Source organism: Mauremys mutica, chromosome 1 (assembly GCF_020497125.1).
Source record: "Mauremys mutica isolate MM-2020 ecotype Southern chromosome 1, ASM2049712v1, whole genome shotgun sequence".
Classification (NCBI taxonomy): Eukaryota; Metazoa; Chordata; order Testudines; family Geoemydidae; genus Mauremys; species Mauremys mutica.
In genome coordinates, this window is record NC_059072.1 from 71,343,801 (window position 1) to 71,415,602 (window position 71,802).

At 45.0% G+C, this 71,802-nt stretch overlaps 1 protein-coding gene and 2 long non-coding RNA genes across 4 annotated transcripts in view; 2 read left to right on the top strand and 1 right to left on the bottom strand.

The window, feature by feature from the left end:
- Window positions 1-467: 467 nt before the first annotated feature.
- On the bottom strand, window positions 468-29,742 carry E2F7 (E2F transcription factor 7). Of its 2 annotated transcripts, none has more exons than XM_045028861.1 (13): window positions 29,603-29,742; window positions 28,836-28,928; window positions 24,450-24,728; window positions 20,172-20,340; window positions 16,948-17,235; window positions 15,941-16,099; window positions 14,777-14,914; window positions 12,955-13,107; window positions 12,365-12,449; window positions 9,957-10,497; window positions 8,671-8,944; window positions 5,689-6,113; window positions 468-3,711 (listed from the first exon to the last, which is right to left on the bottom strand). In XM_045028861.1, exons 2-13 carry the CDS (start codon window positions 28,926-28,928, stop codon window positions 3,535-3,537), a joined length of 2,781 nt encoding a protein of 926 aa, XP_044884796.1. In that variant the 5' UTR covers window positions 29,603-29,742; the 3' UTR covers window positions 468-3,534. The 2 variants fall into 2 exon arrangements, with proteins under 2 accessions (XP_044884796.1, XP_044884721.1); XM_045028786.1 differs by having other exon boundaries at window positions 12,955-13,149.
- On the top strand, window positions 17,223-39,745 carry LOC123376710. The gene is made up of 2 exons (XR_006581912.1): window positions 17,223-17,368; window positions 39,674-39,745. It is a non-coding gene; the product is annotated as an uncharacterized LOC123376710 (long non-coding RNA).
- A 31,489-nt stretch (window positions 39,746-71,234) lies between these two features.
- Window positions 71,235-71,802, top strand: part of LOC123376751 — a 12,340-nt gene continuing 11,772 nt past the window's right edge. Inside the window, exon 1 of the long non-coding RNA XR_006581960.1 lies at window positions 71,235-71,423. This is a non-coding gene — a long non-coding RNA (uncharacterized LOC123376751). The remainder of the gene's footprint in view (window positions 71,424-71,802) is intronic.

Consider the following 71,802-nt stretch of genomic DNA (forward strand, 5'->3'; position numbering starts at 1 on the left):
ATTCTGGAAGCCAGAACAGCCTCTGGCGTAATTTAGACAGACCCTCAAAGCAGTTTGTTGTTTGACTATGGCCCCAGCGCTACCCGGAATCTCTGAAGCATGTGCCACGGCCCTTCTCTGGCCCATAGCCCCCTAACATACACACCTTATGAGGGAGATTTTGAAGGACGGCCTGTGGTGGTCTCCCTCAATCTCTGTACTGGGACTTTTCGAGCTCCTTTGCACTGTTCTGGGGCTTTTACCCACTATACAGGGGTCAAAGAAGAGGTGAGAATCTCACCCAGGGTAAGGAAAGCTGCTGAACCTGGAAGCCACTCTGAGGTGCTCTAGGTGGATCTCAGTTACTGTATTCAGTGCTCAGATGTTAAAGTGATGGGCAACCTGGATACATTTTAGATAGATAAAAGCAAAAAACTCCTCCACAATCTCTGCTTTTTTTCCTCCATTTTTTATTATTTTTGTAAAGTTTTAAGATTTTTCTAAAAGGTATTAAAAAAATGCAACAACAGTGTGATTGTAGTACAGTTATATGCAGGTAGCTACAAAGAACATTTCTAGATAGGAGGAAAAGGAGGAAGTGATGTTTAACCAGTGAAGAACAGTTACAGGCAGCAATAAAATTAATATCTATATAAAACTAGCAGTGCAATGATACAAAAGAGGAAGCAGCTTTACATTAAAAATACAGCTTTTTAAATACAGAAATAGCACCTTTTACAAAAGAAATTGAGAAATGTAAACCTGGTAGGTAGATTCAAGTATATAAATTATACATCCCCCCACCCCCCAAACACTTGTACCAGAACATAAAGGTTTCACAAACCCTGCACAACATCGTGCACGTGCACTTTCCTCAGTGCAAATTCAAATCCTGCTTCTCCTTCGCAGTTTTGCTGATTTGTTTGACTGAACACAATGGAAGAGGAAGTGTAGACTGCCATTGCCCCGACTACCAGAAATACCCCAAATCAAGTGCAGCAGCCTAACTGCTGCAAGTTCTTCTGCAGGTAGCATGGTTTGATGGGTTATTTTACATTCCACAGTGGTCTTGCTCCTGCTCCTGTTTACCTGGGTGAGAGTTTTGTCATTGACATAAATGCAACAGTGCCAAGCCCCATAGCAACCCTTGCACTCTCTGTATATTACAAAAGCTAGGTAGGCCCGATTCTGTTCTCACCATAATTGGTCTAACTCCACTGACTGCAGTAAAGTTATGCCTGATTGACATTGGTGAAAATGAGATCAGAATCAGGCCCAGTGTTTTAATGAAAAGTCAAATGTGGAAGTAGATATTGGAAACTGAAGATTTTCTGTCCCTGTATTTTTAAGTATAGTTAGGTCAGTCATGAAACAGAACAGCCTTTCTGACAAAATGAGATGGGCTTTGCAATGATGATTTAACCGTGGAGTAAAAAGGCTTAATATTTTAAATCACTCCTCCTCCCTCCAGACTGCCATTTCACTAACATGCTGCTCACAAGTAAAGGAGCAAACAGATTGTATGGAGAGTCTACACTAGTCATACAATCTGGAACAATAGCAGTCTGTTTCAAGCCTGAACAGGTACTGACGCATAGTAGTTGAGGAAGAGTCACAGCATAAGTAGCTGTAATATATGCTTGGCAATATTAATTTTAGCTACAGACTTCATTTCACCTTGGAAAGCAATTTATAATTGGGACTGTAAGAAAAAATGATTCAAATACAATCATGTAAACTTGGAAAACTGTAGTGTAAAAAAAAAATAAAACAAATTTTAACATTGGTAAAATTTCCCTTTCCCATGCCTGAAAATTTCTGTTGTCATTCTCCTGTCAAGTTGTTTTTTTGTTTTTGTTTTTTTTTTAAAAAGAGGGATTAAAATACTCCCTCCTTATAAGGCTGTTATTGGTCTACTTCTAACATAAGGCCACTGTACTCCCACTTCCAGCTCCACTAAAATTCATTCTTAAATTCCATATTGTAAGGACACATTTCATTATAAACCCTCCCCCCCACAAAAACCATCCTTCACTCTCAAGACTAGAGAAGTAGCATACTAGACTCTGTCTGCTCTCAAGAGAGCAATGCCAGTAAACACACAACATTCTCACTACATGAAAGAAGAGCTGATGTGGCTACCCATATTTTTGATAAAAATTCAAAACAACATGATAGTATTAAAAAAGACTGAAAAAATACAATTGTAGATTAAGTTTGTGGAAACATCTCAAATCAGTACTAACCATTACATTATTTCCACTGTTTGAAGACTCTGAATGCTAAGTGTGACGTATCCCTTTCTTTATTCTTACTTTCCCTCCAAGAATAAAGATAACTACCTCCGTCTCTTCTCAAATTCATGACTCCCACTCATTGATATCCTCTTTCTACAATTTAGCCACGTAAATGCCTAAATACAAAGCCTCCCATTTTTCACGTGTATTCAAACACGCCATTCATGGGGGACCATCCTTGTTCTTAATCTCTAGCCATATTAAAATATAGTTGGATAACTATTATTTCTAATGAGAATTACCAAAAACCCCTACTGTCATTGGTGAACAGTTATGCACACAAGTATTCCCTTTGAAAACTAGATCTATTCTTGTGATTAACTGCTCATCAGTGTAATCTGGCCTTAGAGAGAGATTCTAGACCAACATTTCAGAGGTTCACTATTCCCAAAATTAATTTGTCAGATTGTGTTATTTAGGAACCAGTTTCTGGACTATTTGTCAATTAACTTGTACTTTTTGCCCAGTAAAAAGACACAAGACAAGGACTAATACAGTTCATTAACACAACTACCAAAAAAAGTTAAGATTCACAGTTATTTTGGTCTTAATATTTTTCATATGTATACATTCATCCATACTGTAAGTTTATCAGGCTTTTGTAAAACAAGTGCAGGGAAAACTGTACAACAACCAATCAATATTCAAGTAGTCATACCCTGAGAAAATCTGTTATTTTGAAGCTGCAAACATTTTGCACTAAATCCCATTCCAATGTACAAAATAAATAAGAGGCTGCATTGCTGAGGCAGAACTTGACAGATTGGAACGCAGCAAGCAGCTGCTTCTACAACTGCAGGAGGTTATCGTTTTTTACCACAGATTTATTCAGGGTAAGTAGAGGACATGTAAAAAACACTCACCCTAGATAAGTGCTAGACAGCTCATTTAAAAAAAAACAAACAAAAAAAACCCCCACCACCCACCCAAACAAACAAGCTCCATGAGACTCCAGTAAGTCTGTTTGCATTTCCTCACAGCAATGATGTTTTTCAAATTAAAACTACAAATGCAATTTGATGCTCACATTGCTGCACCGTACACAAAGTTTGAATCCTAACTAGTATTACATAAGGAATTAATGAAGATATTTCAGTGATAGGGATGATTCATGAAAGAGAAAGTTAAAGAACTAGCGGGGAAGTGTGCCAATAGGGATGACATTTTAACAGGCTCCTCTTGTTAGACGATAGCTTTTTCTTTTGTAACAATTATGAAGTCATATTACAATATGACCACACCTTTGCAATGAGCTGGATTAGTCACTGCCACTACTTGAGATTTCTAGTCTTCTCTGAACAGAACTGGCATTTCTGGTCTGGTTGCCTTCATTTTTCTTCCATGCAATAGGATCTCCAAGGCTGCCGGGAGTTTTGAAAAATGCCTCGTGATGTGTAGGACGAATGCTCTTCGGAGTAAGTGGCGCTGCTGACGGCTAGTTATAAAAATGAAACAAAGCAACTCAGAAATGTCTTATCCAAAAGTGAGAACACACACAATTTGTTAGACATACGGATAGTTTTCAAACCAGGTGTCTAAAATTAGGCTCCTAAATCCATATTTACACAACTGAAAAATCAGACAAATTCAGTTTAAAGTGCTTCCCTACCTCACCGTCAGGTGCCCAATATGGATTTTAGGTGCCTAGTGTTAGACATCCGGTTTGAAAACTTTAGCGAGAACTTTATAACACAAACCTATCACTCTTTTTAGTGGTTATATTGTGACTGATTTTTAAATTCTCTGTTACAACATTTTTCATAAGTTCACAAAGATCCAAAAATACAACTTATTTTAATGGCTCATCCATTCCCCAGTAGTGAAATAATAATTTTAAACAAGTAAGACTAAAGCAAAAACAAGCACAGTGGATATGAGAAGCAGGTAGTGATGCACTATAAGTAGGGCTCCGTGTCTGTCATGGAGGTTGCGGAAGTCAAGCAGCTGGCTTTGGAGCCAGTGTTTACGTGGCCCCAGGGACAGGCACACCTGCCACAGCTGGAGTGACCCCAGGGCCAGCCGCACTAGCCGCTGCTTGGGCGGCCCTGGGCAGCTGGCCCCAGGGACCACCTGAGCAGCAGTCCCTGGGCGGCTGGAGCAGCCGCTGCTCAGCAGCCCCCAGCAGTTGGTGCCCCTGACCTCGGGGTGCTCTCGCCCTCCCAGCAATGGCCCCTAGCTCCTCCCCCAGTAGCGCCCCCCCCGGATTTAGTTAGGGGTATTTATAGTTCATTTATTGCTTATTGCCCATAACCTGTCCATGACTTATTAAAAATACCTGTGACTAAATCGTAGCCTTAACTATAATGAATGCAGTTTGATCTCATTTATAGTACGAAACACAGCCGATTTCCTCTCCATTCTGAATTTGTATTTGTGATTTCTTTACCCAAGAAAAACCACAACACTGTGCTAATTTTTAAAAAAATTAAGATCCTTTTTCTCTATACATTGTATACAATATTTTTGCTCAGCACTCTAATCTGACACTACCACTAGAAGGCTGTATTATTTAGTGATTACAGTAAAAGATTGGGGGTGGAGCCTGGAGGATTTATACTTCATACAACTTTTCAGCCAGAGGCTCAGTCTGAGTTAAAACTGAGAATCCTCCTGCGCCACACTGCCCCGGCCCTATTTATTTACTTTACACAATACAGATTTTTAGTGGTAGTGCCTATCTGTAAGGCTATAAAAAAATTGCTGGCTGCAATTTTATTGCAGAAAGCACAGCTGTTAATACATACTGCACATTTTTATAGTTACCACAAATATGAGTGACCCAAATTAACGTGAACTTGTAAACTAGGTTGCAATGTCACTCACAGACGTCATGGCGGAGGTGGTGACCGGGCGAAATTTGAGTGAATGATGTTGTAACCTGGCACATGTGGTTGCAACACCACTCATATTTTCCCTGGCTGCCTCATTGTCATGCTTGCCTTTGAGAGCCAAGCAGGATGCATACCATCTCTTCTGTGCTGCTGCCCTGCTTTGGAAGGTAGGCTGCATGCATAACAAAGTGTGGCTGCACCTTTTAAACCAAAACCTTCCTGCCCTCCCCAAGACTGCCCCACAAGTTTCTTACAGCCTTACCAATCAGAGCACTGAGGAAAAGCACAGACACTGATTTCCGAGAAAGAGTAATAATTCAATATGTGTATCTACAAGTTTGCTACCACCATATATCTGTTTAACGTTACACTTCAGCCTGTCAGGGCTTTTTAAAAAATATTTAACTGCAATGGTAGCCACTGCACCAGAGTTTGTTATCCTCTCTCTCTCTGAGACAGGCCGACAAACACACACTCTGAAGCTGAGTAAATAACTCCAAAACAATTCACTTTCATTCAGTCTCAGGCACTTGACCCCAAGATCGCACTTTTGTATAGCCTCCCTTTAATTAATCCCTCACCTGTTGGAGTTTCAGAAGGGTGACTGGGGGCCCCGTACAAACTGGGGATTCCAGTTTAACCGTGTTGCAAGATCTTCCAAACACAGGGCTCAAATGTACAGCAGAAGGAACTGGTTGCTGTGGATCCACTGAAGGTATTTTAGAGGTCTTTGGAGTAACCATTGCTGTGGTGCCAATAAAGACAGGTGTTGTTGATGTTAGGCCAGGCATGCTGAAATTCGTGGACGCAGTATTTGGAAAAGAGCCAGCAGGAGCAGAAGAAAGTGGATTGGTGATTGCTGGAGAACAGATAAGAGGGAAGGGTGCCAAGGCTGTAGATGGCACTACCACACAGGGAACACTAAGAGATGGTAACTGGCTTGCAGACAGACCAACAGCACCAGGGATTTGGTTTGCAGAAAACAGGAAGTTAAAACCACTTAATCCTAAACCAAAAAGAGAGAGAAGATTAAGGAATTAATGCAGTTTGCTAATTGACATTAGCCATACTAAACAGTTATTCAGTAAAAGGGAGAAGCAGAAAGTGAAGTTGTTTAGGAAAAAGCAAAACACGAAGGTAACAAACTACATGCCTGAGAAAGCTGCTCAATCTCTCTACATTTGTTATACCCCCACCTTTCCTCTCATCTTCCTTTTATATTTTTCTCTCTTTAGATTGCAAGCATCTGTAATGCACCAAGCACCATTTGCTATTGTATAATTAACAAAAGAACCATAAGCTGCACTCTGTATACACAAGCTTAGTACTTGTTTCCAGACTAATAGAAATAATTTGCTGAACTACTTAAAAACAACAACAAAAGAAAACTTATACACAACTTTAAAGTAGGGCTGTCAATTAATTGCAGTTAACTCAAGCGATTAACTCAAAATAAATTAACCCGATTACAAAAATTAGCCATTTTAATAGCATTGTTAAACAATAATAGAATACCAATTTATTATAAATATTTTTGGATGTTTTTCTGTTTTCTAATATATTCATTTCAATTACAGCACAGAATACAAAGTGTACAGTGCTCACTTTATATTATTTTTATTACAAATATTTACACTAATAAAGATAAACAAAAGAAACAGTATTTTTCAATTCACCTCATACCAGTTCTATAGTGCCATATCTTTATTGTGAAAGTGCAACTTACAAATGTAGATTTGTTTTTGTTACTTAACTGCATTCAAAAATAAAACGTAAAAACTTTAGAGCCTGCAAGTCCCCTCAGTCCTACTTCTTGTTCAGCCAATCGCTCAGACAAACAAGTTTGTTTACATTTCTGGGGTGCTACCTGTAATTCCCCACCTTGTAAAACACTTTCACGATAAAAAAATTGCACTACAGTACTTGTATGAGGTGAATTGAAATACACTATTTCTTTTGTTTATCATTTTTACAGTGCAAATATTTGTAATAAAAATATAAAGTGAGCACTGAACACTTTGTATGCTGTGTAGTAACTGAAATCAATGCATTTGAAAATGTAGAAAATATCGAAAAATATTTAAATAATTGGTATTCTATTATTGTTTAACAGTATTATAAAACTGCGATTGTGATTTTAAAAAAAAAAAATCTCGTGATTAATTTTTGTAATTGTTTGACAGCCCTACTTTAAAGAAATAACAAAATTTATAAAAATCCACTTGTTAAGTGCCCAATTACATTAGCTGCAGTCAGTGGAAAGACTTTCATTGTCTTCAATAGGATCTGAATTGGCCCGCAGTTTATCGGATCTTCTGAACACCTTGATCAATATTTCAAAGCAAGGCCCCCAGCCTGTAAGTTGCTCCACACAGGTGAACCCCTGCATCCATGTGGAGCTCTAGTGTCTTTGACTCAGTGTCACAATGAGACCAAATTCCAAGGGAACAACCTCTCCATTCCACAGCAGCTTACTCTGTTGCTATAAAATCCTCTTCCCTACACCCCACTCAGGTGCCTGGAAAGGGGAAAGCTTGTAACTGTCTTTAGGAGAGCAACTCAACTCCCTGGACCTCAGCTGCTGCAATGTTCTCCAGGCTGCTTAACTTACCAGCCTACTCTTCTAGTGCTCCACACTCTTGGCTACAAGCCAGACTTCAGCTCTGGCTCCCTGCTGCCTAGCTCCATGGACCAAAGCATACATTGTAATGCAAGTAACTACCACTTGTGCCACCTGCAAACTGATCCTGGCAGGGCAGGGAGCCAGAAAACAAGAATTCACATGCCTGGCAACAGCAATAGGACAAAATTCTCCAGCAGCAGTGCTGAAGTGCATGACATCCTGGAAAAATAGATTCCATGACTGTGGAATCCACAAAGCCCTGCTTGAGACGAGTGAGGCAGTTCACACCTGCTAGAGCTATTTTTTCAGGCTTATGAAGACACCATGTCTACAGTACAAGCGCTACAGTGGTATAGCTGCAGCTACATTGCTGTAGTGTAGACACTACAGCAACAAAAGGTTTTCTGTCACTATCATAAATCCACCCGCTACAGAGGTGGTAGCTAGGTTGACCTAGCTGTGTCTGCAGTGGGGGTTAGGCTGCCCTAACTACATCACACAGGGAAAGTTTTCACAGCCCTGAGCAATGTAGCTGGGTCAACCTAAGTTTTAGGTGTAGACCAGACATACATTCTCCTTTTCAAGGTTCCCTCCACAATCATAAGGGCTAAAACAAAACAAAAGGCAATTTAGGTTCCAAAGAACAGGAGTATTGTGATAGGTAACGTGTGTTACTATGGGAATACGGGAAGCCCTGGTTATTCACTGTAATCCATATATAGGTACCTAAATAAAAGTGTGCTGGTTTTGAGAGTTGCTGAGTAGAAGCAGCTCCCATTGACTTCAGTGGGATTTGTAGGTGATCAGGCTTTCTGAAATTCAGGTCACTTATTTAGGTGCCCGAATTTGGATTTAAGAACCTCACTTAAGATGCCTAAATGTTCAAATTTAGGCCTCATCATTTAGTCATAATGTATCCCTGTGTATCTATAGTCCTTACCTGCTGCTGGCTGCACATAGAGATACTGTGGAAAGAAGGGCTGTTTGGTATTTTCTTGAGAGATGTGCTCTTTTCCCTGTGAGGGATCTTCAAGGTCTCTGTTCTGAGATTGCTTTTCCTGATCCTGAGAATCTAAAGGTTTAGTTGTATCCTCTTCTCCAGCCTCGTCAGCAGCAGCAGGAGTTCCTAAGTCAAGATGAAAAGCTCCTAGATGCACATTAGAGGCACAGTTGCTTCCCCGGGGATATTCTACATCAGGTGGCTCAAAAGGTTTCTGAGCAAAAAAGAGAATTAGGAGGAAGAGTCCAAATTAAAAAATAGTGTATGAGCTACCATCTCTCGCATGCCTTCCTTGACTGAAGAGTGAAATTCACTCTGGTGCAGAGGGCCAGCACAAGGCCTATGCACCACTGAAGTCATGGTTTGAGGGGTGCACAGGCCATCTGCACAGGGCTGAATTTCACCTTAAATGCTTAGACCTATTAAATAGATATAGTTCTCTTGCAAAAATATCCCTGGAGAGGGCTTTTTTTTTTTTTTTTTTTTTTTTAATTTGAAGGAAAAACTCAACAAGGATTGTAGATCCCTTGTAGATGCTCCAGACAACGCAGATACAAACACTGACGTGGGGCAAGGACATGCCCCCTACTTCAGCACCTGGAGTGGACTCTGGATGTGATCCTCCTCCCTTTGCAGAAAGTGGCTCATTGGCCTCCAAGGCCACATCCTCTCCCCACCCACTCATCCTGCTGAGAGGAGAAGTTGGACTAGGAGGACAGAGTGAGAGGCGAGACAAGGAAGAGGGGAAGATGCAGATCACCTCTCCTGTGGCCATGTAGAATGAGCCATGCTGCCAGGGTGAACCCTGCTGGGACAAGAGCTGGTGTGGAGGAACAATGTCTCCTGTGGAACTGCCATATTTGGAGGCAGCTCCAGTGACAGGACAATGTGGAGGGGAATCCTCACAGATTTCTTCCCCTCTCGCAGGTCTTTCAGTGGTAGGGACTGATCTGCGCCATGGCTCTGTGGAACAGGTGATCTGTGCCTCATTGTGAGGCAGGCATTTTTCACCAGAGGCACAGCACACCTCTTCCAATTAATGCTTCACCAAATGTATTTCTCCCCCCAGATTATACTTGTGCGAGGAGGTGGCATTTTTCTCTCTAAATAGGTATCTGCAGTGAATGTTCATCTGCAGAAAAGACTATTTCAAGTAATGTAAGTATCTTTCCCCTGCTCTCAGCCTTAGCAACAAAGCTGGGTATCAATTAAATGCACATCCCTACCTTGGGTAGCACCAATGAGAGGGGGACATCACTGTGCTCCATAGTCTTCCTTTTAGCAGCTGGCTCTATGCTGGCTGCAGGCGTGGAGAGAGACGCACACTTCTGGGAACTACGCTTGTGACAGTTAACAGCAAATACAGCAGCTTGTGGCTTTAAGGGTGAGGCCTGCCCCTCAGGGCTTCTGTTGCACTTTTCTTCTGTAGTTAGAAGGTTCTCCCTGGACAGACTTTCCTGAGGACTGCCACACAGCATGACGAGAGATGCAGAGGGGAGGTAAACAAAAGGCTGGTTGGGGAGCAGAGCAGTTTTCCCATTCTCTGTTTTGGAGGCTGCCAAAATGGGAGTCTGCAAAACTTGGCCATTCATACCATTTGGCAGAGAGAGGTGTGACATGTCTGAGTGAGCAACAGGAAACACTGGGTGAGGTAAGGGGTTAAAACAAAAATCAGAGTCCCCAGAATCCGGAAGAACAGAGAAAGGAGAGATTATAGCTGGGTTCCTCGATGAATTTAAGATTGTTTCAGTGGCACAAATTTTACTCCTAAAAGGTGTAAGGAAAAGAGAAAAAAAAATGTTTAGTTCAGAATGACATCCCCATAAACTGCCCTTAAAATAAAACAGTGAGAATCTCTGGGGTTATGTGTGGAGACCACCTGACAGAGTGCAGTAATTATCAAACAATTTATCAGTCACTTACATATCACGTCAAACCACAGAGAAGCTGACTCTCAGATTCTTTGGCTGTACTACCGTTCAGTTATTTCAGTAAGCGCTAGCAGGGAGATACAACATGTGCCCACACATTAAGGGATCCATGCTATTCTCACCTACGTTAGCAGAGGATGTTTGGAATTTGGCAATGGAGCAGAACAGCTCTGCAGCATGTTTACCCCTTTCCTCCATAGAAGGTTCTCCGTGCGGTTTAACCACCACCCTTTTAGATGGAGAAAACAGTTGCTCTCATTAGCATATTCTGGCTCCAAATTAATGAGTAAAGTCAGTATTAACTTGCGTGGAGAGTTGGTTAAAAAACCTAAAAGATTCATCCTTTTGTTAGTAGGATTCTTCCCACTAAAATGAAACAAAATATTTCTCTCTCTTAGCTATTAAAAACTTTCCCCCCTTTTTCCATTGGAGAAAATGAGAAAAAAATTTTTAAAGGGGAGCGGAAGAATTATTTCTTCACAATTGCAAGATGGAAATTCTATTTTTTGCTTCAAAATTTTTATTGAAACATTTTTTGTCAAAAATTTCAACCAACTCAGGTTGCACTTCCACAAGTCCAAATGCCCCGTAAAGGTTCTGGATTCAGCAGCCAGTGTGTGATGGGCTACTTTTAAGACCCATGCTGCCACAGGGCTGGGAACCAGCTCAGAGATACTGGGGCCCAAAGTCACAGTAGAAGTTAGGTGGCTAAATACCTTTGTGACTCTGGGCCTGGGGCTGCCAGTGGATGACTCAGGCCTATTGGTAGCCCATCTGAGAGTGGTTAAGGGAACTGAACCCTGACGAAAGAATGAGGAATGAGTACAAATTCAGTTTTCTTGCCCCATTGGCGTGGAAAAAGCTCATGGTTAAGGCTATGATTTAGTCACAGTCTGTGACCTGTCCATGACTTATACTATAAATTTTGGTGGTGGTGGCGGCGGCACTCCAGAGCCAGCCCACCAGCTACCGGGGGCCACTGAGCAGTGGCTGCTCCGGCCACGCCTGGGACCGTTCTACCGGGGGGGGGGGGGAGCCACTGCTCAAGGAGTGGGGGCACTGCTTGATGGGGGGGGGCAACAGCAACAGCTGCTGGGGGCCACTGAGCAGCAGCTGCTCCGGCCGCCCCCAGCACCGCTGCTCAGGCGGTCCCCGGGGCCAGCCATACTGGCTGCTGCTTGGGCAGTCCCCGGGGCCAGATGCCCGGGGCTGCCCGAGCAATGGCTGTTGCGGTTGGCTGCGGGGCCACCTGAGCGGCTGGCCCTGGGGTCAGCCACACTGGCTGCTGCAGAAGCCACAGATTTCACGGAAAGTCACAGAAACTGTGACTTCTGCAATCTCCATGAGACACGGAGCCATACTCATGGTAGGGGAGCTTGTAGCCCTAAGCTTCCAATAAATATATTGTGTTTTGAAATTTTCATACACCAGGGAATTTATACATATATAGTCCATTAATTGTATAGGGGATTTAGGCACATCTTCCTAGACTGCTTTGAAAAATCTCAATAGCTGTTTTATTTCTCTGTTAAAATGTGATGCATGTTGGTGTGGATCTTTTACATGCACATGAGAGCCAATTTCTATCCTCTAATGGAAGTCACTAGAAATTATAGATTTCCATCCCAAGTACAGAATTTGACCTTAAATTAAAATGCACAGGGCAGGGAACTGAACAGACTGCAAGTTAAGACCCAACTTACTTTGTATCCTTTTCCATCTTCTGTCTGCAGACAGCTGCTAGATTTATCATTTTGGAGCAGTATTCATCTGAACCGACAATGCAAGCTGAAAGAACAATGGGACACTGAATTAATTACATAGATTTACTAAGCACATTTTCATATTGGTAATACAAAGAGTGGAATGCAGTTTTTCTACCAAGGCATGTTTTTATAACATTCACTATTCAGTTTGAGCAGTACCTCCGAAGAGCTGAGCACCCTCAATTCCAAGCAAGAAGCACTCTACACCGTGCAGGCTTCAGACAATTGACAGGGAATTCTGTAATTGCTTTATAACTTTACAATTCTGAAGTGTGAAAGTGCTATAAACTGGATTATTACAGTAAACTCCATCTTACCAGGAACCAGACAATAAAAATCTGTTCTCTTTCTATTTAAAGAATCTTAATCTGTCTGTGCCAAATTTCAATGGAAGTATGGTGCTATTTCTTCTGGTGTGTAGAGAACAGAAAATTTACTGAAAAATAAGAGCACTGCTTCAAGGCTGAAAGTGACTGCTAGTGGCAGACACAATGGGTTAGGAAAGAGCAACAATTCTTGGTAGTTACCTTGCCTCTCCCTATGTGGGCTGTTGGGTTCAGAGCTGACCTTCCTTTTGATCCCTTCAGAAGGCTGAACAGTGTTAAATGAAGCATGCCGTGCGAACCTCTGTTTTCCGTTAGCACAGGTTTGATGTTGGGCACACGCCCCTCTTTTCAGTTCTGGTAAAGCAGCAGATGTTGGAACATCAGTTTTCGGATTATCTAAAGGAATTGTTTTTTGTAAAGTTATCACCTGAAGGACACCTGTTGTCATGGTAGCTTCTGCCACGTCGTGGAGCTTTGCTACGGACACAGCAGAAGAAAACCCCTTTAAACCCTACACTATTCTAACACCACAAAACTATGTCAGAGCTAGTGGACAAGATAAGGTCCCCCCTACCCACTCCAGTACTGTATATAGCTCAAGATCCTGGGCTACACCTAAGCTCTACTAGGAACAGCTGTGGGGAGAAAGATGGGAAGGTGGGGCAAAGTATCATTAACATTAACCCTTACTTCTCCTTTATCCTAGGATTGGCCAGCCCTCAAATAAAGCAGCAGAAGGGCTCTACTTTGGGAGCCAAGGATCGCCAGGATGTAGGCACACCATGGCCAGGCCTTTTATCTCCTGAAACAAACTCCCCGTGTCAGGGGACAAGAGGCAGAGGAGCAGCTCTGCACCACCAGGGTGATTCCCCATGTAGGGTGAATAGTCAGCTGCCTGTTTAGGGCAGATTTATTGACCCTTTGCAGCACAAAGGAGGCCACTGGATGGGCCAGAATGTGGCCCTAAGGAACTGATTTTCCATTGCCTTGCACCTTAAACTAGTGTAACATGAAGAAAAGAAAACAAAGAAACAAACAAAAAAAGTACCCATAAATATCTCCAATCTCTCCCCTTTCCCTTACGTTCTGGCAGCGATTTAAAAAAGGCTGCTTAGATAGATGACCTACATTAGGAAATTCGGACACTACACGTTTATGGGTACAGAAGGTAATGAATTCTGACTCACTCTTCAACTAGAAAACAACCATGTAAAATTTGGGAAAGAGCAGAGTGATTTAAAAAAATGATTTAAATAAAAAAAAAATACAATTTTTTATTTAAATTGGATTTTGTTATTTAAAATTATAAGTTTTTCTTTTTTTAAATGAACCAGTTTAAAAAGAAATCTGATAGTAATACAAAATATGTTAAGGCCTAAACTTATAATCTCTTAAATAAAAAATAAAATATGCTGAATCCATGAGCCTCTAACACACAACAATGAAAGGCTGCTTTTCTATATAAAGAAATAACTTGTTTTTCCCTGATTAACTTTTGAGGTCTGGCTTTATAAATTTGTCACACGGGGTCATGTACCGTATTAAGGGCTTATTTTGTTTAATAAAAATAAATGTTATATGCGGTTGTGTGTTTAATTAAATTCCAGTTACCATCATAATGCAGCTTGACACAAATCATGAGCACAAAGTTAATTATGTAGTAAATAATATCTAATTCACCATTTTCTAACATACTAAAAATGTCTAATTAAGAATCTGACAATATTAAGCTATATAATTGCTTATATAAATGTATATAGTTATTGTCACCCTCCTAGGTAGGGGAAAAAAAAAGTTCAAACTCGAATGTAAAGGCTCTATTTAGTGGTAAATCAACATATTTTAATGGTTATATTAACCAGTGAGAATGTACCTTTCTTTAGAAAATAGCTGAAGTACAAATGGAAGAGTTATTAAAATTGATGATTTAAATCACTAAGTGGAAAGCCTCAGTTTAAATCAATCCACCTTGGAAGAAAGTTCCAGAAAAATACACAAACAACCGCCAAACACCACAAATTACCACTATTTCCACTGAATTCCACAGGCCCAATCCATTTGAAGGCTGGTTTGCGACCCCTTTCTTCTGTGACATGCACTTTCTTTATGAGCCCTAAGCTGGTCAGAACGTTGGCGATATCATACAATCTTCGTACCTTTGCTGAAAGGTAAACAAAAGTGTAAAGAGTATACTGTAAATATGCCTGTACAACAGTGGTCCCCAAATTGCGGGGCACCCCCCTCAGGGGGGCCTGGAGGAATGTTTTTTTTGGGAGGGACGAGTGGGGCCCAAGTCAGCCCCCATGGGAGGCAGGGAGGGAACATCACCTCAGCCACAGCTCCGGCCCCCAACTCCCAGGTTCCTCTCCCGGCCGTGGCTTCCAGCCCCAGCCCTAGGGTGACCAGATGTCCTGATTTTATAGGGACAGTCCCGATTTTTGGGTCTTTTTCTTATATAGGCTCCTATTACCCCCCCACCTCCTGTCCTGATTTTTCACACTTGCTGTCTGGTCACCCTACCCAGCCCCCTCCATGGCTCAGCTCTCGGCCGCAGCTCCGTTCCTGGCCATGGCATCCGGCCCCCAGCTCCCGGGCGGAGAGGGGCGGGTAGGTTCGATTATGGGTAAGGAGGGGTCACAACAGAAAAAGTTTGGGGACCACTGCTGTACAAGCTAATGAATTTCTGCCATAATGCCACAGTAACTTTTGGGAATAGGTTAAAAGGAAGTACATCAGTTTATGCACAAGTCACTTTGGAAAAGCATCTTCTCTTCCTTCTGTCCAATGGATGCATTCCCCAGCAAGAGCAGAATTGCTTGATAAAAATATTTCATCCCATCCTGAAGGCAGCAGCATAGGTGAAAACTCATATCAATCCATTTTTTGTTTTTATAATCCCTACAACTCCAATGAATTGAATGATGATGTAGCTGGATGGCAACACTCATAAAATACAAGTTGTGCAGCTGAAGGCTTCTTCCCCTCCCCCCCCCCCAGTATATCTGAATATTTAGGGCAGGGGTATTTATGATTAAAGTTTTATATGTTATAGTTAAAAAACCCTTAATCACAGGTGATTCTATCCATGCTGTCTGAGATTGAAAAAAATCTCAGATATCAATCTGAATGTGCCTCCATTTTCCCTGCTGACTGGATGGTTAATCCATTTCTTAACTGTGATACTCACTTTTAAACTTGCTGTGATCTGCTGCATCCTGGCTTTCTTCTATCAGTATTTTTGCTGCTATGTCAAGAGTGACTATCTTGGTTTTGGAGACAAGGAACAGCATGACAAACTTTTGGCTCATAATCCGTAATGACTTGTCCTTTCTGCTGTTTGCAGCTGCTGCGTTACAAACAAAATGAGAGTCTTTTAGCATGTCATCTATCAGAGACAAAAAGCATTAAGAAGTTTCTCACGCACAACAAGGGTAAAGCGTTTCCTTGTTGGAAAAACACAAATCTTTTTATAGGTAGCAAATAATTATGTAAGGCAGATGGACAACAGCATTTTAGTCATCTTCAAAAAGGTAATAAAAATTAAAGTGTAAAAAATTGGTTTTAAATGCTACGGAGTCTGGACCTGATTCCCTGCTTCATTACGGTATAACTGTTGAGTGCCATGGAGTTTATATCAACATTTGACCAGTGTAACAGAGTGGAAGTTCTGGCCCTCTGTTATAGGTGAGAACAAAGCATTTACCAGTCAGAAGAGGAGAGGGGGAAAGAGAGAAACAAAATGTTTGACAAAGTCCTTCACAAAAGGCTGTTATGGAAACTAGAGAGACAAGGTGGGTGAGGTAATATCTTTTATTGGACTAACTTCTGTTGATAAAAGAAACAAGCTTTCAAAGAACTCTTTTTCAGGTCTTGGAAACTTACTCAGAGTGTCACGGCTATATACAAGGTGGAATAGATTGTTTAGCATAACTAGTTAATACGTGTTTCGAGGGACCTGTCATGGACAGGCCACTGAGTGAGAGGGGAAAGACTGGAATTGCTGCCATCTGTGCTGTACCTGCACTGTGAATAAAAAGAGGAGCCTTATCTCTAAAGTGGTGAATTCAGCACCTTTCACACGCAATATTGTGCATTTTACATTTAAAAAAATAAATCAATTAAATAAGAAAAAAGCCACACTGTATGTTGAACACTATGACTGCATCTGTACACATCAACCATTAGTCAGCTTACCAGAGGGGCAATCTGCCTCCGAAAAGTCAAGTAACTGTCTGTCTTGGGAATCCGGAAAGGTCTCCTTTTTACAGTCTCCAGATTTATACTCAAGGTCCTGCTCTTTATGCTGGATGTAAGCCATCTGTTCTTCGTACTTCTGGAGCTCTCCTATTTCCTGAAGGTTTTTTAGAGTTTGACTCAGGCTGTGTCGTCCGTGCCAACAGTACTGATTCTTGGCCACACGGCTAACAAGATGCAACGATTCCAGAACATTCACTATGTCATAGATGCGCCTACGCTCAACTCCTGTTTTAAGGAAGAAAGAGACTTAAAAGCATCCCCATTTTTAAACATGCTTCTACTCTCGCCTCCTTTTTGTATAATCGCGCACCGAACAAGATCTACTCACAGCAAGTTCCCTCTTCCATCATTTCCCTGGGTAAGTCACAGAGTTTGCTCCTACTGAAATCAATGGGAGTATAGCCACCGGGCCTGATTTTCCATTGCCTTGCACTTGTGTAGTACTGTGTAAATTACAGGCACCGTCAAATATGTCAACATGTAAAGCAATGGAGAACAGGGCCTATAATCTTCAGTGGGAGCAAGAGCTAGATTTTAATCTCTGACCTCATCTACACAAAGGAAAAATTTTCAAAAATTCCCCATAGGTACCAACTCTGGTTCAGCTCTACTAGTGTTAGCAGTGTTTGGAGCTTGAACACAACCAGGCCAATGCCTGCAGCCACCATTTTAAACAGTCATCTAACCCCACTAAGAACTGGTCTAAATGATAAGTGCTGGCAACTGCTGTCTGCTTAGGGCTCACAGTATTACTACCAGCAGTGGAGCAGAACAAGCACTAGTAATGGTGAGAAGTTTTGAAAGATTTCCCTAATGTTTACCCATAAAATATAGATAATAATGTGGGTACTGGGACTTTCCAATTTGTTAGTGTTTTAAAGTGCATGGAGATATTTTGAGTGAAATGTGCTACTAAAGTACTGAGTGCTATACATATGCAGACATATTTTACACGACTAGTTCCTTTGAGCACCGGCACCATAAACCCTCTCCTGCATGATTCGCTGCATAGAACTCCAGTGCTTGCCAGCATACTGGTGTTATGTTGATGGCACATTGTCAAGATATTTGTACAATTATTCCCAGCCCCACATTGCCCCCAAACACAGGCACTGAATCCCAAAAACAAATAAGATCAAGATATATATTTTTAGCAAAGTGAGAAAAAATTGTCACGCTCCCTCCCATCCCAGATCTCAGTATTCTGCCAATAGGCCAAGAAGCTGTTCAGAAGAAACAAGATTAAGTTGCTAGAATCAGTGAGAATCTATGCACTCTGTAATGTATTGAGATAATTTTAGTCTCCATCTGCAGTCTGATCCTGCACTTCTTAACATTCCTTTAACATTCCTATGGACTTCAGTGGGAATTTTAGGTGAACAAGGAATGCAGGATCAGATCCCTCACAATAAGATTTATTTAGTAGGAGAGTTGCAGTGATATTAGCTGAAGAATTTGTAGATAAACAGGAAGGGAGGGAACAGACAGACATCTAAGCTAAAACCTGTAGGCTTGACTCATACACTTCTATCACAGGGAGAGACTGTACCCCAGGCACTTTAACCCTGGGATCGGGAAGATGGTGTTTACACTTCTCTGGCTGCACCCATGAGAGAAGACAGAGAGGTGTAGTTTTAATCTGTGGCCACAGAACTATTGGGAACCCTATTAATGAAGGCTGCCCAGGTACCATAGGCCCTGAGCAGAGCCTGGGAAGCACTGTGTACTGCTGTGACTCATAAATGGATTTTTCATAGCTAGGAGCTGTGTGAATACAGCCTTATCTATTGATGGCAAAATCTACATTGAAGCCATTATTTGCTACGCAAAGATCAGCAGTGGTATAGGAAATGAAAACCAAAGGCGAAAACCAACCACTATTTTAAATAAGACACAAACTCTACTAGTACATTTAAACAAACTCCTTTGTTTTAAGTCACCAATGAAATATTCCTCAAAAGGAAAAAAACCCAAGTAATTTCATTTCCAGTTAGCAATGGAGGACTACATGTGTTCAGCTTCATGAGGGCAGAGCACTGGGATTTCATATTAAATGGGGATAACTCTAATATTTAAAACAATTCATTTAAAAAAATTCTTAAAAAATGATTACCATAAAAATCAGTCCTTATCTATTATTTATTCTTTTCTGCATTCTATTATGTTTCGCTAAGTACTTTAGGAGCTGTCTCACCAGAGCCACACAGGGAGGAAATCCCATCTCTGTTCCCTCTCCATCCTTCTTCCCAAAATATAAAAACTGCATTGAATTTTCTGCAAGTTCTTGTCTAATTTGCTATCTTTCCTATGAAATAAATCTGAATTATTTTTCTCAGATGCAATACTTAGCAAAATAAGACTCAGCCTGAATAAATGCAATCTCTATTATCTATAGTCTCTCTGGGTCCCTTTGTATTATTTTTTTATCCTGGATGAGGTTCACAACAGCTCCCACATGCAGTTTACTTCTTGCAGATAACTAAAGAGGATGTTAAAGACAACCAAAGCTAACATTGGTCCCTGAACCACACCACTAGATGCCTCCACCCAGTTCAACACATTGCAAAAATGGGAATGATAAATGGCAGTCTTTCTGCCAGTTTTCAGTGTGCAAGACATTATTCACATCCAAGACAATTTGACTATTTAGATTCTGGAAGCTACTGTATTGGATGATTTATTGAAATCAAGATATAAAACCTACTGATTTCCCTCATCCACCAATTTGTAGTTCTATCCAAAAATTCGCCACAGTTCTTTTGTATGATTTGTTCTTTATAAACCCTGCTGCTTATTTCTCAGACTTCAATTAGCAGGAAAATAAAAATCTAGGCATACATATTTAGCAGCAGGATTAGTTCACCATGAGAGCACTCAGACTGATTTGCAACTTTTTTTTTTTAAATGATAGGGTTATATAATAATATAGTGGTAGAGATCTTCTTAAGTATTGAGCACCTGCAGCTCTTGCTTAATTTAACTAGAAGGGCGCATCCAGCACCTCCCCCCCCCCCCCAAAAATCAGACCTTAAACGTATTCTGCGAATAGGTCAGTTCTTTTAAATGGGATCTATTTTACTTTAAGTGCCTTTATGTGGTAGACATATCTTAAAAGACTAAAGTTGTCCAGTTCTTGCAGCATTTATTTCAGGCATACATACCAAGACTAGAAGCCACTTCATCCAAAGAAATGGTAGATTTTTCTGCTGACAAAGGGTAACTTGGGTAGCGAGCTAGAAACTTTTGGCATAAGAGTCCTAAGCTCTTCTGTTTTCTGCTGGGTCTTTGCTTTTCAAATTCATCCACTGTGCCATCATCTACCATATCATACTGTTGAAAAATAAATGTTATTCCTTTATTGTAGAGCTTCAACAGGCATGACAATAGCAAAATAGGGAACATTTCAGATTCTAACATTCAAGCTCAGACTACTGTTACAAAAGAAAAAATACACATGCCCAAGGGCCTTCATACAGGCTTAGAAAGTGATCATCTCTCTAAGCACCTGGGTCACATGTTTTGACTCATGAACTGGTTTTATCTAAAATCCAGACACAGTGGAGATCATTATGAAAGCATTTACAAGGACAACCCATGATGGCCAGGTGTTGGAGGACACAAAAGGTGTAACTATGTTCCCACCACCAATAGATAAGACCCTATTTGGAAGTAACAGTCCCTTCTGAGACTATAAAAAGGATAATTTCTGCACACATCTTGGAGTGTCACTGACCAGAGATGTTTACCAACCAGCAGAGGGCTCCTGAAAAACCTCTGCACAGAAATTTCACCATCCTTCTTTTTGTGGGTATATCGCTTTAAGAGCTCAGAGGCATGTGACCCTAGTTCTGGGGGGATAAAATTCAGCTGCCTGAACATTTTGGCAGGCTGTTAAGTGAATAAAATCCTATGGAAAAGAATGAGTAGGCCCTTGTAGTATTCCTGAAAGCTGGAGACCTCAGGTATAAGAAGGTATGTTTGTTACAATAACCCCTAAACAATGAACTGACTGTAATTTTTATTTGGACTAGTAATTCTGAAGTATTGATTTTCTTGTTGGAGTGAAGTTGTGTATGTCAACTGCCTGTGAACTTTTTTACTCTTAAGACTTTCAGTATCTTAACTAGCTCTTACTGCAGCATGAGTAATGAATCCCCTTGCAACATATTATGCTTGGGAATAAATGACCTTGGTTTTTAAATGGTTTGAAAACTGCAGTTTTCATCTTATGTTCTTGTAATCTATACAAGATTCATGAAGGTAAATTTAACAAAAGCTGAAATATGGTAGTTCAGAAGTTCAAAATACAGTTGAACCCTGTTATGTCGCCGGCCTAGGGGTTTGCCAAAAATAGTCCAGATAACCGATGATCGAGATAAACCCCTATCCACCCCCCACCCCTGAACTCCCCTGCCCTCTCTCCAACACCCCCTCCCTGCCCCCTTACCGCGGTGCCTGCACGTGGCTGGATCCGGCGAAGCCGGACGGGGAAGCGGGCCGGGCGACTGTGGACGGGGACCCGGAGCCGGGCAGCCAAAGAAGCGGGACCCGGTAAGCAGGCCGGGCGGCAGGCGAAGCGGGACCGGGTAAGCGGGGCCGGGCGGCAGGCGAAGCGGGGACCAGGTATGCGGGGCCGGGCGGGCGGGGACGGGCAGGGACCGGGTATGCGAGGCCGGGCGGCGAAGCGGAGCCGGGCGGACGGCAAAGCGGGGACCGGCGAAGCGGAGCCGGGCGGGCAGGCGGCAGGCAAAGCGGGGACCAGATATGCGGGGCCGGGCGGGGACGGGCAGGGACCGGGTATGCGGGGCCGGGCGGGTGGGCGGCGAAGCGAAGCCGGGCGGAGGGGCGGGCGGCAAAGCGGGGACCGGCGAAGCGGAGCCGGGCGGGCAGGCGGCAGGCAAAGTGGGGACCAGGTATGCGGGGCCGGGCGGGGCCGGGCAGGGACCGGGTATGCGGGGCCGGGCTGGCGGGGACGGGCAGGGACCGGGTATGCGGGGCCGGGCGGGCGGTGAAGCGAAGCCGGGCGGAGGGGCGGGCGGCAAAGCGGGGACCGGCGAAGCGGAGCCGGGCGGGCAGGCGGCAGGCAAAGCGGGGACCAGATATGCGGGGCCGGGCGGGGCCGGGCAGGGACCGGGTATGCGGGGCCGGGCGGGGACCAGGTATGCGGGGCCGGGCGGGCGGCTGGGGACGCGGGGAGCAGGCGGCTGGGGAACCGCGCGGCTGGAGAGCCAGGGAGCGGGCGGCTGGGGACGCGGGGAGCCGGGCTCGAGATATTAGGGTTGGGCAAATCGACATAAGGGATGAGAAACCCATAAGATAAAGAGGGAGTTTGGCGGTTCCACTTGTAAAACCTCGAGTTAATAGGATTGGCAAGTTAACCGAGGTCGAGATAAATGGGTTCGACTGTACTTTAATTCAGCTATTGTGCACATGACTGCTTCAAGTATTTTAAACAAACTTTACTGTACTATTTAGTCAATAACTACTTTTTAAAATGCGTAATAATAATATTTATATGGCTTTTCAGCAGTAGCTCTCAAAGTGCTTTATAAATAAGGCCCTACCAAATTCAGGGTCCATACTGGTCAATTTCATGGCCAGAGGGTTTTAAAATCGGTCAATTTAATGATTTCAGATGTTTACATCTGAAATTTTTACTGTGTTGTAACTGTGGGGGTCCTGACCCAAAATGGGACTTTGGAGGGTTGCAAAGCTGTTGTGGGGGTGGGGAGCATCCCAAGATTACCACCCTCACTTCTGTGCTGCCTAGGCAGCAGCCTCTGAGCTTCCTGCAGTTAGAGGAGGTTCCAGGAGGTGGTGGTGGGTAGGATCTCCCCCATGCTGCTAGGAGTGCCTCAGCTGTGGCTCCTAGGTGCTAGTCCAGGGCCAGACAGATTTAAGGCAGGGGCCCTTGGACAATTTGGGGGCCTCCTGGAAAAATGGGTGCCCCAGCCCCAGTGTGGAAACCCTGACTGGGTGACATTGAGCCCCGGCAGGCGCCCGGGGGGAAGAAGCCTCGAGTCCCAACTGCCCTGAGCTCTCCCAGGCTACCACCAGCAGGGGAGATCAGATTTCATGGGGAAAGACTGATTTCACAGCCTGTGACATGTTTTTTTTATAGCCGTGAAATTGCTAGGGCCCTATTTATAAATATGGTCAACATTATTATCCCCATTTTACAGATGGGCAGACTGAGGCACAGAGGTGAAGTGATTTGCCCAGATCACCCAGCAGGCAATGGCAGAGCTTAGACTAGAACCTAAGACTCCTCAGTCCAGTGCTCTGTCTGCTAGGCCACACTGCTTCACCAAACCTAGCAATTATTTCAGTTATCCTTTTGGAGAAGGAAACAACTAAAATTTAATGTAGCATATTTCTGTACACGCTGCTTGTTGAAAGCTGAGTTATGAGTGATCTTTCAAATAACTTTTTGTTAGTCTGCTTGCCCCAGCTCTGTCTTTCCCCCCCACCAGTGTTCAAACAGGTTCAGTGCCATACTTGATCCTAAAGAATTATGTGAGCCTTTATGCCTATAAAATAGCTTTTTCTTAGAACGAGGGCCTAGTGACTAGATTCTAGTTTCATGTTGCTGATGTTGCAACCACTGGCAAAAGGGGCATCTTATGAGCAATAACTTGGAATGGGGAGCTAGTGGTTCCTGGAGAAAGAAACAAAATGAGAGGAGGATAAAAGCTGTTGGATAAAAGCTAAAATTGCTCTCCTCCTGCTTCAAGATGCTTAGAGGGTTTTTTGTTTTGGTTTTTAAACAAAAAACAAAGAAGAAGGATGGGGAGCAGAATCCCCTAGCAAAAAAAACAACAACAATGCTGAATATAAAATCCTGTTTACGCAGGAAACCATTCAGGTGTAATTTTTGACTACCCTCATCCTGACTGTTAGATGTTTAGCTGTGTTTTGCTGAATGAGGTATAAATATGGTTTGCCAATCCAGTGTGGCTAAGGTATACAGCTTCTAAAGCCACAATTATAAAAATGCCCAAGACGTGGTTAGCCTGTCTTTAAAACAGTTGTACAGTAGCCAAATGAGCTGTTATGCTGAGTCTGTTTAACTGACTTGGCAGTTTTCCTCTCATTGTGGCTAGGCCTTAGTTTGAAAATGATATAATTAGCGAGGGAGGGGAAGTAACCATATCCAGTCTGAGTATCTGAAGAAATACTTAGACAGTAAGCTTTTAAGATGGTGATCTTTGTCTGAAATGGCTTGCACATTGGTGTTGCTATATAAATGGTCATCTTTGTGGATGCTTTCAAATAGTGCTGCTCTCTATTCCTTGTAAAGGTGAGTGGCAGAAAGACTGAGGAAATAGCATTATTTTTAAAAAACGAAGTAATAAAATATAAACTAACTAGTCAGCCTGCAGCAAGTAGAGGGCATTGTGTGTCAGTTATGTCCAAGCTTACTAGGTCAAGTCTCTTACCTGTACAGAATCAGGAAAAGCATCATTCTGCTCACTGTTCTCAATTGGTCTAAAGAGCTCTTTCTTCTTTTCCCTGTCCCTCATGTCAGGGCTAGCAGCACTAATAAGCATCTTCAGGTTAGCTGTGGGGGTCCATGGATCTGCCAGAGGTCTATCGACAAGCTTAACAGGTGTAATTGGATTTCTTTCTGGGGTGCAGCCCTTTTGCTTTGATAAATCAATTGGTTCGTTTTTCATGGGAGTCTTTGGGGTCATTCTGGATTGATCAAATATGTTTTCCTATTAAAAAGAGGATTGTTTAGGGTTGAAGAGAAGCAACACAATCCACCAGTCAATGCCATTGTTCGTATGAAGGTAAAGAGTGCCATCATGCTCTGACAGTCCCAAGGTTATATTTAGCACAGCTCTTATTAGCGTCAGATGCAGCAAAGTGTATACCATACATTAGTGTACAATGCAGATAAGATGCCACCATGAATTGCTTAAGATGAAGTCAATCAGTCAAACCTGTTGTCTGTCAGACTTCTCTGTTTTGCCTTTTCATATAAGCCAACTGTGCCACAATTGTAAACCTACTGGTCCAAATTATTAACCCAGTTTATCCCCTGGAGCCATATGTCTTCCGGCTGAATTTGGACTGAAGCTTAAATAGTTCACTAGTTACACTGCACTTAGAAAAAAACATAGCATTCTATTCTGGAATCTCCATAACGGAAAGCCCTTTTTGGGGATTTCACTCTACTCAGCCCAGATGGAACACTTCCCTAATGGAAGAAAATTGCTAAAGTATCTGCTGCTCAAAACAATGAAAATTATATAAAGAAGTGTTAACTATAGTCAAGCAAGCTGCTGGGAAGGAGAAATCTACATATGACTTGTTCTCAAAGTAAGGTAAGAACAAGAATTCCCTCCTTGCCCCCAGCTACATGATCTGATGCTCATTTTTCCTTTAGGTTCTTATACAGGAATGAGGCTATGACTACCCTTTTGTCCATTCCCACTACCACAAAAGTTGTGTTACAGAGCAACTTTCAACTAACTTAGACAGACTGACTCAAGTAGGCATCAATGTCATTCCTTAATTAGCGGGAAAAGCAGCTTTTGAGCAACAGGTACTTCCCCCACTCCACTAGTTGAACAGGTTTCTCACCCTGCACTAACAGGATGGAGAGCATGAGAAAAATATGACAATATTACTTGGGTTTCCTTTGCTGCAACAGAGTATTATCAGTGGGCAACAGATCAAACACAGTTAACCTAAAGTCAATGGATCTAATCTGTTTACTGAACCTGCCAGCTACCACTGGATTTTTCTTTGTTACTGTTCTGATCACTGATTCTGGACTGACCAGTACCTAGAGAAAGCCAGTGGTACTAAAGCCCTACCAAAACTTTTCTAGCCCTGGGAGTTCACAAGACATCAGACATTAAATCATTCTGATTACCATTTAATAACTTCTCTCCGATGCTTTACATGGATTAAAAATGGCACTTGCTGGCTTTCAAATGCTATGACTCAGTTTTTCAATCTAGCAGTTTGAAATACTGGTTGCAGATATCTCAGATGAAGTGAGAGGTAAGAGATGAAGAAAGTAAAATGATAACCAGAAATTAATATCAGATTTCACAACTTGCTGTTCTTAGAAGCCAAGCCTTTAAGTCTCCTTAAACTATAAGGACTAGAAATGAGACCCTGAAACAGTTACTGGTCCCTCAGTCAAGCAGTGTTCTTGGTGTTTGTCCTGAACTGATCATAAATTCCTGCACCTCTGACTAGTGGTGTTTTAAAATCTTTGCAAAATGAATTTTAAAAACATAACCAAGTATACACAATAGAACTTTTGGGATAGATATTATTACAATAGTAGTCTCATTTTCATTGTTGGTGCTATAAGGCATTAAGTTTACAGAAAAGTGTACAAGATGGAATAGCTATCTAAAAGGCATAAGTTTTTATATGAATTTCAGCTAAAACTATTGCTCTGTTCAATTCTTAGTGGCTCGAGAATTATAGCTAATTGATAAGGAGACACCATGGAATTTTGTTTAAACTACTGCACTAGTTTAGTCAATTTAATTGGAATGCAGAAACTGGATTTTAAAGTTAAAAATTAGCCAGATGTTACTGCTCCTAATAGAAAGCCTTCCATAGTTTGCCATCTGGGGATGAGGACAGACATCCAAAGACTAGGAAAAGGCACTGTGCTCTGAATGTTCAGAATGATTATAAAAAATATTATAATGCCCAATTCGATTATCCACAAGAATGTAAAGAAAGATATTTTTATTTCAGATGAGTGTTGTGACTTAAAACACTGCCAAAAAGGGTTCAAGGTAAGGGCCATGGTGCTTCCTGGTATACATGTTCAGTATAGTTAATCCACTTAATATATTCTTGCAATTTCAAATGTGGCAAGGATTCAACACTTAATCTAAAATGGGAAAAAATCCCACCTTTATATAAAGCTGTTTTTCATTATGCTTGGTGCTAATGTAGTTATAACAAAAGCAGATACCTAGAACTAGCAATCCAGTTACTTGAAAGTTATCCCACTGAGCTCCCATTAATTCACCCAGGTGTACAAACATTACACTGAGCAGCGATAAGTAATGGCTGAAGCTGTAAATGGGTTCAAAACATGTACCTACTACCTACCCTTGAAATCTTTATCCTCCTCACTGACTCACCTGTCCCAGTTTATCTTTTTCCCAGTCCCATATGGTCCTTGGGAGGTCTTTAGAGCCCAAATTTTCTGTTAACCATATGGATTCATAGTATGTGTAAAGAGGTAAAAAGGAGATTCTGGGATGCCTCTTCTTCCAAGGAGAGAAGGTAGGTTGAAAGCACAAAGGGAATGTAAAATAGGTAGACACAATTTTGGTTATGTAGACAGGAATAAAAAAAAAAATCTTTAGAGGAATAGGAAATGGGCAAGTCTCACAGTGCTGGGTGTGTTATTAATGTATTGATTCATAAGAAGACTGTAGCATATAGCTATTGTTCATTTTTATGTGGAGGTGGAAAATCTTTATTTGGGTAGACCCTCACTAAATTGCACCAACTGGGGATCCACTGAATTTTGCATGTTAGCAAGTAAAATGAAGTGGTTATACTGAGGCATTATTCCTGTTTTAATTTATTTTGACCACTGTAGCATAGTTTTATTCTTGTTTTACTAGAGTATCCTTTGTAAAATTAAGTCTCAGTAGTAGGAGACCTTACTACACTGTCAGTTATTAAATCTCTGTTGAAACATGCGAAGTCTGCTAGCTTTGTGCATAAAATATAATGTTCCATCAGGAGTAGAGTGCCAAGGTGAAGTGGTCACATTGATGCAGTGTCTTAGCTGACAATCTGTTTAAAGGCTAGCTAGAGCCGTGATGCTGCTGTCCGTCAGTCTGGATTGGCAAACAACAATACTGCCAATCCTGAAAGCTTTTTTTAAACATGCAGCCCCGTAAGATTTTAACCTTAATGCACACAACTAGTTCCTAGTGCACTTATGTGTATTCTATGCTCTATAATAAGACAGCAGGAAGCTTACAGAAATGCCCTGGGGAGGGGATATTTAAATGATGTGCTCCTGACTAAATGGGAAGCACATCTTCAGAGGCATCTGCCTCATTACTCACCTTAGACCTGTTTCAAAACTATTTTGGCTGGGTCTAACCCTGCCTCATCTAAGCCTATGCTTTCTGCATCCTTTCACAACCATATGTGACTGTGTCTCAGTGTGCTCCATACACAGTTACCCAATATGGCTTCATACATAGGATTTTCTGTAATCCTTTCCCCAGATGGCAGAGGTATTGTTAATGTCCTCTTTAATTAATCCTGACTAAACTCTTGACTACTTCCTTGAAAGGGGAAGGGGGTGGAGGGGAAATGGGCCTTTCATTAAAATTTAAAAGTCAAGATGTCTCCTATTTCCCACCCCAAAATTATCAACTTGAATGTTGACTGGGGCAACTGAGCTGGGAAGGAAGGAAACTAAAATGGCAGAGAGTGGGAAGAATATTACAATGTTATATTTGAGTCTTGGTGTTTAAGAGGGCAAACTTACTACTTTTGGCCTTATCTCAAAGGTCAGTGGGAACTAGACATAAATAGTCCTGTAAAGAATAGTTTTGTATTCTTAAATAGCCACACACCAGTAGGTTATATTCATCTCTAACAAGTACTAGTACATTTCTGTAATGTGCTAAAACCATTTTCAGAACCTACTACAGTCCATTCACCTGGGGGGGAAAAAAATAGCAAAGGTAGTTCAAGCTACAATAGATTTTGCAACAAAATTCAAAGTCCTGGGGTGTTGGTGTTGCAGTATTGGCCATAAATCTTACTAAAAAAACACTGTTAAGTGTTATCTATGTCCCTTTACTCACCTTTTGTGCATTTTCCCCATCTTCAGCTGCCAGATCGATTCTTGTGTGTCTTGGGCTGATCAAGTCTTTTAGTGTTAAGCAACTTACCTCCATCTGTAAGTTATAAAGTTGCACAGGTTAAGTTTGATATTACTTCATTAAAAAACAAACCCCACCCCGATTTCCAGAGGCTAATCTATAGTTTCCCTCCCATCCCCAAAAGGTGACCTTGGCAGCCTGCAGCTGCCCTCCCGTGACCGTCACAAACTCTCAGCGTTAGCCCCGGGGAATCAGCCTTTCCGTCAGAAAATCAACCCCGTGGGACACGGCTGCAGTGGGTGGGGAGGGAAGGCGGCTGAGCGAGCTACCCCAGCTCGGTGGGAGCCGGCGGCGACTGAGTCAGCAGCGCTCAGGGTCTCCTGCGGGGCAGTTAGTTTTGGCGCAAAGAACCTGGAGGAATCGCGGCTTTGAATGAATGGGACAGAAGAGCGGCCGGCCGGCCAGCCCGCCCCCGGCGGGGGGAGCTCGCTGCCCCGGTGCAGCGGGCGGGAGGAAGCGGGGCTGCCTGGCTGCCCCTGGCACTGAACCCCCAAGTCCTCAGGCATGAGAGATGGGGAGGCTCGTACCTGCTGATGCAGTTGGAGGCTCAATTCGGAGCAGCCCCCCCCCCTCCGCTCCCCAAGTGCGGCGGCCCGGAGCGACAGCGGGAGTGCGGGGCAAGCCCCCAGAAGTGGCTGAGGCTGTAGTGGGGGGCCGAGCCCCCTCCCCCGCGGCTCGTCAGCGCTTACCTCGGGGATCCAGCCCTTCCCGGCTCTCGCTCGCGGCCTCCCGCGCAGCAGCGCCACGCACTCCAGAGCAGCCGGGAGGCGGGGGGTGCATGGGGGGCAGCGACGGGAGAGGAGAGCGCCCTGTGCCCAGCCGCTGCCGCCCCCCCCGCAACGTGCCGGCGCCGCCGCTGCTGCTGCCCGGAGATGCCACTCGGCGCTAAAGCTTCTATTCTGGCGCCCTGAGACACACTTTTACAATCCGGCCAATCAGCGGCGGCCGGCCGGGGAGCTCCCGCGGCGGGCCCCGCCAATCAGCGGCGCCGCCCGGCAGTCGGCGAGTTGGCGCTAGAGTCGGCGCGTTCTCTCTCCGGCGGCGGCGGCGGCCGCTTTTCGCTCCCTTCCCCGCCGCCTCCTCCTCCTCGCGCCTCCCCCGCCCACCTTGGTACCTGGGATGCTGCGGCGCGGCGCAGAGGGCCGGGCAGTGGGGGGCGGCGGCCCTTTGTTAGGCGTGAATGGGCCGCTGGAGCGCTGCTAGTGGGAGCCCAGGCGGGGAACAGATGGAGCCGCCGCGGAGATCACGGGGGTGGGGGGAGCGCGGAGCCGCTTCGCTTTCCCCTGCCCAGCTGCCTGCTGTGGAGGATTGTTCAGCCGCTTCCCCGGCCACTGGAATTCAAGTCACTAGGGACGCGCTCCCTGCTGCCATCCGCCTCACCCGTCGGGGCTCCTCTGCATTTCTGAGCTGGGAGGCCGTTCAAATCCGCCTGCTTTCCGAAACAGAACCGGACCTTCACTGTTAGGAATCGATCTTATCAAAAGTTTGCTGTACAACTGTATAGCGGAGTTTGAAAAGATCAGGCTTGCAGATGAGACAAAGCTGGCGGGAGAGTTGCAAACACTTTGGAGGATAGAGCTAAAAGTCAGAGGTATCTTGCTAAATTGGAGAACTGGGCCATAGACGACAAAATGAAATTCAACATGTAAGGTGCTAGGGAAGAAAAACCAAATGCACAAATACACAATGGGGGATAACTGGCTTGGCAGCAGGGCGGCTGAGAAGGATCTGGGAGTTGAGGTGGATCACAGCCTCAACATGACTTAGCAATGCGAGGCTGTTGCAAAAAAAAAAAAAAAAAAAAGCAAACACTAATTTGGTTACATTAACAGAGGCATTGTGTGCAAGTCAGGGGAGGTGACACAGTACTGCTCTACTCAGTGCTGGTTAGGCCTTGGCTGGAGAACTGTGTCCAATTTTTGTCACCAATGTATAGAAAGGATGTAGAGAAACTAGAAAGGCTCTAGAAGTGAGCGGCAAAGATGATCGAAGGGATGGAATGCAAGCCATACAAGCGAAGGCTGAAGGAACTGGATATGTTTAGTTGGGAAAAAGAGGCGATTAAGGGGGTGGGGCAACAGGATAGGATACTTGAAAGGCTGCCATAAAAAGATGGAGAAAAGTTGTTTTGTCCTGCAACAGAGAACAAGCCAGGAGGCAATGGGTTCAAAGTACAGCATAGCAGATTTAGATTAAATCAGTGGAAAAACTTAACTGTGTAAGAACATTAGGACAATGGAACAAACTGGCTGGGAAAGTCATAGAAGCTCCTTCACCGGAGGTATTCAAAAGCCATCTGTCTTGGATGGTTTAGTCACAACAAATCCTGCATCTTGGCAGGGGGCTAGACTTGGGTCCCTTCTAACCTTATGATTCTAAGAGCACAGTTTGGTGGTTGGGACGGGTTCCGGTGGACCCAAAGCTGCCTGGATTCAAATGCCCCCAAACTTGGAGGGGATGTGGATCAGGATCCAGATTGTATTGCGGCCTCCAGTCGCTAAAAACAGGCCAGGTTACTGCATGTGATAACTGTGTGTTTATGAACAGGATCAATGTTAGCTGACTGACATAGTCATAGAACCATAGGGTTAGAGACCGCAAGGATCATCCAGTCTAACCCTCATGCAGTCTAGTCAGAAGATACACGTGAGTGAAGAGGGGAATCTACAACATAGTACTTAGAACTTTAAACATGAGGTAATTCCTCACAATCTCACCCAGTCTGTTTGAAAGGTTAAATACTAAAATAAGCATATGCTTCTATGAAGGCAAAGGTCTTGACACAAATTCTTCATAGAATTCCCTCTGGAGTGATTCCTGCCACCCCCATTCAAGAGACACAGAAATAAATGTCCAATTGTCCTCTCAAAGACCAGAAGAATTATTTGCCCTGGAAAAATTCACCCTAACAAGATATTGCACTTTGCATGTGATTGTTCCCAGAGCACAACTTCAGACAGTTAGTATGCCTCCATGAATGGTTCAGAGTGTACTATGAGCATTGAAAGAAACTGGGATAACAGCAAATTTTAATCAGTGGCTATATATAGTAAGCACAGATGAGAACTCTGTCTCTAACATCAGTAGAAAGCAAGGGCAGTATATTGCCCAAAATTCAGTCTGATAGCACTCCAAATGCATAAAGATAAACTAGGGAGAGCCGCAGCAACTAATGATAGGGGTGGTTCCTATTTTTCTAGAGTGTGGAGGCTCAATGTCAACTACAAGTTCAAAGGGGATGGGAAAATGGCAAAGTACTGTAATTGATGTCTGCTGTACAGTTGTAAAGTAAACTTTAAAATGTTCAATCTAAACTTGAGATCTTTTAGAGCATTCATGAAGAAGTCTCCAGCATGCAAGTTTGTTAGTGATTTTTGTTTTCTATGTTTAGTTTGTATGTAAGATAATTAGCCTTTTGCTTCCTTAGCTACAAGCATACTGATGCACTTGTCCTGTGGTTTTTGTTTGGGGTTTTTTTGTTCTTTTCCAGAAGGAGTCCCTTCTTGAATTACTTGTGACTCTTTTGCGGGAGTTCTCGCATCTGATTAAAATCACTAATTCTGATAAATAACTTGTAAAATATTAATTTTTGTCATTACATGGCATTTGTTGCTCAGAAGTGAGCTTTGAATTTAACTTTATTTCACAAGTCTAATCACTATGAAACAGGATTATGAATGGTATTGAATTGTACAGATGATACCTTCATTTACTTATTCTTATCAAGAATGGTACCCTGCTCTATTCTATTCTTCTTTCAAGGTTATTTACTGAGAAAGTTCCCAGGTCACTATCGTTTGTTGAACTGAATGAAACACAAACTCCTTTCTTTAAAAAGACCATGGAATTCTTTAATTGCTTTTTGTGTGCCTTATGGGAAAATGAATGCTAATTTGTGATTCACAACCTAAGGTAGTGTCTTATTCAAATGTATAAATTATTAGTAATTCTGCATTCATATCAGCAATTACATACTTTAAAAAGAAAAACTTTATTCTACCCAATAGGTAAACTAATACAGCTCTGAGCCACTGTCTATGCAGTGACTCATAGAGCATACCCAACTGAAAGAACTCACAGTCAGGCCAAACAAGAATCTTGCACTACACTTTACTATAGTCAGATACTGGTTCTGACAGACTGTTGGGGAAAAGCAAGCTCAAGATCTGAGGACCCTTTGCAGTGAGCTGCACTCCCCTATAAGTAGGGCACTACCAAATTCAGGGTCCATTTTGGTCAATTTCATAGTCATAGGATTTTTAAAATAGTAAATTTCATGATTTCAGATATTTAAATCTGAAATTTCATTGTGTTGTAATTGTAGGGGTCCTGACCCAAAAAGGAGGTGTGTGTGTCACAAGGTTGTGCGTGTGGAGGTGTCACAAGGTTATTGTAGAGGGGGTTGCAGTACTATTACCCTTACTTCTGTGCTGCTCTGGGACACTGCCTTCAGAGCTCGGGGCCTGGCCAACAGCCACCTCTCTCTGGCTGCTCAGCTCAGAAGGCAGTGCAGAAGTAAGGGTGACAATACCGTGATCCCCTAAAATAACCTTGCACGCCCCCTGCAAATCCCTTTTGGATCAGGTTTGAGGTCGCCCTGTGAAATCTGTATTGTATAGGGTAAAAGCACACAAGACCAGATTTCACTAGGAAAGACCAGATTTCATGGTCTGTGACGTGTTTTTCTTAGCTATGAATTTTGTAGGACCCTACCTATAAGGCTGATAAAAATGAGTGTGCTATTTAACAAACCCATTATTTATCCTGATATAGTAAACTTTCACCTTGATTGATATCTTATCTCTGTTCTTAAAACTATAGATTTTATTGATCAGTCATAAACAGCTGCACATTATTTACTAATCTGGCAAAAGTCTGTGAATTTACTGAGAGTAATGACTTTCTAATTGGCGTGTAACTGCATTGGCCATAGTTCCAGAACAATGACCTTCTGGTTGCTTAAGGGCTTGTTGATGTTTATGGGCTTGATGCAGGAATGGCTTGGTGAAATTCTATGCCCTATGTTGTTCTGGAGGTCCCATTAGAAGATCATAATGGTCCTTTCTGGCCTTAAAATCTATAAGTGATTAAACAGAGGCATCGGCATGTATAGACTGGTGTGAGACCAGGGAGTTGGAGCTAGAGTCAGATAGGCTACACTGTGTATCTCATTTAAAATGCTACTCTGTTTTCTAACATCTTCAGTGGAACCAGGGCCTTTAATAGACACTTGGGTCATTGTCTCTTCTTGCTCTAAGTTAAAGATGTCTCTGAATATAAATTGCTTAATATTAAAGCTCACTGGGAATATTTTTTGGAGGGCTAATTCAAATCAGAGTTGGTACCATCACTTATTTTTATTTAACATTTTACACTCATACTAACCCTGGCAACTGAACTTCATGCACTGGACACGTACAATGCTGCTGATTAACCCTTAGATGAAAGCTCTTGTGCTGGTAGTAGGACAGAATATCAAGATTCCTGTAGTGCTCCACAAATACAGATTAGAGAACTCCTCTGTGTCTTCCTTGATTCACAAAAAGCATTTTAAAAAATAATCTCAAGAATGCTTTCTGATGGATAACATCTAGTGCAAGTAAACAGTTTTATTTAGTCTGACTACTCTTAAATGTGTTCTGGTAAGCTAAGGAAAACTCTGTAGTGAAGATGCCGTGATTCAGAAAATGAGGTACGTGAGCCAATATCCGCTGACACTCTCTGGACTGGATTTTTAGATTCTTGAGTCAAAAGCTCTCTGGACTGGATTTTTATGAACCATTAGCCAGTGTGGAATTGGACCCAAAGAATGGAACCTACTTTCAGGGTAAAATTCAGCCCCTTGTGGGTGGTCACTGAAAGGCCCTCTGTCACGGAAGCCCTACATTGGGAAGAGGTGCAGTCAAAGTAGCCACAATCTGCAATCCTCTGTTCTATGGAGGTGGTCTCCATAGGCCTTGGATAGGCTGGTGCATGCTGTGGGGAGCATGGGTGAGTGTTATGTGTATGTGGACTGTAGAGGGAGGAAGAACAGTGGCATGGCCTTTGATATGCAATTATGTGTTTCAATTACTGGGAATGGTAGTGCTTATGGAGGAACAATGACTGCTATTCCAGTCCCATAAAAGTGTCCATTTAGTTTGGATGGATTCCCTAACCTAAGCAGGACATATTGGTGGCAGCAGTATCGTGTAGTAACTCTCTCTTCTGGTATACAGAAATTAAAAATCTCAAAACAAGCCAGTTTCCAAGACCAGAAGGTCACAAGTGATTTTCAAGTTGTAGTAAATTTGCTTCTAAGTTTGTTCACCTTTAGAGAAGGTTTGTATTGGCTAATATGCACTATTGTAGTAATTTCTTAAACTAATTACTTGGGATAGTTATTACTTTCAGTAACGTAATAACTCAGATCATCTCCAGGAAGTCATGTTTTGCACTATTGCTTAACATGTAAATTAACAAGAACAAGGACTGGGTGAAACAACATTTTCTTTTCTAGATATTCCATCTTGCTGTTCTCGAGAAGAGATTAACTATTGTATCTGTGAACATGTAAATAATTAGAAGCATTTTTTGATATGCATCGCCATACATAATATGTACAATGTATGTCAAATATTCCAGTACCTCACACAGGATAGGCTTATAAAAGTCAAATGCTAAATTTAAGCAACACTGACTCATTTCTGACTCCTCCACTGTATTGAGTCTCACGTAAAGATGCAACATTCTGTAAGATTATTTAAATTTCTTGGTGACTGGAGAGCACATGTAACTTTTCTATTTTTACGGTGTAACCTATATTACACTCGCTCTTTAGAGCCGTGCCATGTAGATTATTGAAAAATAAAACCGAAATATGTTAATTTAATGCAATTCAATTTTCTTTCCTGTTGCAGACCCTGAAAATATATTCTCTTTTATGCAGGATAGGGCTAAATATGCCAGTGCTATACAATATATAGGTAGCACAATACAAATGCTATACTCTGGCAGAGGCGACAGAAAAATTCTGCTACAAGTGAAATACTTAAATACACAATTTTATATTAATTTATTAATATTTCTGTAGTGCCTTCCATCTGAAGAGTACAAATAACTTTGTAAACATTAATGCATTTAAACCTCATAAGATTATTTTGAGGGAGGTAAGCATTATTTTTGTTAAAGATTGAAACTGAGATGTAGATCAAGTGACTTGCCAGGATACACAGGAAGTCTTTGGCTGAAATAGAACTCTAATATCCAGAATCAGTCTTGCACTTCATCATGCGACTCTTCGAACTTGCTGCTTTCACAGGGTCTTGAATCTTTAACAATGACAGTCTTACACTCAAGTGTTTTCTCATTCATTTGTGTTAAACATATTAACAAAATAAACATGTCTAAGCTCTCTGAATAAAAATCTCTTCCCTCTGATTCAGATTTCACTTGCTTGGTGTCAGTCATAAACTGACTGTACTAGTTCTTCATCTGGTTATGGACTTTCATGAATAAGGGAGGGACAAAGACTCAAGAATCTAATATAAAGTAAATCAAAATGATTATATTATGGCAGCTAAAGGTCTCAGTCAGGACTGAAGCCTTATTGTACTGGATGCTGTAGAAACATGGAAACAGGCTCTGCCCGAGACAGCTTACAATCCAAAAAAAATGTTGGGAAACCTTTCAGATCTCCTTTTATACATCATAAAGACACAGGGGAACACAATCCCCCACTTCCATTACAGGTTTCTGTTACGGAAAAGAGACACTTATTTTAATTTATTTCTTTTGTTTCATATTGCATTAGATCCAGAGGTGAAAGTAAGCTGGTACCGTACCTGCAGGGGCAGCTTCCCCAGGTGGGCAATTTAAAAGGGCCCTGGGCTCTCGGCAGCAGCCAGAGCCCCTAGCCCTTTAAATCACCGTCAGAGCCCCATTGATGAAGCCCTGGGGTAGTGGCGGCAGCTGGGAGCCCTGGGGCTCCGGCAGCAATTTAAAGGGCCTGGGACTCCCAGCAGCCACTACCGCAGCCAGAGCCCTGGGTCCTTTAAATCACTGCCAGAGTCCCGGCCACTGCCGCAACTACAGTTACCATGGGGCTTCAGCGGTGATTTAAAGGTCCCGGGGCTCCCGGCCCCCGCTACTGCAACCAGAGCTCCAGGCCCTTTAAATTGCCGCCAGAGCCCCGGGGTAGTGGTGGCGGCCAGGAGCCCCAGGCCCTTTAAATTGTCACTGGAGCCCCAGGGCTTCCGGCTGCCACCACAGCTACCACTACCATGGGGCTCCGGCAGGGATTTAAATGACCCAGGGCTCCCAGCCGTGGCTACCAAAGCTGGAGCCCCAGGGTAGCAGCAGGCCCGCCCGGGGGTGGGGCGCAAGTGGGGCAATTTGCCCCGGGCCCCACAGGGGCCCCGTGATCCATGGCCCAGCAGCGGTCTGAGTCTTCGGCGGCATTTCAGCAGCGGGGGGCCCTTCAGTGCTGCCGAAGATGCGGAGGGAGTGAAGGGCCCCTTGCCGCCAAAGACCTGGACCCCCCCCTGGGTGAGTACAAGCGCCATAGCTCCCCAACTTTGCCCCAGGCCCCCTGAATCCTCTGGGAGGCCTTGGGTAGTGGCAGTGATTTAAAGGGCCCAGGGATTTAAAAGCACTGTCCCTTCCTCCTGAGGGACCCCTCCTCCCCAGCCTGCTTAGGACCCCGGCCCTGTGTACCAGTAAGTCCCTTAAGTTACTTTCACCCCTGATTAGATCTCGAGATCCCAATAACAGTTGGCACCCCATTATACTAATTGCTGCTGAGACATATCATAAGATCATCTCTGTCCCAAAGGCACACAGTCTCCGCTGCTTTAACTTTAATTCAAGGGTTGTAAGTTTGCATACTCAACTTTGAAACTCCAGTAAAAAAAAAAAATGCATAAAAAATGCATACATTCCTGTATAACATTAATAGTTTAACTCTAAATGTAGTGAACATTTTGTACTACAAATATTCAAAACTGCTCTTTGTTGCTTAAGTGCTACATTTTCATTGTGCAAAATGTTCTGGAGGCTAGTTCTCTCTATGGCCCAGCCACTTGGAAAGTTCAGCTTTTTAAATTGTGGGTCCAGGGGAAAAAAAAATAATTTTACAGCGGAGTATTTTTTCCCCACATTTTCAATCCTTTGAGATCAAGTGTAGAAAACTTCAGCTGAAAAAGAGAATTTTTTTCTGAAAGTTAGAAGCATAAGAAGAGGTTATACTGGAAGTCCCAATGTAACCCTAATGATAGCATGTGCTATCAAGAGAAATCTATAAGGATCACACAACAAAATAGTTATAGTGAAACCATCTAACTCTTCAAGTACCACAAATATCTTGATTGTATTCCTCAAATAGAATGATAAATCCAGGCAAGAATGAAAACAGAGCTACGGGTACTTACCCCTCAGTTTTGTACCACCTTTGTCTCTGGCCCATTTCTATTTCACTCTGACAAGGAATACCACTCACTGTAGTTTTGCCATTCTGCCCCCATTCTTGAAAAAGTTCCTAGATATTCAGGCCAGAAGTCATTGGATCATAGTCTGACCTCCTATATTATACAAGCATTATATTTCACTCTATTACCCCTGTATTGAGCCCAGCAATTTATGCTTTCATTGAATGCAACTTTCAGACAGGCATTCAGTCTTGATTTGAAGATGGCAAGAGAGAATTCACCATTTTCCTTGGTTGTTTGTTCCAATGGTTAATCACCCTTCCTGTTAAAAAGTTGTGCCTTATTTCTAATTTGAATTGGTCTGGCTTCAGCTTTCAGCCATTGGATCGTGTTACAACTTAATTCTAGTAGAGGAAGAGCCTTTTGGTACCAGGTATTTTCTCCCTGTGAAGGTACTTATTACCCTAATTAAGTAACTTCTCAGAGCTGGTCTACACTACAGCTTAAGTTGATGTAATTTATGATGCTCAGTGGTGTGAAAAAACCACACCCCTGAATAACATAAGTTATAGTGACTTAAGCACTGACCAGACGGATGCTTCTGCCTCTTGTGGAGATGTAGTAATTATGCTGATGTGCTACAGTGGTGCAGCCACTGGGGCAGCTGCACTGATGTAGCACCATAGTGAAGACTTGCCCTCAGTCTCTTTTGATAGCTAAAGAGATTGAGCTCTTTAAGTCTCTCACTGTGTAAGGCATTTTCTCCAGCCCTCACATCATTTTTGTGGCTCTTTCTTGCACCATCACCAATTTGCAACACCAGTTTCTAAAAACACAGACACCAGAACTGTACAAGATGTTCCATTGTCAGTCTCACCAGTGCCATATACAGAGGTAAAATCACCTCCCTACTCCCCTGTAGAGGTAGAGTGGGAAATGATTTTACCATCCTAGAAAATTTTGAGATTTCAAAAAATTGGGGTGAAAATACAATCTTAAATTTTCACAAACTGAAAATTTTGGGTTGGATCAATGGAAACATTTTGTTTTGATTTTGATCTTTTCAATCTCAAAATAAATTTTACTCTGTCCTGTCCTTATCATTATTAACCACTCCACCAATCTTTGCCATCTGCAAATTTTATCAGCAATGATTTTATATTTACTTGCAGAACATCCACTGTGTCCCAAAACACCAGGTGCCCACCTCTTGTTTGAAATCTGTCCCCAAAACTCACTACTTCCACAAATTAGCCCACACCAATAGAACTGGCACTGCCCACCCATTTATTTAAAATACAATGGTTAAAGCAGTTCCAAGATGATCTCCTGTGCTTTTTCTTTTTGTCTTTTTAGGCTTTGATCCTGCAGTCCAATCTACGTGGGCACACTACTATACCTACTTGAAGGCCTATTGCAGTATTACTGTAAGCTCTTAAGGGGAGGGGTACTGATTAGTTCTGTATTGTGTACAGGGACAAAGCACAACAAAATGACTTGAATAAGTTCTCCATCTGCAAAAATGTCACAGTAGAATCCATTTTACCTGTAGGATTCTGGTAGCTCTGATGTTTTATGAATTCCATTTTCTAGAACAAGTATGTTATGGTTATGTTGCACATGAAAGTATATTTTTGTCAGTCCTACCTTGAATTAAAAGGCCTACAACCAGCTATCTGAACTTAACACTCTCTGCTCCCCACTAAATTTGAGGTACCTGGATAAAAATGGACCTATATCCAAAAAACAATTGCAATTAGCCTTTTAAACAAAGCTGTTAAGCAATGGTATTGAAAGAGCAATACCTTATACATTTCATTTGTGAAGAGCAGTTCCTTTGTTTGGGCCCAAACCTGAAAAAGGGAGGTGTTCGGCACATTGCAAGATCAGACCCTTAATTTGTTTGTTTTAGTGAGAGTTAAGAACAGAAATATTCAAAACACAAGACCTGGTGGTAGAAATGGGAGACTTTAGCGACCACCAAGATGTCTGTTGGAAAAGTAATACAGCAAAACACAATATCCCACACATTTTTGGAATGCACTGGGGACAACTTTTTGTTTCAGAAGTGAAGGAAGTAACTGGGGAACAGCCATTTTAGACTTTTTTTATTCTAACAGAGAAGAGGAATTGGTAGTGAATCTGAAGGTGGAAGGCAATTTAGGTGAAAGTGATGATGCAGTGACAGATGTCATTATTCTAAAGAAGGGAAGGAGTGAGAGCAGCAGAATAAGGACACAACGGACTTCAAAAAAGCAGACTTCAGCAAATTCAAAGAACTGGTAGTAAAGTCCCATAACTCCTATGTCTACACTACAGAAGCTCTCCTGCCAACACAAGTTATGCCGCTCGTGGAAGTGGGATTTTTTTCTGCTGACAGGAGAGCTCTCTCTCCCGGTGGCATTGAGCATCTTCACCACGTGCACTGCAGCAGTGCAGCCGTACTGGTTCAGCCATGTCACTGCAGCGCTGTATGTATACACTTGGCCTTAGATAGAGGATACTTCAAATATTGAGTGTATGTTCTCATTCATTTTAATTCTGAGAGAATAAATCATATCAGGTGTATGTTCACCCAGTTGTGTCTGAGCTCAGAGGCATTACATAGTTATGCTAAGAGATACTGGTGACTGCTTGGATCATGAACCTCTTTGAGATTGGGTGTGAGTGCACCCTTCACTTAAGACAGTGGTAAGAAACACTTAAAGGGCCATACCTAAAACAGTTATGTCTACGCAGCAGCTGGGAGGTGAGAGTCCCAGCAGAGGTAGACAGACTTGTGCTAGCTCAGGTCAGACTAGCTCATTAAACATAGTAGTGTGGATATTGCTGCAAGGGCTAGCTGCTTGAGTCCAAGCCCACCCAACTCCTTGGGTCTGAGCTCAGACAGCTAGCCTGAGCCACAACATCTATACTGCTATTTTTAGCATGCCAGCTCAAGCTGAGCTAGCACAGTCTGTCTACCTTTGCTGGGAATCACATGTCCCAGCTGCTGTGTAGACATACCCATAGAGTCTCTGCCCAGAAACTAGCACCCACATGGCACTAGGTATTGGTCTGACTGGGCGATGGGGAAGCTGGGGTCAAATGAAGGCCGAACAGAGGAACTGAGGCCTGGTCTACACAACATGGTTAGGTTGATGCAAGGCAGTTTCCATCAACCTAGCTATGGATGTATCTACAGTTAAATTTCACTTCTGCTGATATAACTGCCCTGCTATGCTGACTTAATAATGCCACCTCCCGAAAGGGCATAGAGTCAAAGTCGATGTAGCTTGATCAACAGAGTGTCAGTGTAGACACTGCATTACTTACATTGACTTACCGGCCTCCAGGAGCTGTCTCATAACACCACACACTGACTGCTCTGGTCACTGTTGTAAACTCTGCTGCCCAGGATCCAAATAGACAGAAAGCCATCCCTCCCCTTTAAATCCACACACATACTCATGGCTGTGAGCTATCTTCCCCCCCCTCTTAATTTCCCCAACACCTCTTCTCCCCAAGGGCTATACTCACTGTGCTGTATCAATCCCAAGGAGAAGTGAGAATGTAGAGCTCACAGCTTTCTGGGATCAAGGAGAGTGAGTTCAGTGTCCTAAGTTTTGATTTCTGTCGTGATTGAATACACTGACAATGGTACCTCTGAGTGTTGTATCTGCAGCTACTGGTATTGTGGTCTTGAGGGTCCCTCCCTCCACCTCCATGGAATGTCTGAGCCATATAAGGAGGAGAAAGAAGTAGACTTGGGATGTGTGATGAAGTGGGACTGTTCTTAATATTTCCTCTGAATACTGTATGGGTGCCTCAGTTTCCCCCATGCATTTCTTAAGTCTCCAGCATGCATAAATGGCCGACACTCTGTCTCCTGGCAACAAATGGCCAGGGCCCTTCCCCCCAGCAAGGGGATGGCTAAAGGTGAACAAAGGAATCAGGTGTCCTCGTGGCCTGGGAAAGAGACAAAGGCCAGAAAGGAGGGGCTGGAGGGGGATGGGGAAGTGAGGGCAGATGGGGTTGTCTGGCTCGCTGGGCCCCAGAATGGACCCAGCTGAGGGGTCCCGTTCTCTGTACCTACAAGTTCTGTTTTAGACCGTGTTCCTGTCATCTAATAAACCTCTGTTTAACTGCCTGGCTAAGAGTCTGCTCCAAGGGAGAGGAGGCTCCCAAAGTCTTGACTGGCTTTGTGGGGAGCAGTTCCAGAGCATCGCCTGGAGACTCCGTGACAGGATGACATATCCCAGAAGATGCTGCAAGCCTGTGCTGCATCAGAGAATGAGACCAAAGCCTGGAGGATAACCCTTGCAGACAGCATGGAGAAGGAAAGAGTGGAGAGGTCTGGGAGTCCAAGCAGGAAAAGGAGAGAGAGAGGACACAATGGGGCTTCTCATGTAGCAAAGAGAAATGCCGTGGACTCTGGTAGATCTGCAGGTTCAAGAATCCCATGTTTGCCTCCCTCTGCAGCCAATAGCCTCAATGTCAGGGCGTCCCTACACCCCCCTCTTAACATTCCATGTTGCATCAGGAGTCATTGCCCTACCACCACTCCACACTAGGGGCCATTAATGACAATCACAGCTGCACACACACTGACCGGTGAAAGACATGGTGGGCATGTGTGTACCTGAAATGGGAATGACCATTCTTTCCCCTCCATTAGTTCTGTTCCCTTAATTTATTAAGTTTTATTAAATTCTAAATGTTTGTTTATTTGCTGGGTTACAGAATAAAATTCTATTTTTTGGAACATAATTCATCTTTATTCTTTCACAATATATGCTGACTGGTACTGAGGAGACCTGGCACATCAATTTCCTGTTATTTCATGTTGTCACAGAACCCATAACCTCATTCACAAACAATATTAATAGGTGCATTGGCAATGTTATATTCCTATACACACAGCACTCACTGCAAGGTTCATACTAGGCTGCAAAAGAGCAAGGCCAGATAGAGCACACTGCAGCAACACACACTACTCTGGCTCACTATTAAAATGGTCTTTCAAAGCCTTCCAGAGCTGCATAGCTCAGCATTGAGCTCTTCTTATCACCCTTGTATGTGGGTGTTCAAATTCAGCAGACAGCCACTCCACCTCTGCCCTCCACCCCGGCACAAGTTTTTCTCCCTTTCCTTCACAGATATTATGCAGGACCCGGCAGGCAACTACAACGATTGGGATTTTTTTTCCACTGAGGTCCTGTCCAGTCTCATGAGTAGACAACACCAGTAGGGTTGCCAACTGTCCCAGTTTGCTGGGAGTCACCTGGAATCAGGCCCTATCTCCCAGACGCTACTGAAGCCAAACTGGGAAATTTTAGGTGCTAAAAGTCTGACAGCACAGCAGGGCTATGGCAGGCTCCCTGCCTGCCCTCGCCCCGTGATAATCCTAGAAGTGGCCGGTGTCCCTGAGGCCCCTGGGGGTGGAGGTAGGGGGCTTTGTGTGCTGCCACTGCCCTAAGCACTGCCTTCACAGCTCCCATTGGCTGGGAACTGCAGCCAATGGGAGCTGAGGGGGCAGTGCTTGTGGGCACAGGCAGCGTATGGAGCCCCCTGGCCCTTCCCCCCACAGGGACATGCTGGGCAGCTGCTTCTGGGAGTGGTGCGGGGCCAGGGCAGGCAGAGAGCCTGCCTTAGGCCTGCTGTGTCACCGACAGGGAGATGCCTGCACCCCCTCCTGTGCCCCAGCCCTGATCCCCCTCCTACACCCAAACTCCCTCTCACAGCCTGCACCCCACACCCGCTCCTGCCCCCACAATTCCCTACTTTAGCCCAGAGACCCCTCCTGCACCCCAATTCCCATCCCTGAGCCCCCTCCAGCACCCGACTCCCTCCCAGAGCTTGCACCCTGCACCCCCTACAACCACCTGCCCAGGCTCAGCCCAGAGCCCCTTCCTACACTCCAAACCCATTGGCCGCAGCCCTTCCCACACCCCAACCCCCTGCCCCAGCCTGGTGAAAGTGAGTGAAGGTGAGGGAGATTGAGTGATGGAGGGAGGGGGAATGGAGTGAGCTGGGTGGGGTCTCAGAGAAGGGGTAGGGGCAGGGCAGGGCAAGAGTGTTTGGGTTACAGTTGGTAACCTTAAACACCAATGAGCCTTTAAACAACCAAAGACACATTCAACTGTCATTCTGCACCTAGTGAGCCTGTAGTTGGAGCACTTCTTGGTGCTATTGAGGTGGCCGGTGAATAGATTCATGAGCCCTGGGAACCAGGGATAGGCTCACTTTCCCAGGATCACTATTTCCAGGATGGCATTTCAATATTTCCAGTGCTAATCTGCCAGTGTGGGAAGGAAGTCCCTGCTTGCATCTTTCTTACCAGTGCTGTGTTCTTAAAGATGTGCACATCATCATGCACCTTCCCTGACGAGCCCATGCTGATGTTGGTGATCCAGCAGTGCTTTCATTACCATAGAAAAGTTGCCAGTGAGTACATCAACAGAAAGGGCTCTGTGGCCTGATGTGGGCTACGTGTGCCATCAATCACCCCACCACAGTTCAGGAAGCCAATTGTTTCAAAACCATCCACTATGTCCTGCACGTTGGCCAGAATCACAGTCCCGCAGCAGGAGGAGATTAATGGGCTGACATCACAACAGCCCCTTCGGTGGATTTCCCAGCTCCAAACTGATTCACAACTGACCAGTAGCAATTTGGTGTTGCAAGTTTCCACAGTGTCAGCATGACTCATTTTGGTGTCGCTGGAGGGCGGGGGGCAAGTTTGGTACACAGATCCAGGAATGTGGCATTGCACATCAAAGAGTTCTGCAGTCACCGCTCATCATCCCAAACCTGCATTCTGATGCAATCCCAGCAATCAGTGATTGTTTCTCGGGCCCAGAATTGGTGTTCTACCATCTGCAGTTCATGTTCCCTGTAGCTCCTCTTGCGGCTCTGCAAATATTGCAGGATCAGGCACCCTATGCTCGCAATGTTCATGACCATAGTGCAGAGCTGTGCAGGATCCATGCTTCTGTCAGAGATGGTGGACAGCAAGGAGGGACACACGGGTTTGTGGATTTTTGAAAAGAGGCATGAAATATGTGGTGCAAGATGAAATTATTGGATGGAAAACACTGCATTATGCCCCATGCGACTTGTTTTGGCCCCACTCAGCATTGCAAAAGTTTTCCAAAACACCCTGTGTTGGACAGTGGTGAGTTGCACAGTTCAGTGCACTGCACATTGATACAAGCAATCTTGATGAGTATGTGCATTGCTAACACAAAGAGTGTAGCATGCACATGTACAAGCGATGTAATAACTGCAACAGCTGTATGCTGACATAACTTAGGTCAGCATACCTAAGTTTTGTAGTGTAGACATGGCCTGAAAACAGACAAGAATAGAGATAAAGGTAGAGGCAAAAAACAAGAAAGCCAGGCAGCAGCCTGTAAATAGGGGTGGCCCTGGAAAAAGCTCTAGAGCTTTTTGGTCTGATGTGGGCTACAGAAGCTTGGGGCTGAAAGCTAAGAAACTGTTCCTTTTGTTTTTGGTTCTGCCTGTGTTCAGGGAAACAGGACTTTGTCCATCCCCTGTAAATAAACAGGACTGCATCAAAGAAAATATACTATCCATTTCTACTTTCAACTAGAACATCCCCATGGCCCTAAACTTTGATTAGCCATTCAGGTTGAAAAGGGGCAACCAATATTTACATCTTAGGAAATAAAACTCCCTGGTATAATCATAATGCCCAAATGTTTTGAAAGGCGGATACACTTGCCTAACATTGTCTGTCTTTTAGATGCAACTCAGCGGCCCTTAAGGGCAGTATAACACTTCACTCAGATGTTCAGAGATGCCAAAAGAGTAAAAAGAATATAAAATAATTCCTGACAGTTTATTGTACCTTATGGAGCAAAAATTTGCAAGTTATGCTAAATGTTAATAAGTAAAGCATGTAAGCATGATACAGTGCAGTGAGTTTCATGAAGAACATCCCTGTGAAGTATTTACACCTATTTTACAGATAGTTTAACTGAGACACAAAGAAGCTAAGTGACATGCCCAGAATCTGTTGGTGACAGCAATAAGAATAGGCAACCGGAGTCTTGTCTGTTCTAACCATTGGACTCTTTATTTCAGGAAAAGAGTAAAGACCCTTCCCTCAATAATTGCTGCTGGAGGATTTACATCTGGGTCAGTTGTCCAGTAGAGGTGATTATTGAGTTCCTCCTTGCTGAAGCTGGTGAGACCAGTACCATGTTCCATTATATTTCTCAAAAAATGGATGGTTTAGAAAGCCATTAAAAATAATTTTAGACATATTACTTGATAAAAGTATTGGTTTTAATTTCACCTGCCGAACTTAACTCTGCTTCAGATAAGACCTTTTTCCATCAGCAATTTCATCCAACCCTAGAGTACTCTCTGACTGGGGGAGAAAAGCAGAAATGGAAATCACTTAGCTTGGTCTAAACCAAGGCCTGCAGTTTACTCTGCCATTTATAAAGGCACTTAAATTTACTTACATTTTTCATAATGAACATATAGCCAGATGCACCATAAATCATGGGAGTACAGCTTCAGCTGAATTTGCAACAACCCAGAATCATTAGGGGTCACCCCATCACTGTTGCTATGACCATCTCAATCAGATTTTAATTTTTTAAAAAGTAAAATGTAAAAAGGAAGGGCTTGTATTTTTGGAATCATGATATAGAATCTTATCCATTATTACCATTGGCATGGCAGCTATAAACTCATAATTATGCTGCAGAAGTGTGCTATTTTCCTACAGCCCTCTAGATTGTGTGAATGAGCTGCAGGGTGTGCTATCAGATGCTTCCGCTACTTTGGGGAATTCAGTCTTGGCATGAAATTAATCTCTTACAGCTGCTTTGGTAGAGCAGGTGAAAAGTGAAAATAATTATCAAAGCTCCATGGCTGCTGATAATTGTATGAAACCTCTGAATATGCCTGTGCTATAGGTCTCTAGCATAGCTTGTAATTCACTGAACTGAGAGTGTTTAAAATAAAGAGCAGGGCCATTTTCTTCGTGAATGGCTGCAAAGGCCAGCTAGTCAATCACACAGCTTTAAAAAGTCCATCATATTCTCAGTGCAAGCTTTGAATGAATTGCTTATTCAACATGCTCAAAGTCCTCACATGCACAACCTGGGCTACCCAGAGTATGTAATGAAGCTCAGTGTGTTGGCCTTCTTCCTAGCCTGAATTAAAAATAAAACAACCTGATTTTGCTAGTAATGCATATATGATCATTTTAAAATGCTGCCTGTAACCTGGCAAATGACAACTTAATTTAATACATTTAATGTTTAACTGAGGTTGGTATGGTTAAGAATGACTTCATTTCCTCTTCCTTGCTTTTTATGAAGACTATGGTCTATTTTTAACTCTTCCCACTCTCAAAGTAGTTGTACAGAGCAGTTGTTAATAACAGGTCAACACTTTAATTTATTTTTTTTTAAAAATCATATACAGACAAGCAAGAACAGACTATTTCTGTATCAGGAGTCAGATTTGTGTACCCTCAAGTTTCACCTCATTTAAAAACTACTTCACCTCAGACATAAAAATACAAATGTCACAGCACTTTATTACTGAAAAATTGTTTACTTTCTCATTTCTACCATATTATAAAATAAATGGCATATAAATATTGGACTTACATTTCAGTGTATAGTATACAGAGCAGTATAAACAAGTTATTGTCTGTATGAAATTTTAGATTGTACTGACTTTGCTAATGCTTTTTGTGTAACCTGTTGTAAAACTAGGAAAATATCTAGATGAGTTGACATACCCCTGGAAGACCTCTGCATACCCATGGTTGAGAACTACTCATATAGGATAGGGATTCCTCAGATGTGGTGTGTGAGAGGCAATACACTATAACAATGTGATTTGTCCCCTTTAAGAAGGCAGGGAGCATGGGACCAACCAATCTCTGTTCCTTGAAATAGCCCCTTTAAGGAAGTAAGCATTCAAAAGAGCAGTAAACTAGCTGGGTAATGGGGGCAGGTGTTACTCAGATAGCTTCCTTCTTAACATGATAAAACCCAACCGCAAGGTGACTGTTGTAAGAAAAGAAGGTAGAGATCCTAGAGAGGAGAATTACAGGGAAGTATTGAGTCAGGAGAGAGCTCTCTGGAATAGGCACCAGAATCTGAAGAGAGTGGGGGCTGTAAAAGCCTGTCTGAGTCATAGCACATCCCCAAGAAGGAGGGCTGAGGGAGGCCCTGAACCAAGGCATTGAAGTGTGAGTGTCTAAGGATTAAGGTGTCATGAACTGGAATTAGGGCCGGCTCCAGACCCCAGCGCGGCAAGCACGCGCGTGGGGCGGCCCTTTCCCGGGGGGGCGGCAGGCTGGGCCGGTGGAGCTGCCGCAGTCATGCCTGCGGGAGGTCCACCGGAGCCCCGGGACGACCGGACCTGCCGCAGGCATGATTGCGGAGGGGGCGCTCATCCCGCGGCTCCAGTGGACCTCCCGCAGGCATGACTGCGGCAGCTCCAGCGGAGCCGCCGGACCTGCGAACCGTCCGCAGCTGCGGGAGGTCCAGCCGAGCCACGCGACCAGCGGACCCTCTGCAGTCATGCCTGCGGGAGGTCCGCGGCTCCGGGGCGCCTCCCGCGCATGACTGCTTGGGGCGACCAAAAAGGTAGAGCCGCCCCTGACTGGAATATGGATGGTCAGGCTTACTGCTTGCAGCTGGGGTGGTCAGGCCTAGGGGTTGGAGCTGGAATCAGGACTGGAGCACAGCTGGGAACAAGGCTAGCACAAGAGAGATCATAACTGTGGACATGTGTATTGAACAGCAAGTTGAATATCTAGCTATTAAGCAGCCAGGTGGAGTTGTCAAGCAAGTGGCATGCCTTGCTGTAGCTCAGCTGTACTTCTAGACTGCCTTTAAAGTGGGCAGGGGCAGCTATGAGCCCTCATTCCTGACAAAGGGAGGCTCTGGGGAATGAGGCTGGTACCTAGATAGAGTGCACTGTGGAAGCCTACTCAAATTGTGGCACAGCCCCAGGGAAGGAAGTTGGAAAAGGGATCCTCCAGGAAGGAGTTGAATCAAAGAGCCAGGGTAGGAGGAGTCCTGAGTGAAGGACTCCAGAAAGCCTAAGGGCTGCAATGATACTGGCAGAGCGCCCTGGTTCAGAGGGAATGGGGAATGTGAAGCCTTGGAACAAGGGTGAGTTGGAACTGATGCTACCTAGTGCCCAGATAAAGCTGCCCCCCCCCGCCCTTTCCAGACAAGACTTTCCCCTCATCAACCCAACCCCATTGAGATACACCATCTGAGCCCCTCTGTACTCCAGCCAGAACCCCTACCTTCAGTGTAACCTTATTAGTGCAGGTGGAAAATGGTTTTCCCATCTTGTGAAACTTTTCCTGATCTCAAATATTCAGTTTTGTCCTGGTGTGAAACCTGAGACCTTTTGAAGACACACACACACCCCCAACACACCCCCCAAGACCTTTTGAAGTTACACACAGAGGTGGGATTTGCACTGGTTTTGGTTAGCAATTCCATCTTGAACCTGAGAGACCTTTCTGGACCAAAGTTTCAGTGAAACAGATATGTTCCCATTAAACATTTGTTTTGAAAAATCAGCATTTTCTCACCAAAATATTCTTCACTAATTTTAACCTCACACTCCTAATCCTCCTGTGCAGACATCCCCAGACAAACTTTCTTATCTTCTAATTTCCTTCAAGCAGATCTCCACCAGCCAAATTCAAAACTTGTTTTGCAATGAATCCAGTCTTTAAGCCTGTTAAGGCCAAAAATACATGTGCACACAAAGGAAAAAATTTGCAAGTGGTATTTCATACATATTTAAAAAAAAAAGATTGTAGCTTAATGATATAGGGACATCAAAGATGTAAGCAAATGACAATAACAAAAATTCTAACTTAACAGGTACACTCGGGTCTTGTTTGCACTGAGGATTACCCGGTTTTACTGATAGAAATTTGCACTAGTGCAAATTTCTGCTAACAGAGACAAAGAAAGCTGCAGTTTATGGGAATTCAGCTGGTGCACCTCACTCCTTTACTTACCTTCACTTGAGGTTTGCATTGGTACATCTACCCTGAATGCTGACCTGCCTCTCTCTCTTCCCCCTCAATGGCAGTGGTCTTGTTATCTACACTAGCTATTAGCCCCAAATGTCTCTGTATGCACCCAATGTTTTTCCCTTGTGGGATCTTTGTTGATAACTAGAGCTGAATGAATAATAGATTCTCTTGCCGCCTCCCCTTGCCCCCTCACTCCCTGCCCCGGCTAGGGTGGTAGCCAAACTCCTGACATTGTTTGTTTTGAACTGCAACTGAATTTTTTTTTCAGGTTTTTCTCGTCAAATCAGACCACAGGAAAAAAATCTTGTTTGGGTTGAACAAAACATTTTCAGTGTTGACTTAAATCATTTTAGTAAATTTGCCAAAAATGCATTTCTATTAGCTTAAAAAATGCCACCTAGCTCTATTGACAGTTCCTTTCACTGGGGAGGAGGAACTCTGCTTTAGAGGTAAAGAGATTTGTTGCATCTCACACGTGTAGGTAGGTAGATCACTGTTTATGCAGTGCTTTGAAAATTGTAAAGCACAATAAGTGCAAATATATACATAGAAAAAATGCACTGAGCCATATCAATCATGGATGTGTTGAATTGAAGTGTTCAAGATCGTGTATGTAGTGTCAAATTTTGAGTAGAATTTGACTTGATTCATGAATGTGCTAATATATGAAATGGCTGTCTGTCAGCAGATATAGATTCTGGAAAGCAACTAGTGCTAGAAAATTTGACAGGATAAAATTTAAATGTGTGTCTGTCACTCACTGCTTGTTGGTCCTTATAGACTTTTTTTTAACAAGTATGGTATTCGTCCATGTTGGCATCTCAAATGACAAACCATGATACTATAGTTCAGAAATGATACATGCATGAGATGTGGAAGAGAAAGTATAGTTAGTAACCTTCTGTATTCTAAGTAATTTCAACAAGAGCAGAGTAATAGCTTCAGCTGACAGGAATAACTCCTATCTCCTCAAAGAAAGAACATTGCCTCCCTAATGAAATTCATGGAGTCCAAGAAGGCAGAAGGTAAGTAACAGCAGAATGGAAGATGGGCAGAACTAAGGGTGAGATCCACAAATGGACTTAGCCACCTAACTGCCACTTTAGGTACCTAATGCCAACATTTGGCACCGCTGGGTCTTCAAACTCTCTGCTCAGCTGCTGCATAACCCTATAGGGGCCTAAATTCCCTAGGCACCTGAGGTTCTGCCAGTAAAGGCCCCAAGCACCTAAGTTTCCACTGGTGGGCATATGCAAAATCATCTAAACCCTGATATTGCCAAGATGCTTCGTGTCCTTGCTCGCACCTAAGCCCCAGCAGGATTCACAAACTAGAAGTTTCCCCACCTATCTAGCCTGTTGGGCCTGATCCAGTAGGCACGCTCTGAGAGCACCAAACATGCACAAAAAATAGCCAGGGCATGTGTCTCTCCTCATATACCCAATAGCCTAGTGCAGTGGCTCTCAAACCTTTTTTTTGCAGACCACTTGAAAATTGCTGGGGTTCTCGGTGGACCACTTAATGATCTTTCCAAATGTTGTTTGTATTGTTAGCTAACTATTGCAAAGCACTTTGGATAAAAGCACTATATATAAAAAAGTAGTAATAATTAACTTTTTGTTTTACAAATAAAAGCACATAACACATATTTTAATATCCGTAGTCTTATTTTTCTAATGCAATGAATGTGCCCTCTCTCCCCCACCACAGCAGCCCCCAAGCTGGCGCTGGGAAGGAGGGCCATCTCTTCCCAGCAGCCACAGTCCTGAAGCTGAGGAAAGTCACCTTCCTCTGGCTACCGCAGCCCTGCATGTCCCAAATTCCCTCCACCCCCTCTTCTCACCCCACTGCCCCCTCTCACCTACCCCCTAGTCCTCCCAAGGTCAACACCTCACCTTATATATGCGTCTTCTCCAGCATCCAGGCACCTAATTAGTAGAGCCACCTCTGCGCGGCTCCACTAATTAGGTGGGTAGCCCTTCATTCTCTCGTGGGCAGCTGCCCAGGCGTGCACCTTATAGGGAACTATCCGCAGGCCACCTGAATGGATCTTGCAGACCACTGGTAGTCCGTGGACCACAGTTTGAGAACCTATGGCCTAGTGGTTAGAGCACTCACCCAGGAGGTGGGAGACCGAGATATGCATCCCCACTCTGCCTGATTTAGAGCATAGACTTGAACCCAGGTCTCCCACTTCCTAGGGGAGTGCTGTACTCCCCATGCCATTGCAGGGCGGGGCTCTCTAAAGCTCTCCTTTTAAAACTGTTCCACTTCATACAAGCCATGGATGTGTATTGGGCTAGAGGGGCAGGCTGTATCCCAGTGGCTAGGGCACTCACCTTGCACACAGGACATCTAACTAGGGGGCTATTGGCTGTAATAGGGAGTGTCTCATTTTTCATGTGAAGGATGACATGGCTTCGGTGCCCAATTCCAGGAGAGGGTTCATGGCTGAGAAATCTAAATGGAGATAGGCACCTCCCTCTGGCCTGGCCTGAGGCACCTAACTACCTTTGAGGGGTAGGGTTTTGGCCTTGCACCACTCCTTGGCATTTACTATTGGTTGGCCTAGGTGGCTCCCCACTCATCTTGCTGGTTTCTGTGAATCCTATTCTTAAGCACCTAACTCTCCCCATGCATTGTATAGGGAGCCTGGGTGCTTAACTGGAGGCTGAGGGTTCCATGGGGGCGGCGGGGAGAACTGGCCATTGCAAAACTCAAGTCTCTCTATGGATTTAGCCTGATGTAACTCGTACATCATCTAGAACAGGGGTCGGCAACCGGTGGCTCGCGGCTCGCCAGGGTAAGCACCCCGGCGGGCCGGCCCGGTTTGTTTATCTGCCGCGTCGGCAAGTTCGGCCGATTGCGGCTCCCACTGGCCGCGGTTCGCGGTCCCAGGCCAATGCGGGAGGCAGGAAGCCGCGGCCAGAACATCCCTCGGCTCGTGCCGCTTCCTGCCTCCCGCACAGGGCCACCCAGAGGCGGGGGCAAGAGGGGCAATTTGCCCCAGGCCCCGAGCCCCACAGGGGCCCCCACCAGAGTTTTTCGGGGCCCCCGGAGCGGGGTCCTTCACTCCCTCCGGGGGGCCCGGAAAACTCTTGCGGGGCCGGGCGCAGGAGCTTCTTCTGCTCCCGGTCTTCGCCGGCGGGAGGTCCTTCCGCTCCGGGGCGGAAGGACCCCCCGCCGGCGAATTACCGCCGAAGACGGAGCGGGACCCGCCGCCGAAGTTCAGCTCGGTCTTCGGCAGTAATTCGGTGGCGGGGGGCCCTTCCGGGACCCGCTGCCGAAGTGCCCTGAAGACCCGCGGCGGGGGCCCCCTCCGCCGAATTACCGCTGAAGACTGGGCTGCACTTCGGCGGCGGGTCCGGCTTCGGCGGGGGGGGGGGTCCGCCGCAGGTCTTCAGGGCACTTCGGCGGCGGGTCCCGGAACGGAAGGGCCCCCCGCCGCCGAAGACCCCGGGCCCCCGGAATCCTCTGGGCGGCCCTGCTCCCGCATTGGCCTGGGACCGCGAACCGCGGCCAGTGGGAGCTGCGATCGGCCGAACTTGCCGACGCGGCAGAGAAACAAACCGGGCCGGCCCGCCAGGGTGCTTACTCTGGCGAGCCGCGAGCCACCGGTTGCCGACCCCTGATCTAGAACAAAGATTTGTGCCCTGAAACCATTCTGCTGTTCATGTCCCTTCAACCCTCAAGTTAGTTATTGGGGAAAGTAACTTTTATATAGTTTTTAATTGAAAGAAGATATGTACTTTATGAAAGAGCAGGTACAAAATAAGCTTGAGTAGAGTAGTTGTAGAGAGATGTTTCTAGACTGTCTAGTCAGAATAAAATGAGTATTATCAAATTGTATGAGAAATTGGACTTGGTTTAAAAATTATTTAATAACCACAGATGTAAAGTCTTCAAAGATATGTTTTTTTGGGTAATTCTTTTGTTTTATAAGAAATGAAGTGGGAGAATCCAAGGGATCTGGAGTAATTTTTGAACGTAAAGTGTAACTATCATGGGTTGGGGAACTAGAGGTATTGGTATGAAGGAGGCCCGGCAACCATATTCTGGAATGACCTCCTTTCATTTTATAGCCAATATAATGTAGTGACAACACAAAGAGGGAAAACTTTCTCTCCCCTTCTGCCCTGAAAACAGCTGCATAGGCCTGGTGCTTTGAATTTTGAAACATTACAGTTGTCTTGAATCCCACTCAGTAAGTCGGATAGCAGTCAGAGTGGCTGAGAAGTCCTGTCACTCAGCAGCATGAACACCCCCCGTAGATCATCTCTCCCAAACTGATGCTAGAGAGGAAATTCCTCCTGGTCTTAATGGGTATGTCTACACTGTGTTGTAAACCCAGATCTGTGGGACCAGGGCTTGTGGACTTGGTGATGTCAAGCCTGCACTTGAGCATCCAAACTGCATTGTAAACCTGGGTTTACAGCTGCTGGATTTGGGTCTCTCAGCCATGCTAGCACATGCATGCTGCACTACTCAGACCTTCTGATTCAGGTTTGCAGCCTGACCAGAGTCTATGCTGCAAAATGGCAGGGCTTGGCCCCAAATTACTGCAGAACTTGGACTCTGACCCAACCCCCTGGCAGGGTTCTAGGAGCTTGGTCCTCAGTGCTTGCTAACCTGAGTCAGACTGATTTGTGTGGCTGGAAGATAGCCTCAGGTTTGAACCCCAGCCCAAGTGTACAGTGTTGTTGAACCCAGGTTCTTCACTTGCACTCATTTTGCTCTGAAGGACATGCTTCTCAAACTGACTGGCTTCATCTCCACTCACAAAATTGGGACTAATAGCTTTTCACCAGTCTTTACAGCATATGTGGCAATGTAGACAGGACTCAGGTACTCTTACAATTGTGTGTCTAACTAGGGCAGTGTTTCTCAAACTGGGGTTGCCACTTGTGTAGGGAAAGCCCCTGGCTGGCCGGTTTGTTTACCTGCCCTGTCCACAGGTCCGGCCAATCGTGGCTCCCACTGGCCGCGGTTCACTGCTCTGGGCCAATGGGAGCTGCTGAAAGTGGCGCGGGCCGAGGGATGTACTGGCTGCCACTTCCAGCAGCTCCCATTGGCCTGCAGCAGCAAACCGCGGCCTGTGGGAGCCGCGATCGGCCTGACCTGTGGACGGGGCAGGTAAACAAACTGGCCCAGCCCGCCAGGGGCTTTCCCTACACAAGTGGCGACCCCAGTTTGAGAAACACTGAACTAGGGTGACCAGATAGCAAGTGTGAAAAATCGGGACGGGGTGGGGGCAATTGGCACCTATATAAGAAAAAGCCCCGATATTTGGGGCTGTCCCTGTAAAATCTGGACATCTGGTCACCCAATATCTAACCCTACTTTGGGTGGTGGTAGACCATCTAGACGAATCTAGACTAGAACTTTCACCACGGCAGCTCCACTGGTGGTAGCGCTAGCAGTGAATTAAAGGTCTGAGTTTTCCTGATGTATACAAGTCCATCCTCTAACCTCTCTGTTACGGTGCAGCTATTATGCATAGGCCTGAATTTCCCCCTTTAGCAAGCAGCTTTTAGCTGCCACTTGTCTTTATTAAGGGAAATCTTTATTGCCGTTGTAGTGGAGATCTTGGCATATACAAGGGCTTTATAATTCCAGATGAGATTGGATCAGATCCTTGCCTCCTTATGAAGCTTCTTGCACTGCACAGACAATACAAAGCAGCCCTCTAGTGTAACTGGGGGATTCCCATGAAGGGAATAGCTGGGTGGTGTAAGGCTGATATACTTGCCCCTTATCCACTGCTCTCCGCTGCATGTCAGGACAAGAAGATAAGCCATGGTAAATGTGGAAGGGGACAGGGCTAGCAGACTTTGTGCTTTTGTGATTCTTTGGCTGACAGTGGTAGGCATTGTGTAGACGTAGGCGCCGACTCTGTGAGTGCTCTGGGGCTGGAGCACTCATGGGGAAAAACTAGTGGGTGCTCTGCACCCACCAGCAGCCAAGCTTCCCTGCCCCACCTCCTCTGCTGCTTCCTCTCCCCGCGTGTGCCACGTCCCAGCTCCTCCACCTACCTCCCAGCACTTCCTGCCAGGCTGCCACCAAACAGCTGTTTGGCGGCATAGCAAGCTCTGGGAGGGAGGGGGAGGAAATGGGAAGAGGCAGGGCCAGGGTGGGGAAGGAGTCAGAATAGGGGCAGCGAGTGGGAGGAGTTGGGATGGGGACTTTGGGGAAGGGATTGGAATGGGGTTGAGGCAGGGGTGGGGCCGGGGGCACAGAGGGAATGAGCATCCACCGGTGGGAGCTGAAGTCGGCGCCTATGTATGTAGACAGATTGTTGTTGTTTTTTTAAAGCCCCCCAAATGAACTCCACATGATGATTGCTGAAGTATGGTGAAATTTGGCAGTGCCTTTTATTTTTACTTTGATGCTAGTATGTGTCTCTTGTGACAGTTGTGGGTTTTAGAAATTACTGGGTGAAAATCTATGGCCTGTTTTATGCGAGAGGTCAGATTAGATGATCATAATGGTCTCTTCTTGCTGGCCTCTGAATCTATGAAATATTCAGTCATCTGTCTCATTCACGCTCAACATTGTAGTTGGAAGGCTAAAGTATGCAATTGCTCACTTCATTAAAAAGGGGAATTGTGTGTGTGTGTCTGTGTCTCATGGACTCTTGTGTTCTCCTGTTAATTGTTAGCTGCCTCCCAACTTATAAATTAATGCAGCACTTTAAGCAATTCTCTAACTTAAATTTAGACAAGGTAAATAATATTACACCATTTATTGGACCAACAAATAATTATATGCATATATTTTCAAGCCAAAAAATATCTCTCTAAAGTGTTGGCAGTTTTATTGCCTATAAAAAATTCCAATCAATCAGAGTGCTAATAGAATAGGTTCTCCAGATTCCCTGGATAGTTATTTAAACACAAACAAATGTAATCATTTTAGTCAGGTATGTCGAAAAGCACTTATTAATGGTAGCTGCAATGAAATTCACATCTTGCCAATGCATTAAAAGGCTACAGCAAAGACTTCACTTTTTGTAAGGAACCAATGCACTTTGATTTTAATTATCCCAACAACAAAAGAACACCAAATAAACGGGAAGTCATAAGCATCAGGCCTGACAGCTTTCAAATGAGAATGTAATGTGACTATTTACGGAGGAGTGGAGTGACCATTGTGTTCACTCCATCTTTTGTTATGTTAATGTATTATCTAGTTAACTGCAGTAGCTTGAGAGTGCCCTTGTACAATAAGGGCTGGTCTACACTGGTGGGGGATCGATCTAAGATATGCAACTTCAGCTAAGCTATTCGTGTAGCTGAAGTTGAAGTATCTTAGTTCGACTTACCTGGCCATCCTCACAGCGGCAAGTCGACTGCCGCAGCTCCCCCGTCGACTCCGCTTACTCCTCCTGCTGAGGTGGAGTACGGGTGTCGATTCGGGGATCAATTTATCTCGTCTAGACGAGATGCGATAAATCAATCCCAGATAGATTGATTACTACCCGCCAATCCAGCGGGTAGTGTAGACATGGCCTAAGGTTTGAAAACAAATTCTCTATATAAACCATAGGAAAGCAATGTGGGCAAATGGACAGAGCACTAGACTGGGACTCAGGAGCCCTGGGCTTTCCTGGCCATTGGCTCGCTGTGTGATACTGGACAAGTCACTTCCCCTCTCTGTGAGAGTTTCCCCATCTGTAAAACAGGGATAATGACACTGAAATCTATTGTAAAGTGCTTTGAGATCTGCTGATCAAAACAGCTAGGTATTATTACTTTTATTTTTGTATACAATGCCCTATTTTTGCTACATGGCCTTGTAGACATAGGCCTTGGCTACACTGGCGCTTTACAGCGCTGCAACTTTCTCACTCGGGTGTGAAAAAACACCCCCTGAGCGCAGCAAGTTACAGTGCTGCAAAGCGCCAGTGTAAACACTGCCCCAGCGCTGGGAGCGCGGCTCCCAGCGCTGTAAGCTAATCCCCACGGGGAGGTGGAGTACCTGCAGCGCTGGGAGAGCTCTCTCCCAGCGCTGGTGCCGCGACCACACTCGCACTTCAAAGCGCTGCCACGGGAGCGCTCCCATGGCAGCGCTGTACGGCTGCAAGTGTAGCCATACCCATAGCCTGAAATCTACACTTGGATCTGGGTCTGTGATTTCCAGTTCAAGCAGACATACTCGCACTAGCTCTCATCAAGCTAGCATCCTAAACCTAGTAGTGTAGCTGCGGTAGCATAGGCAGCAACAAGTGGAGGCATGGACTAGCTGCCCCAAGCAAGTACCCATGTGTAAGGGGACTGTTGCCCCCTTTCTAACATTCAGTGGGGGTGTTTTGGTTGCTAGCTCCCAGCACTAAAAGGGGAGGGGCTGATGGGAAATCAGGACCCTGAGACTGACAGTCCCCAGGAACAATGACAAGAGGCCAATGCTCCAGGTCAGCCTGATTGACAGGGCGAGCAGGCTAATCAAGGAGACAGAAGGCCAGGGTGGATCCCGTCCTCCGTGTGAGCTGGAATTGCTTGGGTCAGACAGAGTGGGGCCGAGCTAAGGAGAAAGCAGGAACCCAAGCTGAGCTGAAGAGCAGAGCTGTGCCAGATCCAGAGGAGCCAGAAAAGCAGCCAGAGGCACAGCCCAGGGAGAGCAGATCTTGTGCTGGGAGCAGAGCTGCAGCCACAGAGCCAGAGGCACAGCCCAGGGAGAGCAGATCTGGGCTGCCCAGAGGATTCAGGGGGTCTGGGGTCTTTGGCGGCGGGGGCCCCCTGCCACCGAATTGCAGCCGAAGACCCGGCACTTCGGCGGTGGGTCCTGGGGCGGAAGGACCCCCCGCCACGGGTCTTCCGGGCACTTCGGCGGCAGGTCCTGGGGTGGACGGACCCCCCCTCACTGCCGAATTGCCACCAAAGACCTGTGGTGGAAGAAGCTCTGGGGCCCCGGGCCCTGCCAGAGTTTTCCGGGGCCCCTGGAGCGAGTGAAGGACCCCGCTCCAGGGGCCCCAAAAAACTCGTGGGGGCCCCTGCGGGGCCTGGGGCAAATTGCCCCACTTGCCCCCTCCCGGGCGGCCATGGAGCAGATCCTGTGCTGGGAGCAGAGCTGCAGCCACGGAGCTAGGTGTGGTGAGCAACTGGGGCCAGCCAAGGCGGGGACCTTGGGCAAAGGGCCTAGTACAGAAAGATACCCCCAGTCAAGGGTCCTTGCAGGCCAGACTAGGAGGGGGATCTTAACCTGACGGGGGGCTGACGCTGGGAAGAAGGGTCCCACCACCCAAAGCCCGGAGGTGTGTGGCCACCACCATTGCAAGTGTCCAACCTGCGGCATCCCTGCAGCACAGCCAGGACCTGAGAAGGAGACCTGGGACCTACAAGGAACAGACTATGAAGTGCCTTGATGTCCAGAGACACTGTTTGTGATGTTCCCTGCCACAGAGCAGGGTGTTGCGTTTTCCTTTAACCTTTCCCATTTTTCTTATTCTTTTCTTTAAATTAATTGTTAAGTAAACAACTTGTATTTGCTTTAAATTGTATGGAATAATCAGTGGGTCAGGGAGGTGCCCAGTGCAGAGAGGGTACCCCAGAATGGGGACACCCTAACCCCTGTCCTAGGTGACCACAGCAGGGTTGGGGGTCGAGCCCCCCAGGAATCCTGGGCCCAGCCTTATTGGGGTTACGAGGACTCTGCCAGACAGGAGAGTGAAAGGTGAGTCCTCGAGGTCAGGAGGCCTCTGGGTAAAGGAAGTGGGAGCGAGGACTCAGATCTTTTCACTAGCCCACTTCACAGGGGTAGCGCAGAAACCAGGAAAGTTCCCCACAATAGCGGGACCATTCCCCCGCTTACACATGGGGTCTGGGTGGGTTAATACTCCGGGCAGCTAGCCTGTGTCACTGTCAACTGCTGCCCATGCTACTATAAGGCCACTACCTTTAGCGTGCTGGCGTGAGGAGAGCTAGTGCGAGTGTGTGTGCACAAGCTGGGGCACGTACCTCTAGCTCCAAGAGTGGATATCGCCTCAGAGATTCTAACGCAGTGTTTCCATTCCAGTCCAGCGCAGGGGCAGGAGGAGACTAATTCGAGGGAGGGTCAGTGCAGAAGAGCTGTGGGGCAGGAGGAACAGCTTGACCACAGATGCATCCTGCCTCCTGTAGCAAATATGCTGTTCCTTATGTGTGTCAGTTTACCAATGTGAAACCTGCTTGACTGTCCTCTGTGCTTCCTTTAGGGCTTGTGGTGCAGCCACGTGTGACGGGGCAGATATAAGTTCAGCCAGCAGTCTGCAAGCCCAAACTTGCCTTCTCGCTCAGGGAGTGGCGCTAGTAGTGGCCCCCCCAGCATGAGCAGTATGTAGCAGTCTGTTAAACTGCGGGGGGAGGGGAAGGAGGAATAAACAATGAATACAGCAAAATAGAAAGTATTAAAACAGGGCAGAAAAAAAGAAACAGGAAGGAAAGAAAAACCAAGGGATCCAGAAAAGACAGGATGAAAATGGAGCAAGTTTGTCAACACCAAGTAAACCTATGTGCTCTGTGTTGTACAAGACACGAACACAGTCCTACTGTGCCTCCAAAGAGCTTATACTTAATGGCAAGCATAGCAGGGTATGATGCAGAAGAACACAAAGGGGAACCCTTCCTGATCTGTCCCCAGGAAGGATTTGTTTAAAAAGGTTGTGAACCATTTTTCTCTGGTGCTTAAAATTCACTCTTTACTCATAGCAGTTGCCATATGTGATCAAAGCATTGGTGTGTATCTAATCTCTTTTCCTGCCTTCTGTGACTGCCCATATCTGCTGTTTCACAGAAAGCCCTAGATTTCAGAACTAAATAATGCACCTCATCTGCTGCACAGTGATGTAAATGTGGAAGGAAAAGTGTTAATTTCAAAATATCAACCTCCAGTTTTTGCTATTGTTATCTGTAGGGATCAATATACCAAGGCACTTAAGAATACTTCAAAGAAAGAAAATGCAGCTTTCTTCAAACAACTAGAGGCCAGTCTCCAAGTTCATTAAATGGAACTCTTTCCTCCCCCTATCCCGCTTATTTCTTAGCAACATAATTTAAATAACAAGAAACTATTGGCTATAATGAGGGTAAGGTGCATGAGGCTATTAGGAAAGAATAAGAGAGCTAAAATTAAGACCTCTTGGCTGAGATTTTCAAAAGTGACTAGTGACTGAGTATCTCAATTTTTGGGAGTCCCTTGTGATGAGACCCCTTTTAAAAGGGACTATGTATCCAAGGCTGGATGCTCAGCACTTCTGGAAAATGAGGCCACTTTTAAGGTATCTCAGGTTGGAGTCCCAAAAATTGAGATACTCAGGCCCAGATATTGAAAGGTAATGAGGCATTGCTGAACTGATTTAGGAGCCAAACTATTGTTTTCAAAAGGGATTTAGGTGCCTAAGTGCCTAATTACCATTAAAAATCTGGGTTCACATCATTACTGACTGAAAATCTTGACCAAGATTGTATCACGACACAGTGGGATCGATTCTCACTTTACACCACTCTGGCAGTGTAAAGAGGCCTTAGAGAGGGTGTAAATTGCATGTAAGGACCTCTTAGTGCCAGAGTGGGGTAAAGCACCTTGGAGTATAAATGAAAATCAGCCCAGTAACTTAAATCCAGTTTGATCCTGGAGTAATAACCATTTAATTAGATCAGATCTCAGGCCAGTTGATCTTTCTGCCTCCCTCTGCCAAGGGGTTGTTGCTTGGGCTCATAGCCCAGAGAGATCCTGCAAATATGCAAGTGCAAGGGAGGCCTCCAGCGTGTCTTTCTCTTTTCCACCTCAGGCTCTCCATAAGATTTTGGGACTGGGGCAAAAGTGATCTTCATGGCATTTTCTTCTCCCTAGGCATCTGTCTGCTCAGCTACGAGTAACTTAATGCTGCTTGAAAAGCATCATTAGTAGGCATCCTGTCTGGCACTCCTCCAAAGGGTTTGAGCTGTCTAATCAGTGGCTGCCAGGAGCCATATTACCAGTACCAAACTTAAGAACATAAGAACAGCCATACTGGGTCAGACCAAAGGTCCATCCAGCCCAGTATCCTGTCTGCCGACAGTGGCCAATGCCAGGTGCCCCAGAGGGAGGCCTGGTCTACACTAGGGGGCGGGGGCGATGTAAGATACGCAACTTCAGCTACATGAATAGCGTAGCTGAAGTCAACGTATCTTATTTCGACTTACCTCCCATCCTCACGGCGTGGGATCGACGGCCGCGGCTCCCCCTGTCGACTCCGCTACCGCTGCTCGCTCTGGTGGAGTTCCGGAGTCGACAGGAGCGCGTTCAGGGATCAATATATCGTGTCTAGATGAGACGCGATATATCGATCCCCGATAAACTGATCGCTACCCGCCAATCCGGCGGGTAGTGTAGACATACCCGGAGTGAACCTAACAGGTAATGATCTCTCCTGCCAGCCGTCTCCACCCTCTGACAAACAGAGGCTAGGGACAGCATTTCTTACTCATCCTGTCTAATAGCCATTAATGGACTTAACCTCCATGAATTATCTAGTTCTCTTTTAAACTCTGTTATAGTTCTAGCCTTCACAACCTCCTCAGGCAAGGAGTTTCACAGGTTGACTGTGCGCTGTGTGAAGAAGAACTTCCTTTTATTTGTTTTAAACCTGCTGCCCATTAATTTCATTTGGGGGCTCCCAGTTCTTACATTATGGGAACTTTTCCTTATTCACTTTCTCCACACCACTCATGATTTTATATACCTCTATCATATTCCCCCCCTTAGTCTCCTCTTTTCCAAGCTGAAAAGTCCTAGCCTCTTTAATCTCTCCTCATATGGGACCCATTTCAAACCCCTAATCATTTTAGTTGCCCTTCTCTGAACCTTTTCCAATGCCAGTATGTCTTTTTTTGAGATGAGGAGACCACATCTGTATGCAGTATTCAAGATGTGGATGTACTATGGATTTATATAAGGGCAATAAGATATTCTCTGTCTTATTCTCTATCCCTTTTTGAATGATTCCTAACATCCTGTTTGCTTTTTTGACTGCTGCTGCACACTGCGTGGACATCTTCAGAGAACTGTCCACGATGACTCCAAGATCTCTTTCCTGATTAGTTGTAGCTAAATTAGCCCCCATCATATTGTATGTATAGTTGGAGTTATTTTTTCTAATGTGCATTACTTTACAGTTATCCACCTTAAATTATTTGCCATTTCGTTCTTTGTTCAACTTCTGTGGAAAAGGAACAACTCCCCCTCCACCCCCAAGAATATTTGATTGGTGTAGTCTTCACTCCTGGCAATGAATCACCTGAGAAGAGAGTTTTTCAAGGCAAATGTGTAGCCTCCCTGCTACTTCATGCTGTGAGAAGCAGCTTGCACAGTCACTAGCTCAGAGGTGACAGCTGTGTGAAGAATAAAGGACAAAACAATGTGTTTGCTTACTGCCACTAAGCAAAGAGTCCAGCAGGAGGCTCCAGAAGGGACAAGGACCCCAAAGGCCTGCTTCACCTTGGTGATCTGAAACATGGAGCCTGAGGATGTTGGGCCATGGAGAAGAAGGAGCTGTTGCTGGTCCAAGAATCTGGCTGACATGCAAGGCCAACCAGCTACAGGCTCAAGATACCTTGCACTTGGAGCAGGAAGAGGTGCAGCATCCCTGTTGCTCTGATGGAAGGAGGAAATAAACACAAGGACCCTGGGCTTGCTGGTCCTAAGGTGGGATCATAGAGCCCCTTTGGAGAGAGGCATACGTGTGCTCTACCATTCTTGGATGTTAGAGTGCTCCAGGAGGTGGCTCCAATGTTGCCATCTCCAGAAAATTTGATTGGGAGTCTCATTAATATTTGGTGTTTTTCTTTAAAGACCCATTTTCTGTAGTCAGGTGATTGAGAGTGTCTGCTTTCAGGGTGTTTTTGTTTTAAAGTCAATTTCTAGCCTTCATTGCTTCAGGCTTTTCTCTGAAATCATGAATCTAAAAAGTACCAACACCAGAAGGCAAATAAAAAGAAATGGAAGGTACATATTTTTAAGCCATACTCATGACTTGAAGGTCTGACTCTTGATTTTTTTTTAAATGTGTGGGATTAGCAATACTGGGCTATGTGTAAGGTCAATGTTGTGGAGTTTCCTAGGAGCCCTCTACACCTTTACCTCCATATAACGCTGTCCTCGGGAGCCAAAAAATCTTACCGCGTTATAGGTGAAACCAAGTTATATCGAACTTGCTTTGATCCACCAGCGTGTGCATTCCCCTTCCCCCTCCCCCCGCCGGAACACTACTTTACTGCATTATATCCAAATTCGTGTTATATCGGGGTAGAGGTATATTAATGTTAGGGTAGTAGTTCTCCACCTTTTCCATGTCATGATCCCATGCTACAGAAGAAGAAAAAGCTTCAGGACCATTCCTGCTAGGTCCTGCTATTTCTAGCCACAAAAAAGGAGTGTTTATGACCCCTTGCAACCTCCCAGCAGGTTGTGACCCTGCCCCATCAGGCTGAGTGTTTATGTATAAGGGGAACGTTGTTCAGACTGAATTGTCTTGAGAAATATTTGCATTTGTTCACCATGTTGCTTTAGGACCATTACAGGAAATATGAATCCAGTAGTTTCACCTAGAGTCTGCATCCTGTCACTAATTAGATGCTCTAGATTTCCAAAGCATGCGTGCTTCAAATAGCCTTGTTTATTGGTGTTAGAAAAGTGATACAAAACTAAGACTGAGGCTCCTCTAGCCAGCAGCAGCTTTTGATGAGGAGGTCACTGAAAAACAGCTGCTATTGCAGTTGTTCCTGGAACAGCTTTACATAGTGCAGCACCATTTCTGGGCTTGGGAAACTGGTGTCAGCTGGTGGGAAAGGATCATTCTGCAGACCTGGGGAGACCAGCAGTGGTGAGAGAATTTCAGGATGGTAAAGGCAGGATGGGATGGGAGAAGGACTGGCTCCTGAGGCAAGGAGGTAACACCTTGTCCAGAGCAGTGCTGGGCAGGCTCAGGAGAAGGCTCCCGCCTGTGACCTGCCAGGCTGCGGCCTCTGACTAGAAGGGCTGAGAAGGTGCAAGGGGCCAAAGGGGAAGTGGCCCAGGGAAGATAGGCAGACAAGGGGAGAGAAGGAGGGCAGAGAGGCTCTGTTAGAGGGTCTCTGGGTCAGGACCCAGAGTAGCAGGCAGGCCTGGGTCCCCACATCCCCCTTGCACCGCACCTGGCTGCGGAGGAGCATAACCAATATCGACTGCAACTTGTCCCTGAAGTGAGGGGCTAGACTTTGGGCTGCGGTTGGCTTGCACCCACCCCAGGGACCAAAGAACTGCCGTGACCCCCTGAAGGTGGGGGGTGAGAAAGAAGTAGTGGGCACGGCTGAGCGGGGGAGCAACATGGCTCTGAAACAGCGGCGTAGAGCAGATAAGGGGCAAGACACCACCCAGAGAGGGTGCTCTGGAGCTGGACTGAGCTAATTCCTGGAGGTGCCAGCAGTGGTAAATCCTGACCTTGTTACATGCAGAGACTACTCCAGTTGGCCTGGGAGACCCAGCTTGTTCTTTGCTTCTCTGGTTAAGGAAGCCATTCACAGGCCACTTGCACAGAAGGAAGGAATTATGTAACTATCACCTCAGTAGCTGTAGAATGACAGTGGAGTGCGCATTTGGCCATCTGAAACGAAGATGGTGCTGTCTATGGAATAGGTTGGAAATTATGGGGGGGAACAGGGAAACTTGCCTAAGGCTGTAGCTGCATGTTGTATTTTGCCCAATATTTGTGAGAGTAAAGGAAAAATCCTTAACAATGGGTGTGAGGCTGAGGCATGAAGACTTGCTCAGCAGTTTGGGCAGCCAACAAGGCATTCACTAGAAAACAGAAATGGCCAAGGCAGTACTGTGAGGGATGCCAATTGCTCATACTTTTGAGTCTGAGGCGTGAAAATATTCAGTTGTACTTCCACCTGTTCTCCTGCGGGGGAACAGAGGGCTTGTGAGCAGCACAGTCTTTTTTTTATTGGTAGAAGAGGCACATTGTGGTACTCTTTATTTCCCTTATGTCTGAGCTTTTATACTCTTGTAAAATGTACAGATTCTGTGTAAAATGCATTGCTGACTCTTTATGAATGAATACTTTTTATTATTAAACAATTGTATAAGCAGAAATAAACCTTTAATTAAACAACAATGAAACAAAGCTTTAAATTGATGCAGTGCAGCAGAGGGCTTCAGTTCACAGATGAGTATATACCTTGTCTTTGTCTTTTCTTGTTCTTGGGCCTTGTGGTGTTCCCAGTTTGTTATATCCTTGGGGCAGCCGGTGTAGGAAACAATCACTTGAGGCCAGAGAGCAGGCAGCTAACCAAAACCTCCATTTTATTTACAGAAACAGAGAGCTCACTCAGCCGGTTGAAACCGGCTGAGCTATCCCTTAATAGTCTAACTCAGTTGCCATAGTAACAAAACCCATGACAACCAAATACACAACATATTCCTCCCCCCCTAATAAGAACATCCCCTAAATAAAACACACACTAAACTAGAGAAGGAGGGTAGACTGCCTCCATTCCCGGCTAAACCCTGGGGATTATTTTGCCCCATACCCGTGGGTTCGCCCTAACTAAAGATCCAGCCGATGAGGAGGCCTTCTGTCTCTAGGTGGATTACGGCGAACTTCTGGTGTTGTTGCACCCGAAAGTACTAGGGGCTCAAGGTCCGCAGCACGAATAGGTGAGGAGGTGGTATCAGCTCGTGCTGGGCAAAGGGGTATCTCAGCTGCCGGCAGTAATGGAGGAGAACAGTCAGGAACAGGTGACTCATGATTCGGTGTCTCACCAGGAGGGGTGAAGTCAGACCCCTCAACTGCAGATGGGTCCTGAAGACTGGCATGACCTGGCAACAGCTGATCTACATGTCGCCGCCAGGTAAGATTCTCTGCAGTCCGGACTGTATAGGAAACAGGTCCTGTTTGAGTGATGACTGTGGCCGGGACCCATTTAGCTCTGGAAGTATAATTCCGAGCCAAAACTGGCTGTCCTGGGCTAAAGGTTCGGTCTTTTGCTCTGGGTGCCCGTCTGATGACTTGATATTGCTGCTGACGTTGCACAGTTTGTCTGGGTTCAGAAGGTTTCAGCAGATCAAAGCAAGTGCGCAGCTGTCGTCCCATCATTAGAAAGGCTGGGGAAGCCTGGGTCGTAGCATGAGGTGTGTTTCTATAGGAAAGTAAGAAGGTATCCAGACGCTTTTGAATGGAGTGTTGTCCCTTTGCTGATTTCAAAGCGTTTTTCATTGTCTGCACAAATCTTTCAGCTAATCCGTTGGTGGACGGATGATATGGTGCTGACGTGATGTGGTGTATCCCATTTGCCTTCATAAAATTTTGAAACTCCTGAGAGACGAACTGCGGTCTGTTGTCGCTCACAAGTTGTTCTGGCAGTCCAAAACGACTAAAGAGTCCTCGTAGTTTTTGGATAGTACTCTCTGCAGTAGTGGACTGCATTATAGAGACTTCTGGCCATTTAGAATGGGCATCTACTGCCACCAAGAACATGCTTCCTTCAAGGGGGCCAGCAAAGTCAACGTGAATACGTTGCCACGGGTTTTCAGGCCAGTCCCATGGGTGTAGGGGTGCCCACTGGGGTGCATTTCTTACACCCTGACATGACATACAAGCTTTTGCCTTCTCTTCAATAGCACTGTCCAATCTAGGCCACCAAAAATAGCTTCGTGCAATTTCCTTCATGCGCACTATTCCACAGTGACCGGAATGTAGCTGTTCTAACATCTGTGATCTCAGGGGTGGTGGAATAATGACACGCCTCCCCCACAACAAACAACCAGATTGGACCGATAACTCCGTCCGCCTGGACATGTAGGGAACAAGGTCGGGTGAGACCGGAGAGGTTTGTCGAGATTTTCCATGCATCACCAGGTCCATAACTTGGGATAATACTGGGTCAACGCGGGTTGCCTTCTTTATCTGAGTAGCAGTGATGGGTGTATTCTCTACCTGTTCAAAGTAGAAGATTTCCTTTTGGGCACTATCTTGATGTTTGACCGGTAAAGGCAACCTTGAGAGGCCATCTGCATTGCCGTGCAGAGTGGATTTCCGATATTTGATTTCATATGTGTGTGCAGAAAGTATCAATGCCCAACGTTGCATACGACTAGCAGCTAATGGGGGAATGCCTGTGTAGGGTCCAAAAATTGATGTCAGAGGTCGATGGTCTGTAAGAAGAGTAAACTTTCGCCCAAACAGGTACTGATGAAACTTCCTAATTCCAAAAACAATTCCTAATGCCTCACGTTCGATTTGGGCGTAGTTAGTTTCTGCTTTGCTTAGAGTGCATGAAGCAAAAGCAATAGGTCTTTCTTCTCCCGAAGGCATAATGTGTGACACGACCGCTCCCACTCCATAAGGGGAAGCATCGCAGGCCAATTGCAGGGGTAAGGATGGATCAAAGTGCGTTAGAACTTCAGAATTTAACAATGCATCCTTAGCTTTGTTAAATGCAACATCACAGGCTTCAGTCCACTTCCAGGCCTTGTTCTGCCCAAGGAGCTCATGAAGTGGTTTTAGCAGTGTGGCTAACTGTGAGATGAACTTCCCGTAATAGTTCAGTAGTCCTAGAAATGAGCGCAGCTGGCTTACATTTCAAGGTGGGGGAGCCTCCACAATAGCTTTAACTTTTGCAGGGGCCTTATGAAGACCTGCAGAATCGATGATGTGTCCCAAATATTCAACAGAGGGCTTGAAGAATTCACACTTGTCTTTGCGAACTCATAGGCCATACTCTTCCAGTCTTTGTAGGGTAGCCTCTAAATTCTTTAAGTGATCCTCTTCATTTCTTCCAGTGACCAGGATACCATCCAGATAGCACTGAACTCCTGACAAGCCACACAAGATCTGGTCCATAGCCCTCTGGAACAGGGCGGGAGCCGATGTGATTCCGAAGGGTAGGCGACAGTATCGATAAAGCCCCTTATGAGTCACAATAGTCAACAGCTCTTGGGACTTTTCATCGACGTGCATCTGTAAATATGCTTGACTCAGATCAATCTTACTAAACTTTTGTCCCCCAGCCAGGCCTGCGAAGAGGTCATCGATGCGGGGAAGCGGGTATTGCTCTGCACACAACACTGGGTTGACAGTGACTTTAAAATCACCGCAAATCCGGAGAGAGCCATCTTTCTTCACTATTGGAACGATAGGAGTGGCCCATGAGCTATGGGTAACTGGTATTAGGACTCCATTGGTGACCAGGCGCTCCAGGTCTGCTTCAACTTTTGGCCTGATGGCATATGGCACAGTTCGGGCTTTCAGATATTTTGGTGGACTGCCAGGTTTAATGTTCAATGTCACAGTGATTCCCTTCATACTTCCCAAATCATCTCCAAAAACAGCAGCATGTTTCCTTAGTATAGGGGTTAGACTGGTTTCTTCTTTAGTCATCCGGTGCACTTCTGCCCAGTTCAGCTGAATCTTCCCAAGCCAAGACCTACCCATTAAGGCTGGGTAGTCACCTCTCACCACAAACAGTGGCAATTTAGCCGCCTGTCCATTGAGCTCCACCTTAACATCAATAGTGCCCAACATGGGCACAGCTTCACCTGTATACGTCTTCAGAACAGTTTTTGTTGCCTTAAGCGGAAGATGCTGTAGCTTTTCCTTATACACAGTCTCAGGAACCAGCGAGACAGCTGCACCGGTGTCTAGTTCCATGCGTATAGGTTTGCCCTCCAATAAGGGGGTTACCCAGTATTCATGTGAGCCCGCTGCCAAAGACAAAACATGCAGTGGCACTGCCTCTTGTGAGGAGGTGTCACCTTGATCATCCTGGGTCTGCTCTAGGGTATGCAAGGTTCCTCTTTTTGTCGGCCAGACCACAGGCCTCTTTTTCTTTTGTTTACAGGCATACTCAATGTGTCCCTTTTTGCCACAGTGTCGACACACCAGGTCCTTACACCAGCATTCTGATGTCTGGTGACCCAGCTTACCACAGCGGTAACATTCTTGACTCTGCACCGTTTTGTGGGTCAGTTCTTGTGACACTTTTTGCACCCTAGGGGATACACCGATGTATTGTGCCTCCCTTGTAGCCAGTTCCATGGAGACAGCAATATCAACAGCCTTCTGTAATGTAAGCTGAGCCTCTGTCAGTAGGCGCTTCCGTATAGCTTCACTGCAGAGGCCACACACTAACCTGTCACGCAGGGCATCATTTAACATCTCTTTAAATTCACAGTGTTCTGCTAGCTTTTTTAAAATGGCTACAAATTGTACAACTGTTTCATCTTCCTTTTGGTCTCTTTTGTGGAACCTATATCTTTCAGCAATTACCAGTGGTTTTGGGGAGAAATGGGACCCCAGGATTTCCACAATGTCACTGTAAGATTTAGTCTCAGGCTTAACAGGGTGTTGTAAGCTGCGTAGCAGAGAGTAGGTTTTAGCCCCTACAACAGTTAAGAATATTGGCACCTTCTTCGCTTCTGTAATGTCATTTGCAATACCAAAAAGCTCAAAACGCTCAGTATACACATGCCACTGCTCTGTATTCTCATCAAAAGGCTCCAGGGGCCTGGTCAGAGTAGCCATGATTTTTAGTTTCACTTTCACAGTCAGTCCAAACAAGCAGCTTTTTTGTTTGTTTGTTCTTTACCTTAACTTCTACTTCCTTCTGTTACTGGAGCAGCACCGGAGTCTCACCCTTGTCGCCAGTGTTATATCTTTGGGGCAGCCGGTGTAGGAAGCAATCACTTGAGGCCAGAGAGCAGGCAGCTAACCAAAACCTCCATTTTATTTACAGATATACAGAGAGCTCACTCAGCCGGTTGAAACCGGCTGAGCTATCCCTTAATAGTCTAACTCAGTTGCCATAGTAACAAAACCCATGACAACCAAATACACAACACAGTTATCGGGTGTTAGATGGCTCAAAAGAGCAGGCCTCCCAGGTGCAATTGTTCTTGCTGCCCTGAGCTGGAGAGGGGAATAGCGTGTGGGAGCACAGGTGCAGGGGCGCAGTGGGGAACATATGCTGGTGTTCCCACTACCATGTATTGTCCAGAAGATGCAGAACATGTCTGTGTCCTGCCTGAAGGCACTGCATTGTCTGTGTGCCCATTAGCAGCATAAGCAATGTGAGTGTGTATTGCTTCCAGCATATATTGTGTCAGAGGGGTAAGCACGGAGCATCTGTGAGTGAACTGAATAGTAAACCCCTTTGCATCCCCTTTAGACTGTCCTAACCCTTGATGACGTTCCACTGAGGTGGGTGACCGAGAATGCCCTTATTCAAAATGGCAAAGGTTAGACCAGTGAGATACTGTGAAGCTGGTCTCCCTGCCCCCCCACACACCCAGAAGTGCTGCCTGTGTGGAAGGGAACTGCAACTATACCAAAGACAATAACTGTTCAGCTATTCCACATAGTGACTGAACGGAACTCAAGTAATTTCTCAGTCTTAGATTTTGCTTTTAATCTCGTCTGCAAATGGGCTGAAAGTGCAGAGAAAAATAG

Excerpts from the sequence above, each read along its gene's own strand:
- E2F7 (XM_045028786.1), bottom strand. The coding sequence starts at position 28,928 with ATGGAGGTAAGTTGCTTAACACTAAAAGACTTGATCAGCCCAAGACAC. Across the intron at positions 24,729-28,835 it reads ATGGGGAAAATGCACAAAAG|GAAAACATATTTGATCAATC; the intron begins GTGAGTAAAGGG and ends TCTTTTTAATAG. Across the intron at positions 20,341-24,449 it reads CTTTTCCTGATTCTGTACAG|TATGATATGGTAGATGATGG; the intron begins GTAAGAGACTTG and ends ATTTTTCAACAG.